Below are 72,089 nucleotides of genomic sequence, written 5' to 3'. Positions count from 1 at the left end.
AGACTATGGGTGACCATTTCTAATGAAAGTTGCATGTTTCTGGAACTTGTATCGACCAATGTCTATAATTATATGCAAATTGTGTTATTAGTTATATCAATAGTACTTTCATAAACATTTAACAGAACTTTCCTGAGGAAAATTATAATTGAAATTCTTTGGTATCTTAACTCATCCCACAACCTGAATAATAAACCAAAATAATAAACTCAAATATGTCTTTAAAAATTTGGGCTATATGTACATATGAAGTTAAAAAATAATTGTGATTTTCTTCTATTCTTGATTTTTGTTCAAAATTGTTTTTGTTATGACTTACCACACATAGTAATTGGAAGCTAACTCCTCTCACTCATGATACCCGTCCACACACACAAAAAAAAGTAAGATTTTTTTTTTGGCAAAGCTGAGGGTGGATTACATTTGTATTCTTCAAAGAATTTTCCTCAATTTCTAACAACAAAATATTCTTATTAGCTCTGAGGAGGCCCAGCTAATTGCACTTAAAGTATCTGAAACTTTTCGTCACAATAAATTAATGAAAAGTTGATAGATTTTATTTGAAAGGGGGTCATATGGGGCCCAATACATGTATTTAAAATATAATAAAGGCTATAAACAATAGTGAAAATTCCACAAATTTGAAAAACCAAGCTATAATGGACTTAAATTCCTCTATTAAATGTTGAGTTGTATATATTTTTGAAGTAAAAAAGATTATTTTCTTCCTTGTTTTTTTACAAGACTATTTTTATGTTAGTGCAGCTCTTTTGCACAAGATACTTTATATTTTGGCTATGTAAAAAAGTGAGAGAAATGGAAAGGGGTGTATCAGGAAATGCGTCGTCCTATGAGCCCAACAAATAATAACAAATGGGTATTACAATTGTCCCAAGATGAAACAAAGAGTTTAAATATATTATGATCACTGTTATATTTATACTTTTTTTTATTAATTTATTCATTGAAATGTTACATTCTCTAGAGACAAGACTCACATTATAAATAAAACATATATACACACATTTGTATTCGTTTATAAAAATGAAATTTGAAATGCTAAAAACAGTAATTTTATAGGGTTGTTGTCATTTTGTATGCATAGGAAGGCGGGTGTGCCGAGTGCTTCCTCTAAAAGCAGAATATATTCATAGTACCACAAATAAATTAAAAATAAATACACAATATACAATAAAATTAAAAGTATTTTGCATATTCTATAAAATAAACATTAAATTGTAATAAAACTTGGAAGATAACGTCATTAATGATTCCAAGTGTGTAAAATACCCACCCAAAAAAATTGCCAGATTAGATACGAACAATAATAATCCTTTATTTATTGTTTAACAAAGTAGATTTGAAATTAATCGGTGTTGTCAAAAGAAATTAAATTGCAATCCAATAGATGGGGCTTTAGTAATGTGTATCTCACTTTTTATAAGTGCAATGGTTCTACGCTAGATGTCGTTAAAAAGATGAAATTTCGTATTAAAAAACTTCTGTAACAGTTTTGTAGGATAAATTATATATAAGATTGAATAACAGACTCCTAGGTTGGTTATGAACTACATACTTCAATAATTTTTCAATTATTCAATAATACTCATGCCGAGAGCAATCCCAAGTTGCCCTTAACGGCCTTCCTGATTGTCCTATCAGCCAAAGAGAAGTCGTTAGGGAGGCATTCATATATTTGGTAGGGTTCTACTTAATTTTTTTTCCTCCAAGCTGAACAGGAATTCCAGATCCCTCTTTAAATTGTACTCTTCACTTCCTGCTTTCCTGGAAAGGTCTTCTTCATCTTGGCTAGGTTGAAAACCAGGCTCTTGAATTACTTTGCAATGTTCATAATCCTTACCACCCCAACTTCAGCATCTAGGAGATATGAGATGGGCTGTCTTATGGTTTCTTGCTCACGCATGATTACAAGATGACAAAATGTTTATAAAACCAAGTTTTTTTTTATGAAAAAAGGATAGTTGAACCAAAATATCAAAAAATAATCACAAAATCTTGTTATACAATGAGAAAATTAACAATAATATACTGTTCATTTTTCTGTCCAATCCGTTAAGTTTGCCCAAACGTCATATTTTATCTTTCTATCTCAAACTGGGAGACTGCAATAGCAGATATTTGAAATTCAATCATTTGAACCTTTTAAAAATAATAAATATATTATTGTATTAGGAGGAGAGAGATTTCAACTTTTTCGAGATATTTGGACAATTAACACTTCGGAGGATCATGAAAGTAAATGGAAGGGGGAAAAAGTAGTGATTTTGTCTCTTATAAAGTATTTTGGGTATGGGGGTCGGAATCCGTAGCCGATTCTTGGACTGAAGTATTGGGATCTTTCCTGCTACTCCAATAGTATGTTCTTCGGGCTGCAAAAGCGTCGCTTCACAACACTAAGTAACGCTATTTCCCTGTCATACAAAGGTTCCAATAATTAATTTTCAACTATCCACTCTCACTGACTCAAATTTAGCAATAAAAAGAGTAAATATGACTTGATGGCAAACTTAGGTAACGTACCCATTTTGTGAATGTTTGACTCAGGTATGCTTGAGCGCACGTCAAATGCAGACAGCAGCAGTGAGAAAAAGTCGTCATATTTTAATTTTTTCCCATAAAGAAAAACAACGAAAGTAATGAGACTGAAAATTCAAATAGTATTAATGTCCCTGACACTCCAACAGCCAGTCACATTTTTGTTGTCGATTCCATTCCGGTAATTTATAAGTCAAAGATGCCCCACGCTCTGAAAGGTAAATTGTTGAAAATATGAATGAAATAATGGAAAGCGTCGAGTCCGATCGTCACGAAAGTAGTGTTATATAGGTCCTTATTTATTCAATTAAGACCAGTCCTTCAGTCTGTCAGTACAAATACTGATTCAACAAAGAAGAAATAATGTTGAGTGACGTCTTCAAAGCTACTAAAGTATATCAATGTTAACAATATATCTACTAATTTAAATCAAAATATTTCAATATTTAATAAGCAAAAAAAAAAAAAACTCCAGTAAAAATAATGGACTTATTTTTACTATACCTAATAGGAAATCATTCATATAAAGAGATTATGAATATATGGTAGTAGTGCGTCTCTTGTCACTTATTTTCATACAAAAAATTTTTTTTTTTTAAATACATAATATTAAAAAAATGAAATGAAAATAAGAATGTAAAACTTTTTAAAAGGTTTTACATTCTTAATAATAACAATAAAAGGAAGGTTGCATAAGAGCAATAAGATTCTCTTTAAAATTAAAAAAGAAAGGATATAAAAGGGTTAAATATGCGTATATGTACTTGGTGCGTCATTGAAAACTATACACTTTAAATCTGGAATTTAAGAAATTTTATCTTGGAACCTAGAGGGAGCTATATGAACTAAAATTTGAAAAGATGTTGTCACCAAATATGTTGACATTTCTAATCATTAATTTAGCCTCAATTGCAAAGGATAATGACCTTGATACGCCACTTGATCCTCTGACAGGCGGTAATAATGTAATATGAGTAAATTGGTAAAAAGAGTTCCAATGCTCATCAGGCCCTACAAGCTGATAAAAGGAAAAATTGAGAAGGTCGTAATCTTGAAAAGAATGGAAACCACATTGTTTTCTTCCACCTCGGAAACTTTAGAAAAACTTACAATGTAATCAGCCGGGTTTTTTAAACATTACGATTACAGCTAGTTCGGAAAAGTTATGGTATGGTAAGGAAATTATCGACGCAAAATTTCATTTTTTTACGATGTCATCTTTAGATGGTAAATATTTAGATCAAAGTTTAAAAGGAGGTAAAAGTCATTTACTTTGTTAATAAATATTAAAGTACAGCATCAATCATTATTTTACATTAATTAATAATGACAAACATAATTTTAACCTATAAAAAAAATCAATAAAAAGTTTTTTAAAGCTATTCTATAGAGCAAAAAGAGAGAATAATGTAAGAAAAAAGAATGCGCGCTATACACGGATGATCAAATTCTCATAACTTTTTTCTCTTTTTTGTTCTTTGGGACAAATTTGTAAAAAAAAAACCTGTGGCACACTTTTTATAGGTTAAATTAAGGTCTATCAAAGTTATCTTACGGAATATACGTAAAAATGTCTTCTAAGTATCTGTATTTACTTGGTAAAGTGTTTTTACACTTTATATAATTTCATCAAGATGTGCGAACTAAATATTATCTTTGCATAGGTAATTTTAGATACTAGGGAAACTGCTGGGAAAAATTTTTCAGAGAAGATTGTCTGGGAGTAAATTGCCCAGGAGGAAAATTGCCAGTTAGGATAATTGCCGGTATTCTGTTCAAACTTCAAGATGAATAAAAAGACATTATAAATTCGCTTAATATTATTTATGGCATATATCTAAATATATTTGTTTGTTCCATCCCCCATGGGACTAGTACCTTCAAGTGTGAGTAATATAATTGCAATACAATTTACCTTGCAATATTTTAAATTCAGTCCAATCTTCTAAAAAATGGATCCAGAGGATTGGTTAGGAGGGGGGTATGGGGGCCGCTTAAAATATGTTTGAATATATCCGTCCTCGGATTGGCCCGGGTGTAGTGTGGGTTTGCTAAAAGCCACTGCCAATTCATCCAAGGATACCTCGGATTCCTTGAATGCATTGGATGAATTGCTAGTAGTTTTTAACAATTCCACACTACCCCTCCCCTATATTACTCAAACTGGAAGGTACTCTCTTGGAGAATGAACAAACAGATATGTTTAGATATTGGCCATACATAGTATTTTGCTAATTTATTTTGAAGTTTAAAAATATACAGGAAATTTTGTCTCGGTCAATTTTGCGAACTGGCAATTTTCAAAAAGTGGAAATCAAACCGCTCTACTAAGTAACTTTTGCTGTATACGCTGATCGACCATCTTGTTGAACTACTACATTCCTGTCCGGATCCAGCCCCTGATTCAGGGAATCAAATTACTCCTCAGCATGTCGATGTAGCATTGAGAGTGTACTCTGTTTTGAATTAGATTAATGGCTTCGCCAGTCCATTAGATACAATAAATCCCATGCTCGTCGCCCATACTGTGTGCATTGTAGTGATCAGGGTGCAAGCTTCCTTTTAATGCAAATACCGTCATTAATGGACTTCTTCATGTTGTGAATAGTCATGTTTGGGATCTATGCGGTTTTTTGTTCTGTGAAAAGTAGAGCAGGGATCTCAGTTCTTTTGTCTCTTTATGATACCATTTTTTGATTGATTCTGTTCAATTTTTTGGATAAGGTGAGGGGTGTCAATACACACAGCATGTTAGTTGATGTGATGAATTATCCATTCTTCTCGTGTCTTTTTCTTATTCTTCTCTTGTATAAAGGTCCAGATTTCTTCTATGCACCCAGTATATGCATTAAGACTCCAAAGTAAAGACAAAAAAAAAAAAAAAATGGCGTGAATATTCACTATTTTGTAGATTTCTTAAAAGTCTTCTTCTCTTATTTAAATATTATCTATGTAAGATCAAATAAAAATATCATTAAGTTCTTTTTTTTTCGTATTAAACTTTACTTTAATGTTGTATCAGAGAGAAAGGGTTAGGGAGGGAGTCAAAAGAGGGACTCGAAAATAGGGTTATATTAAAAGCAACCCTCAATACATATCTGTAGACTTTGGAATCACTTGTATAATGTATATATTGCTGTTTTCAGCCAATAATTTGTTGCAACTCATTCTAAGACTGTAATCTATCATGGAACATCACTAGTCTATAAAGTTTTAATTTTTTTTTGCCTTTTGATTGAGAAGGTGTATTTTAAATTAATTTTACAAGTGTTGGGATATATTTTTTAACCAATTAAGTCTAACGTAATTTTTTCTTACCAACGTCATACCGCAGACCCAAATTTGATTGTGCACAAATTATGTGTAGGAATTTTTTCCGTTCTCAATCTATGGATCGACTTTTTTGCCATAATTAACGATTAATGAGTTGTACTAATACGATCTATGCAACACCTTTAATTTAACATGACGTCATTCTATGTTGATTGTCAAAACTTACTTCCAAATTTTTGGTTGAGATCGCGACTTCAGACAAAAGACAATTGGATTTAGATTAAAGCTACATTTTTAGTTATTCCATATTTTGGTTAAGAATAAATAATAGTTAAAAAAAAAAAGAAGTTATTCCAGATACCAAAACAAGCAATAACTAAATTTTATTTCTACTCGTTATCATTTGAATTATTTCTAAAATAACATTGGAATAATCACTCGATGCAATTGCATATGTTAATGTCGCTTCAGGCACTAATATAGATAAATAAAAATGCTACCTTTGATATACATAATATCAACTTTTTTTAAACTAGGATTTAATAAAAAAAAATACTATAGTGTATTTAAGATCTGGAAAATCCGATCTTTTTTATGTCTCGTAAAAGTTCAATTACCCAAATCCAGTTCAGATCTTGGATTATCCAAATGTACACCATAGCAAAGCCCTTCAGATTTGGATCCAAGAGCTGTTCTTTATTTATGAATTAATACTAAAAACTTATTCAGATCCAAAAAATATATATATTCTTTTTTAAGGTCGGAAATATCTCTAAAATCTTTTTAAGATCCGAAAAATATATAGAATCTTTTTTAAGATCCAAAAAAGTTTTCAAATATTTTCTAGGATATGTAAAATGTCTAGTACTTTAACCCGTTTAGGCATCAGATCTTTTCACATAATGCAAGTTTACCCACACCGTTTTTGAATAATTTGGATCCGACACCAAGACGAGGAGGAACATGTTTGAACTGGTCATACAAAAGATAAAGTTTAAAACTACATATACTCAAAACATGTAGTAGCATGCCTAAATTACGAAAACATGGTTTTTATGCAATAAAGAAAAGATAACTCAAAATACATTTTTGATATGTTTAAATACCACATTTAACTATATTTTTATTGAATATGTTTTACTTTACAAGGAATATGAGCCTCGATACAGAGACGAATAGATTAATTAGCAGCTCTTGACAATAAAGGCCGTGCACAACACGTACCACCTTGTCCTGATGTCAGCTCGGAGCGAATGCAAATTTTGATGATAGTTGAGACAGACATTCTTCTCCAAAAATCTGAGCCTGGAAAGTCCATGGGATTGATGTCGGGGCCGAAGAATGGCTACAAAGAAGTAGAGCAGAAATCAGCCATATTGTTGATGCGGAAGTTGAGTTTATTCTTGGTTGTATGGAACTATAATAGACTTCCGGATGTTGTAGACAATCTGGATGGGAAGTCAGCCTTTTCGGAACTAACGAGATCGCATAAGCGTTGATTTTTTTTGTTGTTACTCCGATATTTTTACACTTGGAGGCATGAGATAAAAACTAAAGTTCTTTTTTTTATATATTAAGATGTCATTGGGTCGTGTAATAAAACTTCTTATTTAAAAATGAAGGGGATAAAATCATATTGTTGCTGGATAAGTATTGGTTCTTCTTATCTGGATTGTATGGGATCGTATGGAGATGAAATTGACTTCTTGAAGTTGTAAGCTGTTCCAATGGAGAAGTTAATGGTTTCGTTAGCCTTCTTGGCGCTGACATTGGCGTGGAGGAGGTCTTAGAAGTTTTTTTTTTTTGTTGTTACTCCGATATATTTACCCTTGGAGATATTCGATAAAAACAAGACTTTCTTATTTTTGTTTCAGCTCTCATTTAGTTGCGCAAAAAACTGCCTAGTTAAAAATAACAAGGATAAATTGTAATTACATGGTAGTGCATGTGTTGCGTCCCTCTCTGTATAATATAAAAACATCAAAATGCGGTAGATATATTATGCAGGAAAATCTTCAAGAGGCTACAATAGTTCTCTGGACAAATTTATTTAGAGCCTTAAAATACCCTCATCACCAAACCCCCATTTTAGTCACCCTTTTTTTTACTCATTTATGAAAAAATATATATATTCTTAAGTCATATATCTTTAATTTATATATTTGGTTGAACGATATTGCATGTAGCAAATAATGACTCCATGTTATTATATATATAAATATACTTTCTATAACGATCTGAACCCCAAATCATACTGTTAATTATAGTGTTAAAATAAACGAATATACCTATATGAATGTTTGGTAAGCAAATAAAAACTTGAGAAAAAAATAACAGTTTAAGAAGGTGTGTTCTATGAAACCCTCAAATTATCATGATATACAACATTTTTAAAAATAAAGAAAATTAGAGGTTTTGTTGCATAGATGAAGTAAGCTTTTGATTTATAGATATAAAAACGTAGTGTAGAGTTTTTAGTTTTATTATTTTTTCTAAATGAAAAATATATCAAATTTGAGTCATTTTAGTCAATGTTTAGAGGTTGCGTCTGTACAGCTCTTAAATTTAATCAATTTTAGGGAAAAATAGCAATCATAAATGAAGGGTAAAAATTTTTAGAAAATCTTTCTTTGTTATATGTATATAATGATTAAGTAGGTTTTTTTTAGGAGAGGGATAATCTAAACTTTAATTTTTATTTATGTTATTTGTTTTGTTACGTGATAATTCTTCCTTCATTTATTTCTTATGTCATGTGTGGATATAAAATGAAAACCTCAATAAATAAAAAATAATAAATAAACCATAAAGGTTGAATCTCGTTTGATATGGTATCCATTAGAAGAAATGACAGCTTCAATTGGGCACTTGAAGCTGCAACAGGCTTTGATAATTTTGTCGTCAAGGTAGTTGGCCTAGATCCTGGAGATAGTGGACTTCAGATCATTCACACTTTGCTTTGGAGTTGAACTTGTGATACTCTCGATTGCACCCCACCAAAAGTAATCAATAGGGTTCAAGTTTGGGCATTAAGGAGGCCACATGTCCGTGTACCAGAAATCAGCAAAGTTTTGGTTGTAGAACTGCACTCCCTGGAACTTGCAACGTTCCTGCCACGAAATAGTTAATGCATCGCATATTCCAACAAGATTAAATACGTCAATATGATCAAAACATAAGCAATAGATCCTGGATTTGATCATAGTGGAATGGCTCCATATGGGGGGCCTCTTTCGGTCCGAATTAATAACCCCAAAAAATTATGACCTGCACGGGATGGTTTGTCAAATACAGACCAGCTCCATCCCCCGTGGATAATCTCAAATATTTATTAGTAAACCTGTTTTAGATTTGGTCAAATGTAACGATATTTTTGTCCATATCTTTTAAAATAGTTAACAGTTGATGTAAATCGTAAAATCGACCTCAAACCAAACTGTTGTGAAATAGTTGTCCTTAATACGTCCAAATTTCTTTCTATTATTTTGATGAATATATTTAGTTCATCTTTAATAGACCAGCTCTTCCTGAATTCACACTTCTTCCCACCAATTATGCATTTTTTGATCAGCTGGATGGTCTACCTATTGATTTTTACAAAATCGGCAATCTTCCATTTTATTTAAATATGATCAAATAAAATATCTATTGCTTATAATGTGTCTGAATCAGTATTTTTACTCTGATTGGAACACCATTTGAAAGCTGATTGTAAGAAAGTTTTATAAACAAGAGTTTATTTTAAACATTAAAAAAGCAACAATAAATATGCACCTCCATGTATAACCTATTAGTGAAGAGTGGAAAATATAAGTATAAGCATCCCTTAAGGAGAAACCCCTAATTTCTTTTGCCCCACTAATTGAAAAAATATTTGCCTTCACTTCAATGAGATTTATAGACTCTGTTTCCTACAATATTATTATTATTATCGTTATTATAACTCTTCAATAAGCTAATTTCAAAGAGGCATTTCTTCTCTATGTGAAGAAGAATAAAAAACAACCATAAATAAAGGGTTATTATGTAAAAAAAACAGGAAAAAAAAACCCCAACATTATGGACTCGAAGCATGCAAACCAAGAACACATAATATGTATTCCAAATCCTGGAATTCTGTATTTCTCATGAAACAATCTTATGACAATTGATAACACAAGTTAACTATATGTATTTATTTTTGTTTTATTAATCTTTTAAATGATATATTTAATTTGATATACTTGATACCCCTCTCAACATTTCCTTACATGGAGAGGCCAATGAGCAGTGATACACATTTTGGGGGATGTTAAAAAAATTGAAATAAATATCAACATGCTAACCCTGACAATATGAAAGTTGCTTGGGAGGAGAACAGCTTAGCTGTCATGACGTTTACTTACATCATTTAAAATTTACCAATTAAAAAAAGGAAAAGTGCCTAATGCGTATTCTATTTATTTATTTATTTTTCATTCAGTAATAGGTCGTCGTTGTGTTAACTTGTCTGTCAGAAGTAAGCCTTATCGCTTATCTTTAGTGTAAACAATTTTATATTTCAATAATATTATAGATATACCTATATCAATTTAATTATAATTATAATATTTTCCCTACATTAATTCAATTTTAAATGAGTAGGTTCTTCTCTGTATAACATATATTCATTTTCTCCTCAAAAATGCTATAACAGGTAGGTGATACTAACAAGGGTCTTAATTCAGTAATACTATATGTCTCGTATCAAAATCCCATCTTTATGTATGACAGGGTCTTGCACAAACGTTGGAAACATTTTTGGACTCATCCATATCCTGTATGAGAGAACTAGAACCAAGTTCCCCAATTTTATGTTTATACAAGAGGTTAGGTTTTTTTATTAAAAAAATCCATTTGTTTTCATTTTGAGTCAGTTGTGGAGAAAAAAGGCAATTTCTGAATTATTCCTTACAGGCCAATAAGCACAAGCCAGCAACAAACTCCCTGGCTACTCAAGAAAGACAGTCTGGAGGATCGTTAAGAAGCTGGAGACCTCCGACAACACCGCCTCGATAGGTCTCAGGTGAAGGCGACTCCTAGCTTTAAAACAAGGTTGAAGAAATCCATGTGAAATAATATAACTCCAAACATACATTAATTATTTAGACTAGGTCCGTCCCACTTATTCTGAAACCCCCTTTACCTTCGTAAAAGGGCTAAAAATAAAAAAAGTGACAAATATCTGACATAAATATGTAACATCAAAAATTACCCTTTACAGTCCCGTTTTTTTTAAAAGATATTCATACAATAAAATAAAACAAAATAAAATTTTTGAGTATAATAAAAACGAATATGTAAATCTGTTGTTTTTATTATGTTATATATGAAAGACATTTTTCTTCTCGGGGAATGTTATGACATCATAAAATAAAATACAAAATTGCCTTTTTATGGACGAAAGTGAGGTGTTTAACAGAGAGTTAATAAGACTACACAATCCAGGTTTGTGATGCTGATTGAAAAGACTCACATTGGTTCATTCATGTATGTATATAATATTATGTTGCTGTCTATATATAAATAACATTGTATCCGTTTTTATTTAGGTCCGAGGACTGCTGTCTAGTCCAGCTCAGATGATTTTATATTCGTTCCTCCAGCATGTTTTGGAGCAAAAACCAAAGTTCACCCCTTTGTATTTTCAAGATTTAAGAGGTTACTACGTAAATTTTTTGAATGGTTGCAACTGTTTCATACCCACTTTGTGGTCTTTAAAAAAAAGAGATAACCTCAACCCTTCCTAACTTCGTTGAGCTTTTTCCTTCTTATGAATTAAATATGGGTAGTACCCGGCATTGATTGGAATTATTAGATCTCAACGAAGAGATAAACTTTATCCAATAACCTCTGTTTTCTCTAAGATTGATGGGGAGAAGAATATGTATCTTACGTAACTCATTCGTGGTAAATTAGAACAGATAATGGGGATTACCACAACCAGTCTGGGTGCAAACTTTAAAAAGATAACTCAGAATTCCCGAGCAAATTACAGTCATTTGAGTAATAATCTGTATAAATAAAAATATCCAAATGTCAGTTACTTGCATCTTGCTTATATTCATTATTTACTCTCCAATTAAAATTAAAGGCAAAGTTTTATTAATGCAGCCCGCAGGATGATTTATTTTTCTCATTTTTGCTAACACCCAAAAACTGCTGAGAACCAATTATAAAGAATAAACTTCTTAACAAATCATCAGCTTTTCCTTTTCCATGAGCACACTCAAACGTAGTTTCTTAATACTTAAATATTCTCTACTCAAGAATGAAAAATAATGATAGCAAATGAGAAAATGACGTCACTACCAATAACAAAAACAAAACTCACTCCCTAAAAATACTTAGGAATAACCAACCTAATCATATAGTCCGTTTTTCTTTTTTTAATATGACGCGTCTAGCTTTATTTAACAACAATCGTTACTAAACTTTGTCTAAATTCACCTTTTCTCATATACTCCCATTTTCTTCTTAGATTTGACACGGTGAGGTTTAGTTACACATGCTCACTGCTCAATCCATCTTTAGTCAATTTAATTTTGTTTTATAAAATTATACACTCTCCTTATTTTTTTGATATGAGGTGTAGAGCTCTAGGTACCATTGGACTTTGCTCAAACTCGTTTTAAGTCACATACATTATTATTATTTATGTACATTTATTCCCATTTCTTTTTTAATGTAACGCGCAGAGCTTTAGTTACACACGTGCATTGTTAACATGAGTCCTCCACAGACAAAAAAAAACAGTCTCACTTTTTTTGCCCTTTAAATTAACCGGGCTTAGACTGGACCGAAGAAATTTAGAGCAGCACAAGAACTAACCATGAATCCTGTACATGTATATTAATGCTAGTTCTTCCTAAGTTGATTTATAATCTATCAGATCTTTTTTTACCATTCAACGTTTCGAAGGACCGATAAGTTGGTCTTTCAGTCCTATAATCCTCTAGCTATCTTTTAATTTATTCACTCCTAGCTAGAATTAAAGAATATAATGACAGGTAAACATATAATATATGAGCATGAAACGCTCAAGCCACACCTCTCCTACGTTGTATTTCGTTCCAGACTGCGATCGTAGACCAAAATTTAATCGTTTTCAAATCGGGTCGGTCTCTATTTATAAACCAAGTTTCTCCCCACTCCTGATTGATGAGTTGTACAAATATGATGTATGCACTTTATTTAACTTCATATGACATTATTATAGATCCATATTCACAATTTTGAAACCTATATGACGTCAGGAACAATTCACCGAAAAAAAGAGATCGATCTTTGCATAGAAACTTATTTTTTCTTTGAGACCATTTCGGATCAAACTTCTTAAAAAGATGGAATGAGTTCTTTACATCACGAAAAACAAGTCTCTTTAAATGTTGAAAATGAATTAAGTTGTAGTTAAATATTTATTAGGGATCTTGATTTCTGATTCCCATTTTAAAGATACTAAAAAATGTATGAGAGCTTTATTACTACATAATATGCAGATAAATGTATCCAATACCATTTCTATATATATATACATAGATAGGTATATATTTTTTTTTTCTCTCTTTCTCTTTACAAAAAAAAAAAGGAGTAAGACTTGGACCTTACTTTATAATATGGAAATGGATTCGGAGATGATTTTCTTTTAATGTGGGTTCTTTTTGTACATCTCTAAAGAATTTTTAAATCAAGCTGCTTCATATCTTTTTTGTTTTAGTTTGACCATCTATACATAATATAAAAGGTGCAATTGTTTGAAAAATCTCATTTTTTACTCCAGTCCTTCTGAAGGAGAGAAAAAAAGACTAGGTAGGATGCGTGAGTATTCCCTGTGGCTAGAGTTCCATGATATACATATACATAAATATCACAAAGGATCCAAAATAAGTCCTTTCCGTTTGGAAATGGAGCATAAGTAATAATTATATTATAAGTTATTGTTTTCTTTTGATAATCATATTAACATTATTATTTATTTCATTAGATCCACATATCTATAAATATACTCAAGTACTACTTATCTTAAAACTTCATAAAATATGTCAAAAAATGAGAATAAAATAATAGAGACAAAAAAAAATGTGGGGAAAAAAGAGAAACATGTATATCCTCATTGCTTTGTATAACTATCAAAAATAGTAAATTAAGAAATAGCCATGACGTATCATGTGAGACTAAAGGGACAGCAAATATGCTGAATATTATTGCCATAGCGAGGTAATACCCTGCTTATTTAATGAGATGTGATCTTCTCCGACGTCATCCCATAGTCTACGGATCGGATCCGAGTCCCTCTCTCCTCTCCCGAGTACTGTATAGGAGACATACTAACAAACCACTTCTACAAAAAATCCATCTACTTTCATGATCCTCCAAAGTGGTAATTGTCTGAATATCTCGAAAAAGTCGAGGCCTCTCTCCTTTAACTCCTATAATAAACTATTTGCGTTACTTCACACAACTTTTTTGTTGTAAGATAATGCACGATCAAATAAATAAAAACAAGATTACATCTAATAAAGCCTTCAATAAGCATTGAGTAATCAAAGTACTAGAGCAGTAAAAGTATTGGTGTCGGCAGTGTGAAGTACCAGTTAGTAAATATAACTGAATATAACATTAGATAATAATTTATTTTTGCATATTTGTCTATAGAGGACTCATTTTTGAGAACGAATGAGCGTTACGAAATCTCAGCACGTCATATTAAAACAGAAAAGTAGAAAATATTATTTTTGTATTGTAGATCCTAAGCCTTTTTTTTAGCGTGTGAGTAAATGGTTTTGTATAGGCATAAATACATTGTATGCCTATATAAATAAAGCGCTGGAATTATACATAACTTTATGTTTGTAGAAAAAAATGAAGATATTTATTATTTCCCGGGTAATTGTTCCATATAGGGCAAAATATTTAGAGCATAGACTATAGACTGAATTATTAGATATAGCCAAAAATATTTTGCGCAGAAAAAGTTATATTATAATGGTAACTATATTTTTTTATAATAAAGGGTGCATAATCTATCTATACTACCGCTTTGGCGTGCTCTGTTTGACAAACACAGGCACTGAGGCGGCTGTGTGTGTGTTTTTTTTTTTTTGATAGCTTGTTTAAACTTGCAACAGAACGACAACATAGCAATTGCTCGAATTCTGGAACTCAATGATACTCTCGTTGGCAAGATTAGGAGGGAATTTGAGGCTTCTAAAGGTAATTTTGAGGCAACATCAATACGAGTCGAGGTGAAAGGTTAAACTGACTTTGTCTGGACGACCTGGATTGTAAATATAATCCAAGAAATCGGCAATATGAACCCAGGGAAGTCAATCAGGATAATTTCTTGAGATGTGATCCTGTCAAAGTTGCTGATCGAGCTCAGCATTAATAAAAACGTTCATTATTACTCATACAAGATGAGAAGGGGACAGATCTTGATAGAAAAAAGCTTAGGAAAAACATTTAAAGCACTTCCAAAAGCTCTTCCACCGCCTAATGCACTTACTTCATGGATATATGCTCTGTTTTTTGTTTCTTTTTGACGAAAAATACTTTTTCCAGGGCCAAATAGCAAATAACCAGAACAACAGGGGGTTGACGGTCAGTCCAAGGATAAGGCTTAACAACAAAGCAAAATTGAGGATGGTATTCTTGATATATTTCATTTGAAAGTTATATAAGTTAATAAAAAGTAACTCGTCTTTTTTTTGTAAGGATGTTTGTTTTTGTTTTTTGTGGAATGGGAGGAAAAAGGGTTTAGCTTAGACATTTGGGTACTACGATATAGCCAATCCAACATTTTATCACGTAATGATGCTCCAAGTACCACTTCCAATATCAATTTAGCTTAGCTTCAATGCAACAATATCTCCGATATCACTTTAACATTGACAAACTGAACAACAGTACTATGAGATTTCAAAGAAAACTCATAAAATTTACCCGCCCACAAAAAATGGTCATTTCTTAAAACCCCTAAGAAGGCCAATTCCTATTTTATTTAAAAGAAAATAAAACGTTTCAAAAAATGCTTGAAAATGTTTCAAACGTGTATGTAATATAAAAAACAAGTCTGCATCCATTATATAAGCTTTAATCTAACAACTAAATGGAATATATTTTGAATAAAATAACATAGGTAATATTATTTATGACGTATACTGTGATATACAAAAAACTACTATTATATTCAATTAGTTTTCTTAAGTATAGCCCGCAGCACTTAAGCTGATACTATAAAGCCAAATATAGGGGGCAAGTACGTGTAGTCTTTGTCACATCATGCAATTTAATCTTGATTATTAAATATATCCAAAAATATATTTTCTTATAAATACTTGTTTAATTAAATTTTAATGTAATTTTTATTTTTTTATTTTTAACATATTCATATAATATATAGAATTTATCATTGATAAATATGTCGAAAAAAGAAAAAAAGAAAATTACATTAAAATTTGATTAAATATGTATTTTTAAGAAAATATATATTTAGAGTCCTAGAATGCTTAAAATGTGATCCTTGCCTTAGAATTTGAAGTCTAATATTGAATTTGTACCACTTCTTGTAATATATAAATGTTTTCAATTGAAAATACAGGAGGCGACAGATAATAACGAATTAATGACGGTTACAAATGTTAACTGAGAAGAGTGAAGAGGTGCAGTTGCTTTAATTCTTGAATAAAGCTAAGAAAATAATATGATTATTAAATATGCAACACCTGTAAAACAATTTATCATCGTTATTTATGAGATAAACTATTCCTTCAATATATACATACATAGGCATACGATATTTCATTGAAACATTACTAGACATTTTGCATTTTATTAAGCGTAAAATGATATTGAAAAAAACAACAAAAACCTACATATTTGAAAATGTTACTCTTTGAATAGATAAGCATCAGTAAAAAGATGGAGTCGTTTCTTTAATGACTGATCAAGGTGTTTGAACTTAATCCAAATATGTATTTGTTTTTATAAATTTTAATAATTCCAATTTTATACGAGTAATATTGTAATATGAAGTACTTTTCTGTAATCAACGATATCACTCAGATATGACATTAGCGTGAACCAATATCTAGTTCCACGAACTGTTAGATAATTCATAATATAGGGTGATCCTGAATTATAGTCTCATCAAAAAAATTAAATATCTAACAGATTATGGTTTGTATTTGTCCAGATCAAATTTGTTTAACCCTTAAACAGATTTTACAAATTATATACATATAATCTCCTTTTAACAGAAAAAATAGAAAACATACAAGAACGTTATTTTTTGCAATCTTTGACTGGGAGTCAAGTACACAGAAAGATTATGACTCTATATAATAATGGGTAATTATAATATTCCAGGATTTTTTTTTTGAATTGCTTATTATAATTTTTACTAAAATAATTAAGATGTAAGGAGATTATTACAAGTTTATAAAGGCTCTATATTCAAAATAATGCATCAATTATACTCATAAGTGATAAAACTCCCCCAAAAAAAAAAAAAAAAAAAAACATTATTGTAATCTATATTCAAGCAACCTAACATACTTTTTATATTTAAATTTCTTGATAAATATCAAAAACTAAATAGGGCAAAAATCAATGAAAACAACCTTTTTTCAAGGGAACTTTTTTGAAATTGAAATTCAAGATATATTTTATAACTTTAGCTAGGATACAAAGCCCTTTCAAATATATATATATATACATTAGCATCTAAGTAAGCTCCTTCATTTTACTCGATTTTTTATGGTTACTACATTTTTTATTTATTGTAATTAAGATAAAGTAATAAATTATTCATTTTACAAATTATGAAATGTTTGTATCAATTTGTTATTGACTTTGATTTTCATCTTTATAGTTCTTTCATATAGAAATATGGCACTGAATCATAGTTTTACTGGATAAACTTGATTTTTTTAAAGGTTTGAAAGGCCAAACCTACAAAGTTTGAAAGTTTTAATCGTCATTTTTTTGTTTTACTGTTTAAGAATAATAATTGTACTTGTCAGCCTGCGTACAAAAATGATATTGCATAGAATAATTGACCAATAGCATTTCATGTGCTGACCCATATTCTGAACAACTTGGTTAGAATCAGTTGTGACAAGGGAAGAGGGGTAGAAGAAAATAAACCAAGACCCTGGCAAGAATTGCTCCGATTGTGATCATTACTTCTAATTTGAGTACAATAAGGATTTACAATTATAACTCAACAACAAATGTTCGAGGATACTTTCCGTCTTTTATAGATTTCAGGTTATGAATGTTATTGAACATGGTAACAAAGAAATTTCACTTCTTAGGAATGTAATAGTAATGGTAACAGTTGATCCCTCTAGTGGTAAAATAAACAACTTACCCAATAATAATCATTTTACTATACAATATAGGTATGTGTTACTCACATTCATCACTTCGTATGGGAAAAAAAAATCTGAATAAAATAAGCTTTTCATCTGTCTCCTTTATCTGGATTTGACTATAAATCTAATCATTCCTCTGTACTATTTATAATTTAAGTGTTTTGCTAATTTCTTTAGTTCTGAATAGCCAAGTGTATTCTTATTGTTAACCATTAAACAAAACAAAAAAAAATAGTCAACAGTTAGAGTTGCAGAAGACCAAAAGAACCCCTACATTCGAATTGTGTCACACGGGATTCACTCCATATGAGATTATATAGCGGCTGAAGTACTCAAAAAGTACAACCTACCGTGTCTGTGATGAATTTGAAGCCGAGGAGAAGACCTATATAAGAAACACCGCAAGGTAAAAGCTGACAAAAAAACGATTCCTCAGATTCGTGGCGATGCTTAAAAGTTCAATTCAATGCAAGGCCACCTACCCAGATGACAACTATGTGTGGACCCAAGATGGTACACCCTCACACACATCAGCCAAATACCAGAAGTTCTGCGCCCATAACATAGCTGATTTTTGGCCCAAGAACATGTGGCCATCATGTTGGCCGGATTTGAGCCCGTTGGACTTTGTTGTGTTGAGAACTTTGAGAGGGAGATTAACCGGACATCTCACCCGAACGTGAACTCCCTGAAGGCTGCCATTGTGAAAGTGTGGAACAACTTGTCCGAGAAATTCATCATCAACTCCTGCAAGGTCTTTGCACCACCGTGTGGAAGCTGTGATTGCTGCTGACGGCGGCTATATTGAGTGAACATGTTCACAAAGGTCATGTCTCAAATTTTAAAATTATTTATCAAAAAATAAAATTATTGACATTTTTCTAAAATCAGTCATTCAGTCCACGTTTTGTTTCCAAACCCTCTATACGCTTTATCTAACTTATTGAAAAATATTTATTTAAGAAAGCAAATCTGGAATAGGATAATTATCTACATATTTTGTGACTATGTTCCTATCTTCCAGCAGACGTAGACATAGCTGCAGAAATAAAGATTCTTCATTGTACAGCCGTGAAGTGACTAATTATTACATTTGACGCACATATACCTTGACATTAACTCCCAAATGAAGCAAATACGGAAGTGGTTGAGAAAAACAAAGAAGACATAATTTTTTCATTCAGTGTTTATGCGAAAAAAGTGATGGCACTTGGAAGCTATTTATGATTCAATACTTTAAACCTAACTATTCAATCTCTTGCATACATATACACTCAATATACATAGCCATCGACTAAAAGTAGGTATTAGCTATTCATTAAGTAATAATGAACGTTTCCTACGTTCTACTTAAAAAAATTCTTATCAACTTCGTTACTTTTTCTTATAAGGAGTCTATTGTCCCACTATCTTAATTGAATCTTCTTAAATAATAAGAAGAAACAGCATAGAAAATTATACACTTAATTCCTCCTCTCAGGCTTTCATTTCTACCCCCCTCCTCACTCCAAACTCTCTCTAATAAACACATCTTATAAAAAAGGTAGGATTTTTAATTGGTTTTATTTCAAATAAGTAGTCTTTCAATTGTTTACGGATTTTTAAAAGAAATAAATTAACGAGGGCATTCAAGTCATCATTTTTTCAAATCTAAGTTACTATGTATAAGAATAATGAATCACATCAATCAGCTGCTCCTTTAGTACCTGAAGTATATTGTTATTGAAGAAAAAATATAATTTTAATGACTGGAACGTTACTTTAGTTGCCAGTCTATTATTTTTTCTATTTCTAATTTCCGTACATTGGGATTTAATAATGATGATTATTATTTTTATTTTTTTTAAATATATTTGCTTAATTCGGTACACGCCTAATGTAAAGGATATAAGTGGTAAATCAACATAAATACAGTTGTCACGCACAGCCACTATGGATGCCTTCAGTGAGTCCAAATTTGATTGTGGAGGTTTGTTGGGTTCCTTCTCCAAAGTGCACATACTGCAAAGTCCAGCGGATTCAAATCTGGGGAGGAAAGGGGCCATATCGTTTTGACTCTTTGCATCTCGAGCCTCCTGGCCTACATGAACTTTATCATAAGGTGGGGAGGATCCTTGTATATGAGGACAATCCCCAGTCGCCCTTCACGTACCTCCTGATGTTCCTAGCAGACACAGAGAAGTTGTTGGCGAGGCGGTTCATCGATTTGGTGGATCTTCCTTGATGTTCTTCTCCAAGCTAGAAAGGAAATACGGGTCCTCTTTAAATTGTACCCTCTACTTCCTGCTTTAATGGAGATACTTTTCTATCATTTATCATCTTGGCCCCCTCGAAAACCAGGTTCTGGGGGTACTTCGTAATGTCCATAACCCTCCCCAACTCCACTTCAGTATGTTTAAGATTTGAGATGCGCTGCATTTTCGTTTTTTGTTCACTCATGATAACGAGATGACGAAAATATTTCATTAATGTATAAAAGATGGCTGAATCTGAAAAAATAATAATAATCCCTTCCTGTATTAACGAAAAAATTAATATTAAAAGTCCAAGTTTTGCTACCCAACTCTGTACATATTGCCCAATATTTGATAAAATATTTGAGTCAATTATATAAGAATACTGAAATAAGTTATGACACTAGACTTTTAGCTATTATTTAGAACTTCAATTTAATTAATTAGCGTTATATTAGCCCCGATAGTGGCCCTGTCAACAATCAAATCAGTTTATTTAGACTTTTATTTGTTTTTTTAATTTCCGTAAATTTTTTCGATGAATAAATTTTTCGTATTTTTGAAAAATTGTTGGTGATCAATTCAGTACATTATAAATGTAAAGGATATTTGTCAACATAAAAAAATTCTTAAATATGAATTAATAAAAGGAGAAAACCCCAATAATTTTTTTTGACTTCATATCAATGGCCTTAACTCAATTTTTTCCTTATGAATATTGTTGTTTTCTATTTTTTTATTAATAAAAGGATCCAAGAATTTCATTTCCAGAGTCTGAATTTTTTTTTTTTTTTTTTTTTAGTGGTTACATTAAATATCATACTTCTAGTGTAATCACTAGGCAATAACACGTATATTAGCAGTTTTTGAGTTACAACAATTTTGTGCAGCCGTTGTTTAACATCAAACTTGCATTTTTTGTTGTTTTGGTGACCAAGCAGAAGTTTTTGGGGTCACTTAAAATAAAACATCAATGAACGAAGTAATTTTTCCACAATTGTGGAAAAGGCGGTGTGTCCTTATTACTATCCACATTGGAAGAAACAATGTTGAGTTTGCTAACTTTTTAAGCCTTGACAAATCCTTAGTCTGGAGAGTTGGGGAGGAACGGGAAAAGTCTGGAGGTGATTATAACCCTCTTGAACCATCCACGATCTTTTTTTTGTATGACGACAAGAACATTTTGTCATGAGAAAAAAATCAGACAGCAAAATAACAAATGGTTGCCCATGACTCCATTTAATGTACCAAAAGTGAAGCAGACAAAGTTTCCAGATTGAGGAAATTGCAGTTGGAAGGCAATTCGTCAGGAAACAAGACTCTGTTCCGTGCCACACTACAAAGAAAACGTTCACAGGGTTGTCAAAATATTTTGATGACTTTGTCGGGCCTAGTGTTTTGCTTCCAAGCTCACCTGACCTCAATCCTATAGAGCAGTTGTGTGTGGTACAGTTGACCACACATCATCAAATCCTTTTGCAACACAAAATTCGAACTTATGTCCAGGGTCCTGATGAATTCCGGAATCTACTAAAAGAGATTGCCATTCAGACCTGCTCCGGTTACCTAGGGCGAGTTGTAGTCATTATTGACGTCAAAAGCGATTATATTGAAAAATAAGAAAATTTTTATATTCAGTTTTTATTTGCATTGTTTTTTTTTTTAATCGTATGATTATTTTAGGACATAGTCAATTATTTATAAGAAGTCGTGTTTGTTGTAAATAGGGGGCTCACCTTCTACATGGCAACCAATAAATCTAAGAACATATTTGAGTCAATCATACATTTTGTATTCAAATATATGTGATAAGTTAAGATAGCTTAGAATCTTTTTTGATGTAAGATACTTAATTCGGCATCAATGTTGTCCCTTTCAAATAAAATCCTTAAGTTTTTATTTTTTTATTGAACAATCGATTGTGGCTACTTTAAGTGTAACTAGCTGTGCCTCCAAAGGGTTGATAAAATTAATTTATGGATAGAAATAGACGATAATTTGTCGAAGATCCTGAATGCAATCCCTACTCGAATTTGGAGAAAAAAAAACCGTTGTTGACGAGCCATATTTGTAGAATGTTATTTTTTTTTTTTTTTTTGACAGATTTATCTCACCTGAACTCAATGCTATTGAACGAAAAAGTCAGTAATTAACTAAAATTATACATAACATGGGCAATTTAACAATTCTTAGCTATTAATCTATTTAATGGTATTTACTAGCATCAGTATTAATACGCTAATTTGAGTCTAAACTGTACATAACTTATTAATCATTGGGTGTAATAGACATTTTTGTTGATATTAAATGTATTCAAACTAACGTAACGAATTGAGTAGGTAGATTTGGAAGTAAAAGACATTTAATAAGTCCAAATTCATAAAATATCAGTATTTTTTTTTTTTCGAGCAATTTTAATATTATACTCGCATAAAGTCAAATTGTGACTAATGGCAGTTTTATTCTTGGTTCAAAATATAAAATCAGCTGTAGCTCTCGATTAGATCAAAGTTGCAAATACAAATAGACTCAAATGATCAAAATCATTTTAACAATATTAGGGATATTTCTACATGGTAGGAGCGAAAAACGTGGACTGTTAATTAATGATTGTTTTCTCATTATCTTGAAAAGGTTTAGTGAGTATTTTTGATATTCTGTTTTTGCTGTTCTTTTTACATAAACAAACTATACTAATAATATAATCATTTCATCACCATGAGCGAGGAACATACAAAAATGCAGCGCATCTCAGATCTCCTAGATACTGGAGTTGATGTGATGAAGATAATTGGACATTATTAAGTGTTTTAAAAGTCTAGTTTTTAAGTTAGCCAAGATGAAAATAAATGAAGTAGACCTCTTCAGGATGTTAGGAAGTGGGGGCATAATTTTAAGATGGATATGAAGTTCTTGTTAAGTTTGAAGAACAATATAAAGGATGATCTCACTAAGTTGATGAATTGCAGCTCCTATGACCATCAGAAGGTCTAAAAAGCTCAACTTATAATTAGTTTCTTTCACAAGGACCCCACGCCACATTCTGACAGAGGGCATGTAAGCCTTGAGGTGCGATTGGTGCAAGAAAATCAACATGGATCGAGGTAATTGGGTAAATTGTGAAAATGTTCTCGGAGAAAAAGATTTTCTCAACTGATCAATTCTACAACTGCTGAAAAGACCACTGGCTTGTAGAAACAAAAGAATATGTCCAAAGTTTCCTAAACGCTGAACGGGTTTTTTTTTCTACGAAAGGACGATACATACGGGGTCGTGCTCTGTATCTCTATTCAATTCCACTGCCTCATCTTTACACTGATATACCTAGTTTGAACGAATGCAATATGATTATGATTTTTTGAAGATCACCTCTACTCATACTTATGTAGAGGTATCTTACAGTTTGAAACAAAGTGAACTGAATTTCATACCTTTAATATTTTTTTCATTTAGGTAATGCTCCCATAATTGATGGATTTAATATCTTTATTTTATATGAAAATAAAAGTTTATATACATATAAGTCTATCTATAATATATAACGATTCACTGACATTTCAAATAAATCATGTAAGTCTAAATTGAACTTTATTTATTTTGAAAAGATACAGAGATATTCACATAATATTGTTATTTCAATCTTCCGTTCTGTGTGTGTCAGTGATACGTAAATATGTATACAAAGAATATATTATTCATTATGAAATGTATTTGATTTTTTCTTCTTGGCTCCTCAAAGAGCAGTTTATTTCAGTACAGAAGGAATATCCCAAAGACATTAAATTACTGTATATTATAGAGTTTAATGAGATAGCAAAGATTATGAAGTAAAATGTTTTATTATGCGTCATCGAGAAACATTTTATATTTATTAAAATATGTAAATTGTCAATATCTTAATTATTTAGAGGGATTCTCCAAGGGTTCAAAGAGTAATAAAGCTTCTAAAAATAATGTAATGTGAACCTATCTTTAATTATTACTTAATATTATACAAAAAATGTTATCACTTCTTTAGTTTAGATAAATAAAGAAGCAACTGAAATAAGGATTAATTATTTTCATTAAGAGATTGAACGACTTTTGTTGTTCTGTCAATCTTTGTACCAAAACTAATATCTTTTAATTTAAGCAATTTTCTTTTTGAAAGGTTATCACTAAGTTTCCTCATTCTCTGCCTCTCTCTTCGAACTTTTTGCCAAAATAAATAATTGGAAATATTATTTCGTAATTATACATGAATATTGTAAAATAAGAATGTTTCTATACTCGAACTCTAATACTTAGAAGTTTATTAGAAAAGTTATTTTTTCAAACTTCATGATGATAATAATACATTATAAATTTATTTAACATTATTTATGGAAAATATCTAAACATATTTGCTTATTGTTCCACTCCGCCCCCCAAGGGAGTGCCTTCAAGTGTGAGTAATATTATTTGTCCAAATCCTTGGATGTATTGGATGAACTGCCGATGGTTGTAACAATCTTACACTACCTCCTGAACAATGCCAATCTGAGGGTGGAGAGTATTTAACCATATTTTAAGAGGTCTTAAGCTATTCATTCCCGCCCCCCCCCTCGTCCTATATTACAAAATTTGTTGATGAAGTTACTTTTCTTCTTATCTAATGATAAAATTATGTACCAAGGTGGACATACCGTTTAACAAATTACGAAACCACTTTCTACTTGGTATGAGGGTGTCCCATTCCTAATTTTCAAACTTGGCTAGATTTAGGGTGATTAGATTTGACATAGGGTCTATAATTTGCGTCCTCTTTGACCACTCAGGTCAACGTCTTCCTGCTCACATCCATCCAATTCATGTGCAACGCAATGGAAAGTGACTGAGTTCCCTATGATGGACCTCTTGTGCCATTGAAAAAGGTTGGGGTGCACTTTTGGATCATCTGGGGACTGCAAAACACATGATTGATGATCCTGACAACTTTCAGCTGTTTCACACCGGCTTTCGGTTCTACTTCGTGACGTAGATAATATCGTTCGTGTATCACTTCTGGACCTCCATTTGGATGACTGAGAGCAAAGCTGATTTAATAAAGGTTGCGTATAAATGCATTGGTTGACAAGAAAACACAACAGTTTGTTGCGTAAAAAATTTGCAAATAAAACAAAACTTGTTTAATACTTATACACGCCCCTGTAGACTATTGCTGTAAATTTCTAGAACATACCCTTGGTTTTGTTGTCCAGTGATCAAAGTAAAATCTCGGCTTGCTTCTCCTTTGCTTTTTCTAAGCACACACAATTTTGAAATAGATGATAGCATTTTATCTTACTGCCTACACAGTCTTCAGCGATCCGTTCGATTTACCTTAATCAAACTATCCAATGGTAATTAGTTAGCGATCAAACTATAGTTAACCCATTGCGTGTATGTAATGAGATATTAGAGAGATTTTTATATTTCAAAGCAAGTCTTTCTCACTACTGGTTAACTTCCAACTTTAAAAATAAATGGATGAGTTTAAATCCGGATGTGCTTAATGTTCTCCATTGAAATGTATATTATTAATTATGAAATGAGTTTGATTGACTTAATGTGTGCATGTATGAAAACATGTAAGTTCACACGTCTCAGTTTATTCGTTTGGAGATATATTTTGTACAAAAAAAAATCAATAATGGATCAATAATCAAATAAATCAATATTTTATTGATATCCATTTATTTAAATTATAGATTATATTCATTTAAAAGGTTATCATTATTTATGACAGGCTGAATGTAAAAAGGAAGAAAAAATCTTTACAAATCGGTTTAATTAAGAGCAACTTTTTATTTGAGATTAAGCTGATACACAAGAACTTATGTAAAGTTGAAGGGTGTTTTTTTCATGATAAATATTGATAACAGGTAAAAAACTTTTAAAATAAACAAATATAGAAGATTGTAAATTATCCAATATATCAACCATCATTGACAATTACAGCTTCCACCACTAATAGCTTTTTTGTCTGCTCTCACGTCGACCATAAAAAGGGAACGGAAAATAATTTAAAAAAAGTATAGGGTTGTCAGTTTTTTGTATTTTTCTTTCTAACCACTTCTTAATTAAGATATAAAGATTAGTAATTAGCAGAGATGGGCATCCAGCGAGTGCGAGTAAAAAGCGGGAGAGAGACATAGGGTGCTATTGATTAAAGTTGCGGGTTTGGGGGATTAAATATCACGTGACTCTAATATAGAAATGAGAGTCTTCTATATTTCAAATTACAGAAGAACAGTTAATATAAAAAGTAGTCAAAATTTTCAAATTCCGAAATACTTGATTTACTTCGTGAAACCCATAAAAAGAACTTTCATATTTATATTTTATAGATATATTTACATAGAAATCTCATAAATTTCTTCAATGAGTAATCAAACACTAATGGCTAACACTTTAGCCGTAGCAGTAGATTACTATTAAATTGATAAGTTAAAGTATTATATCATATATTTGAGATAAAATTATGGATAAGTAAAGAAACAACTGAAATAAGGATTAATTATTACAAGAAGTATTAATTAGAAGTTATGCACAGAAAAAATCAAACAAATTGATAATGACAAATGATAAAACATAGAAGTTATAAATATTAAATATTACAAATGGATTCAATAAATTTTTAGCGACAAATGTAAATTATATATGTATTAGAGGGAGATGTTGTACAAGAAATATTTAAAAATAATGAAAGAAAAAGAAAGAAAAAAGGAAAATCTACCAATTGTTTTCCTTTTCTAATCTCAAAACAGTAATTAATTTGACCAAAAAGCCCATGTTTACTTATTAGTGATTACTATACATAATTTTTTTTGTAAGAGCGCAAGGAGAAAACGGGAGCGAGGCATATGACAATTTTTTCCCCAATCAGTTATCAAATTAAACGATTTAGCCAGATTCTGAATTCTTGATGGATTTTGATTTATTTTATTTAATCAAATCACCTCCAAACTGAATTAGAGTTTCTATAGAGGCCAAAAGTGCGAACAGGCTTTCTTCACTAGGTTCAATGGCTAATCTAGAAATTCTTTCTTGATCCAAATCATAAGTTCGTATAGGGTTTTGCGGGGGATTCTGTTGGTTTGTCTTTCGATCACGTCCCACAAAAAAAAAAATCAATCAGATTCAAATACGGCAAATTTGGAGGCCGAAAGTCAAGCGAGATGAAGTCGTCTAAATTGTCTTCAAGCCATTTATCTAATTCCGTAGTACTGTTTTCCTAAAACCACCTATAGAGGCCTCAAATAGAGGCTCTGAACATTGAACTCATAATCTTACCAGTGAATGATTATGGTATCACACTAATTCTAAACGAAGGTCTTTGATTGATATAAACTAATATAAAAATCAAAATCCTATGTAATAGCTTTTTTGAGTTCATAATACGTAGAGTAATAGCAGGCTTTAAATCATACAAGATTCAACTTATGAAAATGAATGATAACAGCTAAAAGGAAAATACACACCATTCTTGTTTATTTTAAAAAAACAAGCCGTGAATCATGGATCTGAAGCCCTTACTACTTTTTTAATGAATTTATCATCCAAGCTGTTTCAAGCATGTATGATGGTGGAATTAAGTTGTTGCTTAGAGGTGAGTTAGACTCCTGAAAATATCCCCTTTAAACAAACAAGGACTTTATAATCCATGTCTAACCAATCCAGGCTGTTTAAAAGCTAAGAGCTCTTATCAAAAGAAGAAATTTAGAGTCATGTGTGTTGTACATTTTTAGAACTTAAAAAATTCAAGAATTACACTCTGCTGTGTTTCCAAGCTTACTTAATTAAGAGGAGCAACAAAAGGTCTTATTTTTTTTTACCAAAGCTAAGCAACGGTCAAACAAAAGAGAAGGAAAAAAAAAGCGGCAAATTCAAATGTGAATCAACTTATATAGGCAAACTAGTAACTCTAATTACGAATATCATTGAATACTAAGTTTTTCGAATTGGAACAACAACATTTAATACTTATACTAATGATATCTGCATAGAACATTCAGCAAATTCAGGGGTAAGGAATAAAAAACACCAAAAATTAGAGTTTTTGGTGTTTTTTTCACATATATTCAATAATAACCAAGCATCTTGTTCAAGCAAATACACTAAATTATAAAAACATGTTAACACTAGAGATGAAAGAATAATATATAAGAAGTCGTATCTTTAAGAGTTTAATTTACAGTTTTTGTTGTCCAAAATGATAAATTGGTAAAAATAGGGTGTCTTATTTGGCATAAATGAACAAAAAAATATATTTAGTAATAATATATTTCACATTTGGTATCAAAAAATGAAACTTGCGTATTATAAATAAAGAGGACCATCAAAATACATGCGTTTAATACACGGTACCAAAATATAATACTTAGTACTTGTAGCAAGTTTGGAACTAAAATACTCATACCATATGGCAAGTTAAAGAAAGATTGTAATAATATTGATGTAAAATATAGTTTTCATCTATAATACTTAATAAAACCAAAATCCTGTAACTGAATTCAAAATTGATAATTTTAATGAAGCAACACTAAAATTTCCTTTTTTTTTCGATATTTTTAAGATTTTCAAATCAAAACACGTCCATGAAGGACCATTTTTCAGGCCGTTTACTAGTTATTTTCTTGTGTAAAGGAATAAAATGCAAAATAATAATATTCAGCGACACCAAATTCCTAACTTTTGTCAATAGGATACAACCTAATATACACATAATATTATCATTCAATGACAATATATTTTTACTAATTTGGTTAGTTTGTGGTCCATCCAAATGGATAATATTTACCTCATAGAAATTGACAATGATACGTCGAACAAGGTTTATGTAATCCACACTCCATTTTGAGAAAAAAATAATTTGGTAAAATATTTTGAAATTAAAATTATGACATAAAATAAAAATTAAACATATTTTAACTTGAAAAACTCCACCGTACTTTTACATATATATTATTTTTTTATCTTAATATGTATTAATGTAATTGCTATTCAAATAAAGAGAGGGGAACCTTATTCAAACTGGGTTCTAACATGCAAAATCCCTTCAAGAAAAAAAAAGTAGTAAATCTAATCAAAAAGTAATTATAAATCCTTTTTAGTTTATTTTACAAACAAATAAAAGGAATCAGATTATGACTTTAAAAAAATGATTCGTGAAATAGATTAATTATACGTTTATACAGATATTTTTCATCAAAAATACGCAAACTGATATTACTTCCATTTTCAAGGTCTAGACCCAGCGGTTCTCACGCGGTTGCGTAGCGACACTAATGGAATTGCCTGACAATTTGGATGGGGTTGCATAAAGCTTTCAAAAAATATTTTGTATGATACCGAATGTCCATGTGTTGTAATTTTGTGTTAATATCAATATTTTTAATTATAATAGTCAAGTAACCAAAATGTTATTTCTGTAAAATTTGACATTGTCTATGATGAATCAAGAGACAAGAATTAGGAAAAGAAAATATAATGAGGAATTTTTAAATGAAGGATTTAATATCATAGTTGAAGAAGGAATTGAAAAACCTCAAGCTGTCATTTGCAACTGTTGGCCATGAAATCACACATTTCCATGTCTAACAGCAAGAAAGTTATGTCAGCCGACTCGATAAAGCCTAACAAAATGAACCGCCATTTTGACGCTAAACATTCTAACTTTACGGGCACAAATGTCCGGTATTTTAAAAACAAAGTTGATGATGTCAAAAAAAGAAGCTTGATTTTGGATTTTGGCAAGTACCTACAGCAAAATATGTCAGATATGGAAGCTTTTATATTTGAAGGCTCTCAGAATCGCCGAAAAAAACTTTACAGCATTGTCAAGGAATTGCTACTGTCAGTAACCAAGTTTTGCTTGGAGCTGAATATTTAAATAAATTAAATTGAGTTATTGAAACATTTTTTTAATTAAAAAAAATAGCGTCTATAATTTTTCAGATACTCAAATTTAATATATAGCCTATTACTAGTTAGCTCCAAAAATGCAGTGAAGAATATAATAAACCAAATAATTTAATTTCCTTGGAATGACACAACTTAGCCAATGTTATCGAGGAACCACGGCAACAGACAAGTTGGGAACCACTGGTCTAAACTAAATTAATGTACCAGTTACTTAGTTTTTTGGTACTTAAAAAAGTCTAAAATAAAGTTTTAATTCTCATGAGGCATACATGGCCAAAAATAGTGTAAATAAGTTAGTATTTTCGCATTTATTAGCACCATATTCTCGAAAACTTATTTATTATCTTAAAAGTGGTAACACTTTTAATGCTATAGTATTAACGCCAGGGAAGCTAGAATGAAAACGAAGACATAATCAGCCAAATTTTGTAGGTGTTTGAAAAAACGTCAATAATATTACAAAAATGATCTTGAGAGAGGTATAGCCAGGGTTATATTTCCACAAATCTGGATATTTATTTTTAATCGTTGTTTTAAGATGCTATAAGTTTCATTCATGGATTCCTTTAATATTTCATTTGCGGTTCTTTGTTCAGATTTTAACTCTTGTTCCCACCTTATAAAGGGTATAGAGATTGTTTCCTGACGTCATAAATTCCATCGTAATTGAAAGTGACACCATCTTGGGAGTAATATATTTTACTACATACAAAGCATATATCTCCAGCAAACCTTGATGGTACTTCATTAAATAGCTAAAAGGGGTTTGATTGTTGTAAAACTTGATTGTTCAGTCCATATAAATGGCCAACATCAACAACGTCACATAGAAAGCACTCCATTTGTTCAATTGTAATAATAAATACAATCAAATTCAATTCTTAACTGTTTGTTTAAACTATGGGAATAATATCAACTTGTATAAGTTTGACGTTAAAAGCCCAATTTGAGGGGGTCTAATATAATATTTCATTTGCTTCTACCTACGTTTAAATAAATAGATTTAAGCATCTTTATATTATTATGTATACAGGGTGGGGATTATAAATCCTTCAAATTTTAGGATAATGTATATTACAGTATTTATTTCCACAAATAAATTAACAATTCACAAATCTTTTTCTCTTGAATATAGAGGTCTATCCAGAAGTCCATCACTCAAATCAATCACCTTCAACCACAGCCTTCAACCTGGCCCTGAACATGGCACCTTATTCATGTTCTTTCGAGAAACGAAGCCCACAAGAATTCAATAGTGTCTTCTGCGCATTTATTTGACTCTTTCTCTCTTATCCTGGTCCTTAAAATAGCAGAGGAAGAAGTCTTGATGAACTTTAAAACAAGACTTCGGACTGCTCATTGTATCGTTCTCACGTATATAGGTGGAAGATTGAGTGGTTCATGTTCTAAGTACAAAGCATAATATATACAGTGAAGCACATGAGCCAAAAGCTCCCTTTGTGCCTCCATGATTACGTCTCTCAGGTAGTTAGCATCCTCATTTCCCTTTCAATGGATGGGATTAAATAGTACACAATGAGGATTGTTTACAAATAATTATTTTTCAATACTTAGATACTCTCTTTATGATATGATTTATCATCAAATCTCTGGCTTTATCCGTTTTTCTTTTTTGTTTTAATCCTTGTGTCGTTGCCCAAATTTAAATTAAACATGCAAGTGTCATTTAACAAAAAAAAAATATTAAAAACGAGTTTCTTCCCCCTATAAATCCATTTTTAATTAATTAATTTGAACAAAACGCACCAATTAAAAATTTTAACATCAATTTAAGCTCTCTAGAATCATTATCCATGGAGTTATTTGGGTCCTTGACCACGAATGCACACAAACATGACTGCACTGCAAGTTTATTCAGAAAACAACTCAAGGTTTTTATATATAGTTTTGTATAGTTTTGTCAGCTGAATTTCATGAGCAGTCTTTCATAAACATAGATATTAAAGGCTAAAATTGTTGCAGCTCTAAAATCCTATCCCAGTATATTTCTTGAGGACTTTTATCCATTAGAGTCATTAATAGTCATTTCGTGTTTATCCCTTCTCTCATGGTTAATAGGATGTATGTATTTATCTACTACTTGGGTTAAATAACTAAGTATTTCCCCATTTCTATGACGACATCATATATTTTTTATTAATTTTATTCAAATATTAATATGGAAAAATATGAAATTTAAGTTTGATGGAGACAGATGCATCATCTTTCACAATCATTTGTTAAATTCAACTAAACGAAAAAGGTAGGAAGGGGAGAACAACCCATTATGATCGTTCTATTTCCAAATTAAGATTTATGATTCCATGCTTCCCTACCAATGTAGTGAGTATGTTGTTCTTCCCTCTTTTCTCCTCTTTCAATTCAATCTATTCCTCCCCCCCTTTCCATGCAACCCTCCTTTCACTTTTCAAAAACAGCTCCTTCCCTTTCATCTAGCAACAGCAAGTTTTTGTATCATCTAAGTATATATCTAAAAAGACTCTAAGGAACAAAGTGACAAGGCAATTGTATTAATATTGATTAAGAACGCAAACATTATGTCCACTAGAATGGTTCATTTGTATCCTCTTTTTCTTATTAGAAATGTTGATTGCCATAAAATATGCATTTGTGTAAAATTAATGATGACTCAAAAACTTTTAACAATTTTTTTTTTTTTAAAGGTTTTGTAGGTCATTCAACACCCTTAAAGTTTTTTAAAGTTGATGTATTCTTCTTTTATTATCTTCCAACCATAAGCAGATATAGTTGTGTAAGTCCAGTTCATACCTGCGTATCAGTTCTGATAGCTAATAAATTCCGGTCCTTGATGACGTGACTCAGTCTTATTTCTTTCTCTTTCATTCAGTTATAGTACTGAGAGTCCTAACGACCATCAGTCTTAAGGATCGGTCCGAATAAATAAGGAGTGGCACAACTCTAAAAACAGATATGATTAAACTATTATCATAACTTTTTTTATAAAAGTAAATTACCTTTAAAAAATATTACTGCTATTTGGTAGTTAAATGAGTTGCTTTGATTTTAAAGGAATAGGAGTGAATTATATCTTTTTGAGCCCATTGCTCATAGCGGGCATTATTATCTTTTTTGTTTACTTTTAATTAAATTTCAATATTGACAAATCTTTATTATAAAAAATAGCCAATAATATCAGAGATACTCTGATCCTTCCTATGAATGGAGCAGATGAAGACAGGTCAAAAGTCATCCATATTGTTGCTGCAGAAAGATTTGTTTTTCTTAGCTATACGAGCTTATAATCAACTTCTCGGCTTTCTAGGCACTGACATAGGCCCAGAGGAGATCACACATGTGCTGCCTTTATAGTTGTTGTTCTGACATTTTTAAACTTAGAGAAAAAATTGTTTATTTTTTGTTTCAGCTGCTGTTTGGTTCCATTATAAAACCATATTATTACAAATTAGAGGGATGGAATCGTAATCCAATGGTACTCCAAGTTTTAGATCATGTCATTTTGTGTCCATGGAGCTGGAAATAATTTATTTATACAGGTTGAGATATGAGGGTTAATGTTATAACAAATTGTATAATATAATTTTTCTTTTTTTCATTTTTCTTTTTCTCTCTCTTTGTTTCTATCTCTTCTAGCTGAGTCATAATTATATATGAACTTTTATTATGAGATCAATTTGATAAATGAGTTTTATCCTTGAAATATGGTCGTGGCCTTATCTCAAATTGACAACGATATAGAGCATTTCCGGGGAGGTTCTTTTTTTACAAATAAAGTTCATACGCTTCGCTATCCAATGAGATACTTATACAATTTTTGAATCTATTCGTCCCCTGAATAAAAAGCACCTATTTTCCACTTTGAACAAAGATAACTCGAGTTATAAATATGATAAGACATTTCTAAAATGCTTTTAAATTTTTTGAACATTTGGCTTTAAAATATACTGATACTAGTATCCCTATATTCAACACCGAGGCCTTAAAACAGTTTTGAGTCCTAAAAAAGACCAAAAATAACAAAAAAAATGTAGGGCCTTTTTCTGAATGCCACGAGGCTCTGAGAGAACAAATAGGGCCATATTTGGAATTAAGGGATCAAATTCTATAAATTGAGCATATACTGTTGTTTACTATTTTTCCTATTGGACAGTGTTATCTATTAATAAAAATATTCAAACCATTTGAATCGTGGGTACATTGTTCACATTGCAAAATTCCATTTGAAATGTGATTATGATGTTATAAGTAGATAAATATCATGTACAATTTTTATCATCTGTCAAAAAGTCCTTTTTTTTTTTACATATAAAAAACATTTATCAAATATCCGTGAGAAGTCACTACCGGTATATATAGATCATTTGTCTCTTTCCTCTTGTGTATGTAAAAATGATCATAATCATAATAAATGGTAGAAAATATGAACCCTGATTACGGCTTTCTTTCTTTTATAAAAAAATAAAATATAAGGGGTATATGTATTAATATACTATGCATTTATTGCATCAAATTTTTATGTGACTCTTAAAATGAGTATTTTAATATTTGCATATATGTTTTATGTGCTTCGAGAGTTTTTATTCTATTTCATGTATGTATGAATACTTGCGTGAGATCATGTACCTTTAAATCATGAGTTCTTAAATTATTATACCTGGGTCTTTTTTTTACTATATTGTTACACCGCATGAGGATCTAACAAGTTATCATCAATCCATCGATATTGTTCTTAATTCTTTGATAACTGTAAATATGATATAATGAATTGATAAAAACTAAAGGTGGTTTATCACGATTTTTGACGTCTTTGTTAGACAAAAAAGAGTGTGAGGAGAAGGTGGGAGGAAAAGGCATATGATATAACTGAGCAGCTGCCTGTTATATGATTAGGGAAATAAATTACCCCAATTGAGAGGAGAACCTTCAATATTCAAAATAGCATTATTAGAGGGAAAATATTTTATTATATTTCAATTCATATATATTTTAGTTTAGTTTTATTTTATTACAAAATTGTTAACTCTAGTTATTGCATTTCTCATGGATATGCATGAACCAAGTGGAGCGAAAAAATCTTTAAACTTTCGTAATAGGCTATGTCAATAAAATAAAAAGAACGAATGTGATGTCTTGGTTACCATAATCATCGATGTAGCCCCCTTTGTAAGCAATGATAGTTTCCATGACGGCCACAGAAGGCATCGCATCCATTGTGGAGGAGTTCTCATACATTGCATCCCATTGCTGGTTGACGGTGTCCTTGTGGATGTTTAAACTTTGATGACCGATGGTTCAGGCCTTGGACTCAACATGTAGCCAAAAGTTGTTTTTTAAACGCTTCTGGGCCTTTTTGGACGCACCATCCTACTGGAACAACACTTTCATGTCCTGTTAGTTTGTCTGAACCTATGCTAAAAATAGTTCTCGTTTATTTTCTTGTCAGTGTCTAAAAGTGCGCCTACTGAAGCTCATTGGTCAAGTAGAGATGGCATTTTCTTGGCTTCTAAGACACTTAGCAAGATATAGTTTTTTTGTTTATTTTTTGTATTTTACCGGAAGAACTTTTCCGCATTCCCTAAAACCTTGAACTATGTAGCAAAAGCAAAGTGTAAAGATTTTTTCACGGTTCGTACTAATACATTTATAGGCAATTTATTTATTTACTTTGCATACTATAATAATAGAACCTTAAGCACTCATAGTACCGAAATAAAGAGTTTTTTTTTATATAAAATTATTCTTGATTATACGAGTTAAAATGCTTAGATAAATTAAATTTTGGAAGCACAAAAATAAATAATATGACATATTTTCTACCCCAAACAAAGAGAATTTTAAGTTACAGAACCTTTTTATATTGGCAGAGAGAGTTGAAAAGCTATGAAGATTATGATATGTAATATTTTAATAAATCGACTACGTGTAGACGGGCGATAGATTTGATAGCGCGCCCGTAGTTGTTGCTATTAAAATAATCCATTTTTGACCTCCAGTTTGATGTATTGTTATGTCATGTTACTACGTTATTTTTATTTTTTTTCATGCTTGTGACGTCATAAGTAAGGAAAACAGTTAGGAAATTTTCCTTTTTTTCTTTTTTCCTTCATTATTTATTAATATTTCTTGTACAACATCTCCCTTTAATAAAAACTATAGTTTGCCGTTTACTTTAGTGTAATATTGAATGTAACTAATTTTATTAGTCAAATTCTTTAAAAAAGTTACCTCTACACCTTGATTGCATTTAATTGCATCTGCCTTAATTGTCTTCAAAGGGTGTCTTAGCTTCAAATGGTGTACAAGGTGTTTGTCTAACGTCCGTTTCTTGGGTAAACACTTGGATTTGCTCCATGGATTCGAACATGTAGATGTGGAATTTATACTAAAACCAACACTTCAGTACAATGTACATTTTTGCTTTTTAATTCCTTTACATTCAGTTACTTTTTCAAATTATCTTTATTCTATGGACCTGAATCTTCCTTTTGATGACATTCTTCGACAAATAAACTGATGCTCATTCTCAGTTCTTCTAATACCAATAACAAATCATAGAGGAATAATAAAAAAATACAACATAATATCCAAAAAAAAAAGGAACATGTTCGGATATACATGTAAAGAAGCCTCTGTTTCCCTTTATCATGTTAGCTTTAGTAAGAGTATTGAGTAGGCATAGGAAAGAATCGCTTTCAACCTTTAAGTTAGGTTGAAAATGTATAGATTCCGTTTTTGCAAACAATACTGCAATCCACCAGGATTATTTCAAGAATGTTAATAAGATGCCTTTACTCAGCACAGATATACTTTTAAGTAATCTAAGCACATTATAATAAATTTCTTGAAAATATATAAAATTAGTAAAACCCGTTTAAAACCATTAAACCGGCTAAACCCCGGATTGTTTATGAAAAAATCACCTGGGTCGGGTTTATTTTTGAAACCCTTATTATAAATGGAGGTGTTGCATGGATTAAAAGAAACCAAACAGTTTTTAATATTAAAGAGAAATATCCAATTTATTTGCTGGACAGTAATCCAGAAGGAGTGATAAGCTGATTGTAAAATAAAAAAATGTCTAGTAATCAAGTACCAAGATGTTGAGGGTTTAATTTTTCCTAAAATCAAAGATATTCGAAACAGTTTGTGAGCGCATGTAATTAAAATTATAAATGATATCCAACATTTCTTCATAGAAATAATAAGATATCATATATATATTATATGTTGTGTACATGTTGCAATTTTTTACATGAACTATCAAACTATACAGGTTGCTACTAAAATTTGAAATCCCTTATTTTAAATGAAGGATTTACAATACTTGAGATGAAGATAATGCAATTATTGAATATTCCATGAATGGTCGATATATCAATAGTTATATTTTGAACTATATTAATACAAATGAATAATACATAAGAATTCTGCTGCACATCATATAATTTCAAATGCCCACACTTAAACTACTCCTAAATACGTATCAACCAAATAATTCGAATAGATCAAAATTAAATGATAGTATCAATTAATAGATGGTAGTTAGATTGATCAATGCTGTAATTAAATTATACATTTTAAAACGAATAAATCGTAACTTGTACAAAAAAAAAATATCTACATGTACATAACATACTCGTATATACAACATACACTTTAGTATTAAGGATCTTGCGTTGTGTAAGTCCAGTTTTTTGTTATTGTTTGTCTCAGTATTTTTTGAGGGTGGGTCATAAATGTTAAACATTAAAGAGAAAATACGCTGTATTTTACAGTGTTTATTCGATAATGTCGAAAAAGCAAGCCAGGAGACTAAAAATGTGAATAGCTTTGGTGGTCCCAATACTGGATCCATTAATCACGAGGTATTTTGGTTTCATCAATTCAGTTTGAGTAATTTTGATGTCAAAGATGCAAGTCAATTATCAAAAATGTGGAGAAATAATAGAAATCGTCAAGTCTTAGTGTCATGTAGGCATTGATTTGCTTGCCAAGGAGATAATTATTAATTGTAAATAAGAATCTATTAAAAATAATGGGTTTCTTTTATTACACAGTCTAGTATTTTCATATCGTAACCCAAGACTAGTAAATCATATTTGAAAAGTATTTAGGAATATATATATAGCTCTTTTAGATTCTAATGAGGTGTTAAGACTTTTAAAGTCTTTCCAAAGTCACTTCTCTTTTGATAATTATACTCATATACCAAAGACTACTTCATATTTTTGTATGTATTAATATGTACAGCCTACACACCAAGAAAACTTTTTTTTTGCCTTCTTCTTCTGTGCGTTTATTTATATAAAAAGAAATTTTTGATTGACAACTTTGATAGACATAATAGCATAATTACACTTTTTCTTTGAGTCTACAGTCATTTTGATAGTAAAAAATTACAATAGAATGTTTGATCAATATATTTTTCATTATAGTTTTTTCTCTTCTTTCATCGTCGCTGTCATTAAATCCTTCTCCCTTTATGTGAGACAATGCTTTGCTGATAAGGTTAATGATTATATAACTTTCCAAGATGAAAGACGGTTTCTATTTTCTTTATATATATATACAGAGTCGGAAACCAAAACAAGGCATATAGTAGGAGTTCTTCTTAATTATTTTTAATTACGAGGTTTCATTATGTAACCAAAGGACACCTGAAACAAAAATCAACAAGTACTATTCTCTGCCCATGTTCGTAAGTGACCAAATATTAGAGGAACAACGAAAAAGGCAAGGCGTGTGCAATACCATCCCTGTCGGTGTGACTGCTAAGAAGGCTACAGAGACCTTTGGTATCTCCATCCGGACTGTCTACAATATCAAGAACTTCATTATAGTCCCATACAGTCAAGAAGACCCAAAACTTCTTCATGTGGCCCTGTTCCAGCCCTGACTTCAAATCCCTGAACTTTGCAATTGAAAGCGTCTAGGAGAAGAATGTCCAACACACCCCTTCATCAAAATTTGGTTTGCTCCGAGCTGCCATCATGACAGCGTTGTAAGCTATAAACACTGTCTCCATCGTCAAGAGCAGGTAATCTGTTCCCTGGTTTGTTTAGACTGTTATTGCTTTTGAAGGACTATATATTGAGTAAAAAATATAGCTATGTCCAAAACATCTATCCACTTACACAACCTTTTGGCCGATGTATACTTTACAAAATAAAATGGAGCCTCTAGTGACAATTTTTTCTCATACAAAAGTTTAATGTTTTGAATACAATATACATTTCCATGATAAAATGCATTAAATTATCACATTGCTTGCAATACGATAGTATCATAATCAAATATTTAATGATCAAATTGTTTGCACTGAATTGTTTAATGATCAAATTGTTTGCACTGAATTGTTTAATGATCAAATAACCCAAAATAAATATACCGGACAATGTAAATGAACGTAAAATGTAAATATCTATTGTAAATTTTATAGATTGCACGGGCCATTTTGCACATTGCCCAATTTTCCACATTACCCAAAACATATATATAAACTCAAATGTATTGTATACCTATATGTATATTTTCTTATATAAATGCAACTCTGTAGCTGTACAGCTGTTTGTATGTATGAAATATTCTTCTCTATACTGCCTCGCCTTTTCCACCCTTTATTTTTTTTGTCGTTCACATATAATTTGTAGATAAAATACTACAAATTAATATAGTACAGCAGCATGAAATGAATGGTATTTAGTTTCAAATTTAGCAAGAGTTATTTTGACTAATTGCGACAAACTTAAAATAAATCAAATTTGACACTTGATTTTGGTCTTTTATTTGTATCTAGTTATATTTGAATGGTATTAAATGAAAAATGTATGAATGTGTGTGCAGCTCATATTCACTTTTATTTGAATTGAATAAGACTACAATGGATATTCTGTTTATTATATTTGAAATTATTTACCTTTCGGCATTTAGGAGAAACAGAATCAAAGTTACAACAACTGCAATCATAGAAAAAAGAGTACTAAATTGAAGAATTTTGAGATTTGGATATACTTTGTTAAGGAGTACTCCAGCCATTGTTGAAGGGAAGTCATCCGTGTCGTATATTGGGGAGCCAGGATAGAGTGTATAACAAGCTCCATTTTTATTTACCTCTAGAAATAGTAGAAATCCCTTTCCGACTTCTTCTACTGTTAATACCTTTCCTAGCTTGTTATGAAGGTCCACAGACTTCAACATATCCGTATCAATGAAAAATGGGCAAACGGCACAACATTCTATGCCATGAAAATTGGATAAATTATTATTTTCTGTTCCAGGTAGTTTCTTTAAAATAGATTTTTTAGCTAGAAGGCAACAACACCATGTTTTGAAACAGTATATCCAGATTCGTTTGCATCTCCAAGACCGATGATAAGCCCTGCCATTGAGGCAATGCTCACTATTCTACCACCCCCTGTCATTTTTTTAATCGCAAGGAAACCTCCATGACATCCCAGCATTGTTGACTAAACCATCAACATTTCCAAAAAAATTCTCCGACTCTTCCCAAACATGATGCCATTGTTTGGGATCTTGAACATTAAACTGTTTGCATCGTATTTTTGTTTAAGATTTTCTTCCGTTGTTAGTAGTAATTTCTTGTTTATGTCAGTGATAATAACTCCGTTTGCACCTTCCATAATGGATACCTCTGCTAAATGTTTCCCCAGTCCTCGAGCAGCTCCAGTAATGATCACTACTTTGTTTTTTAATTGAAATCCCATATTATAAAGACTGTCCGGTAACAAATAAATATATTTATAATTTTACTATGACACAGGCATAGTCTACTCGAAGAATACCATCTCTATGTATACAAGTCATTTTCAGCAGAGAAGAAAAGGTATTAGTAAAGAGGGCATGGCTTTTTAAAGTTGCTACCTGAATCCAGGAGAGGGCTCCATGACTGAATATACCCTTTTATTTACTAAAACTTTCATTCTTATTCTTATATATTGCCACTACGTCATCATTAAGTCAATGGGGTCATAAAGTCAAGGTGGTGGATGATAAAGGTGAGTTTCTCACAACTTTAATAATTTGTCAGAAGTAAGGAGCCCATTTGAATTAAGTAACAAATCAATGAAAACCCCCCTGCCCGTAGGGGAGAGTGATGATATAAAACTACAAAAAATCCTTTTTTTTTTAACTTTTATAAGTTTCACAACATAATTCAACGCCCAGGCACCATAATATAGGTAGTTAGTTACCTAAGACAATTAATTCCAAAGTGTTTTTGATGCAGATCAATAATGAATAGCCATTTATTGGTGTTTTTCAAAGTAATCAAAAGTAGGATACTTGATACACCAGGAGGAGACATGATACAAGGTAGGAGGAGACATGGTACAGGGTAGGAGGAGACATGTTACAGGGTAGGATTAGACATGTTACAACAAAGAAGAAATATGTAAAGCTGCCATTTGTTATATACAAGTATTTATTTCACTTTTTTTTTTGTAAACAGTTGATCAGCGTAAAGTAAATACTTATAATAATAAGTATAAACGATAAACAAATAAAACATTTACAGAATTCAAGCAGAGTTAATAATAAAATTTTAAAAAATTTATTTTCAACAATTTCCTGTGATTGATAATGAAAGTATAACATGACAAAAAACAAAACATAATTAAATGTAATATATTTATAAATAGTATATATAATCAAAATGAAGTTTAACAAGTCTCCTCCATAGTCTTGGAATCAGAGTAAAGGATGTGAACTGAATATTGAAACTAATAATATATTACAAGCATGTTAACCTCAGGAATTTTAAACTTATATGCTGGATTAAAACCCTAAGTTTTGATTATTCAACATGTTAAGCATGAATTAGTCCATATTTTGCATATTTTAATGCAACAAATTGTTATTTTCGCGACTACTTAAGCTGATGATGACACGTCACGTTTGTTTATTTTAAATATTTTTTTAAATATGTATTTACATACATTTTTGATAAAAACGAAAAAAACATTGACGGCTTACATTTACTCGATGTAAATTTGTGTGTTATTGTTGTAACACTCTGTCAAATAAGCACGGGGACTGCGTTACCTCGCTAACACAGAAATATAGAGTGTATTGTGATGGCAGTTAATAATGTTTATGCTTCTTTTCTCCTAGCCAATGCTCTGAACTTTGATGGGTTGAATAAATATGGGCTTCTGTCTGAGTTGTAAACAATTTATTGATTAATAATTCCATAGTTGGCATGAATTTGCATACAACCAACTGATTTTTTTGTCAATTTTCGGAAGGAAGGTTGAGTGAAGCAATAACACGAAGGACGTGTGGGATACAACTGTTTATGTGCTCCAAGCACTAATTAAGATGCTACGTTCAATATTGATCGAATCTTTTTTTTTAACCTATGATTATGTAATACAATAATCTTTTTAAGATCCGTAAAAAGTTCGAGTACCCCAAGGTAACTTGAAATACAAGGTATGTTGTTTTTTCCAAGGTTAATAGAAATATTTTTATTAACCTTGGTTTATTCATTTTTAAGTTTCTGTGGGTCTTTTTTTTCTTTCCTTTTTTTTTCTTTTCTAATGGGTGTTATTTTTTTTAGCTTTTATATTATCAGTAGTGATGTCTACAAAATACATAAAAGTCCTAATAAAAAACTTGAAAATGGAGGAAAAGGCCAAATGTACAAATTAATCTCGTAAAATAGGATGCATTCTGGTAAAAAAAATACAAAAATATTATTAAAAATTCCCAATCCAGCAGGTCCTTATTCCATTCAATTATCATCTGGTGAGGCTAGGTATCGTCTTCTAGGATACCTTGTTCAATAAGTTTTTGAACTCACTGTTGTTGATCTTGCAAGGGGGATATTAACAGAGACCAAGGTCTTCACTACGTCAGTATTGAAGACACCATTGCTGTTATCGTTGGAGGGGATGACGTTGAGCGCCTTCTGTGTAGATTTGTCTCCCTTGCTGTTTAAATCTACATTCTTTTTTTGCCTGGCGCACTGTCTACTATGTTCTAGGAAACACTTCCTGTAGGCTTTAGCGCTAAAGTTACAAAGCTTCTATAGCAAATACTTTGTTTCAGGCACATTAGTCCAAATCTTGGTACCCCCGAGCTCCTGAATGATCCATTATCTTAGACATGGTCAATTTAAAAAGATTGCCTCTCACTTAGAATGAATGTAAATTTATTGAAAAAAACCTCCAAGGGATGCCCGTTTCTATTTATAAAGATAAAACGGATTATAAATATCCAATTAGTTTTGGTGGCAAGATGGATATAAATTATATTTCTATCTATATTACCCCAGTACTTTTCCCTCTATAATTCACGGCATCCATAGATTCCTTTATTATCCTAAATATGGCTGACCCAAAATGCAAATTGTTTGCATAATTTGTACAAAACTAATTATCAGGTTTGACTCTGTTATCTTTATTTTTTGTGTTTCTATTTTATCATCTATTCGATGAGCTCTATTAAAATATTATATTCCATAACCTTATAAATTACATATCATTCCAAAAATTGTATCCTATAGATACTTAATTGAATAAAGGATTTTGCAGGGAGAGAGAGAGAAAAAAATAACTGTAGGGTCAATGTCAAATCGACCGAAATAAAAAAAAGTGTCAACCAACCCAAAAATATTTTATGGAATCGCTGTAGCTCATCGACAACGCGCTCGGGAGAAGTTATTCTCTTGTATTCAATGGGTGTTTACACCCAGGCTTAACCCTTTTTTAAATTGTCTACTTCTAATCAATAATATGAATTATTGTAGTTCAGTTTCTTTTGTTAGTCTATATAAATCATCAAATAAGTTTAAGATATAAAACGTAAGTAAAATTGACCAAATTCAAAATAAAAGTAACCTAACTTTGAGATCCACCGCTGGAGGCTATGATAACAAAAAAAAAACACATGATTTTTGACTTTTGTGATACCCCCTATTTATGTAAAACATTCTGGCAAAGTTTCATATTTATAAGAGTTGGGCATTCATTTTTTTTTTACGGTTGATCAAGCACTTGCTAGTATATTTCAGATTTTGTTATAAATCAAAATTGAAGTAATAAAAGTAATTAAATATTTCCATTTTCATTTCATTTTTAGTATCCTCACACTTTAAAATAAGTGGACCAAATTTCAGGAGGTTAGTAGCTCAATTGGATCAAAAAATAAACAAGAAAAATAACGTCCGGTAATAAAACCTTACAGCGACGTTGAAATTTTTGGTCGGAAACGTGTATTTATATCTCAGAAACAACTCATTATTAAAGACTGAAATTTTACACACTTAACTAATTCATGAATTGAAGTTAGTGTGCCAAAAGTTATCCAAATCTGAGAGGATGGGGTGACATGCCCTTGTTGATTTGACATGGAATGACCCAGTAACTTATTTTATGTATCAAATTTATATTCATTCGTGGATTGATAAGTCCTTGGAAGCAACCAATTTTCTTCGACTATAACTGCTCGGTTACAAAGGAGCTACTTCTCAATGTTATTTAAGAATATGAAAGTAATGGAATTCGTACTGTTGAAATAGTTCCTCAAAAGAGCCTTAAAAATATCAGCCTTTGGACAGAATTAAAATTATCTACTGACAAAATATACTTCCCAATCCATTCAACAAAGAGTTACGTATATATGTGCTTATTGAAGCTACAGAGAAATCATTTCATGGATCAAGGATTTCAAGGCTAAGAGAATGGAATTCTCATTTTAATCGAGACGATAAATATATTAGTAGATAAGCACAATGAGGAACTTTGAATATCTCATTAAATAAGTTCGAATCATTTAGTGTCTCTCGACTTTTGAATAAGGAGGATCTATCTACACAAATGGTTGCTGATGTTATCAAGCTTGTGGATCAATTGTTTAGTGTCATGAACAGTTCTCAACCTATATCAAATAAAACCTTTTGATACGGTTATAGAGTTAATTTGGAAGAGCAAATATAATTCTTATGTCAATGACAAATGGGGTTGTAAACATGAAATAGAAAAAAGTAATAATAGTTATGAAATTATCCTATTGAAGTCATGTATCTTAAAGCCTTACCAAAAAGTCATAGTCATTTTATTTAAGTCGATTATGGCCTGATATAAATATTTAAAAAAATAAACTCAGCTTTCCTATTTATCGATATGTCGCCTAAATTTAGGATTGCCTTAATTTTTTTCCAAAATAGGATATATTGCACGAACTAACTCTAATCCTGTTGCAATGAAATCAAGTGGAAAATACTCCAGTCAATTTGGAAAATGACGATCCCTCTCCTTGGATGATTCGGCAAGTAACAAGGAGTTTATTAAAATTAAAGAAAAGTAGGAATCCATTACAGAGGACAACTTTGAAGGCTTTGATGACACTGATTTATTTTGATTTTTTTCGACAAATAAGAAGAGCTGAAGGACCCAGAATTTGGTAGCAAAGATAAACATGGAAACTACATAGAAGAAATTTTGCAAATATTCCAAACAAAATCAACTGTCAGGAAGGTGGGTCTATATATGTTGCGGGATACGTGGCCAAATGACTCCTCCCTCAACTCCAATAATTTCTATCTTAATGTTTCTCCCGGTTCATGGCTACAAACTCAATCAAGAGGGTAGGGGACTGATTCAATCGACTAAAAAGTTTTAAACTTTTCAAAGAAAATAGAAAGGCAAATTTAATTAATTCCACTCTAACTATGTAGATACTAAACCATTTGTTATGGACACACTTATAGAAATTATTCATCGTATATATTCTAATGAACCTCATGAAGTTACCAAAAAAAAAAACACGTATTATTCTACTAAAGTATATAAATAAAGTAAATAAGGCCCATGTAAAAAGGAAATTATCTAGGAAAATAAGAAAAATAACTCATTTTGTCTGTTAACTAAAAGTAATTTAATTTCAATTTTTACAACTCTTATTTATGTTTATCGCAAGTTTTGAACTAACCTATGCATTGTTCTACGTTTTCTGAATGTAGACAATTTAAATATACCTTAAAATTTAATTTTAAAAGCCTTTTAGTCAGTTGTATGTTTAAAACAATTCATGAATTTAACACTATACCGCTATAGTGTTAAATAATGATGTCACACTCCATTGACAGTGGAAAAAAGGGAAGGAAAACGTGTGTGGTGGAAGATACAACTCAGTACAAAAAGAGTAATTAACATATTTTGTATTTCAAGTTACCTTGGTTTATCCGAAGCCTCGGATCTTTATGGATAATACATGTTCACTGATAACGTAGCCGGGATCACAACTCGTCTTAGCTTTACTCTATATACAAATGAATTTACATACATGCAAAGAGATCCGTACTCAGGCCGTATTCAACTCTTTAAAGATATCCCACTTGTAATAGTTTGTGGAGCAAAGGGATCATATTTCAATAATTGTATGTATATGTGTTATATTGTATGAAGTCTTCATTTTTTTAATTCCCGTAGAGTTAGACCCGCATATTTGATACAAAATAATTATTGTAGTACGATCATAAGAGTCTCTTATATACCTCTAATTTGTTAATTCACTCTTGACTGTGAAGTTTGAAGATTTATTGTTTCCTTTTGGATTTGTGAACTTTTGAAATGGTAAGTTAAAGGAAGGGATTATTAAAGTTAGTGCTGTGTTGGTCCCTATTTAAGATTGAAGACTGCCTACCCGTTCAGTTCAGTATTGGGCCAGTACAGTTCAGTCCTAAGAACTTAAATAGCTTAGTCCTCGATGACGTCATACAAATTTATTTCTTCTTTTTTAATTAGTTTTAGTACTGAACGCCCAAAGGACCGGTCCCTAAGTACTTTTAGGACCGTTCCTAAGACTGAACTGGACTTAATGAATAAGGACTGAGACATTATTAATTAAGGCATACTAACTGTATGTTCTATGTGAAACTCTAAAAAACACATCTCGACTATACATTATTTTGTGTTAACGAAGTACTCCCGGGTCATACTAGGATTGTATCCGTCCCAAAGAACAATCTTTATTAAATGACGTTGCAATAACGATCAGGCAGTGACTTCATTATCCACCAGTCTTCATCAATGTTTTATATGTAGAATAATATTAATAAATACTTTAATAAGGGCAAAATTAAGAATAAATTAACACTATCCTCATGACTAAAGAATACTTGAAGCTTAACCTAACTAATTCAATTGTTAAACAAAAGTTTAATGGATCTCATGTAGAGGGCACTTTCAAATTTAGTGGGAACCGATACAACTCTAATGCTTACATATACAAGCAACATTTTTTTTATGAATACAAATACATACAAAATCCCGTTGGGTATGGCCCAACACCCATGAAATGTTAGATAGATATTCTGTATATGATGATTTAATTATGTAGCTAGATATCGGTTACACAAATGCAGCTCTTTATATATATATATATTAAAATCTACATACTAATTATTATTTATAACAGGACGTGGTTCTATCTGAAATTCGAATGTGGAAATCCATAATGACCTCCTCCGTTTTTAAACAATTTCAAGACTCCACTGATGGTCAACAAATATATATGGACTCCGTTACTTTCAAAATATTTTCATACTACACGTCAAATCTTCTCATTTTGTGTTCCATTGCTGCAAGCTGTACTCAATTTTTTGGAGAGCCTATCTTATGTGAAGTATTCATCTATTTTTTTATCTTTTTTTTTTTTGCTTTAACAGAGGCGAAGTAGGATTAATAGGTATAAATGTTCTAAGTATCATATAATTTATTAAAAGGGTAGGATTAGGGATTTTAATTCTTGGAGATAACAAGGAGATCATCACGGGGGGATATATCCCTATCAACATTCAATTAACCCAAAAAACCTCATTTTGATGAAATCAAGAAAACTCCAAACCTTTTTGTGATATGTTTACATAATCTATTTAACTATATTTTTTATACAATATGTCCTCTTCTACAATCAATAACAACCTACACACGCTGCCGAACAGATTGGCCATTTTTGACGATAAAGGCCTGTCCATGGAGCACCACATTGTTCTGATGGCCGCTCAAAGTGAATCCAAATTTGGATGAGGCGTGATGTTGCACATTACATTCTTTTCCCCATCTGCAAAGTCCAGAGGGTTGAGGTCAAGGATCGAGGAGGATTACATGGAGGTAAACCAGAAGTAAGCCATATTGTTGTTGAATAAGTTTTGGTTCTTTTTAGATGTATCGGACTGTAATGTACTTCATACAGCATCAATAAGTCATTATAGTACACATACAGGCAAGAAGACCCAAAACTTATCCGGCAACAATATGGATGACTTCTGGGTTACTTCCATGTACCCGTGGGGGGAGATACTAATGGTCTTTGTAGACTTCTTGGTGCAAAAGAGAACGCACACGCATTGTCTTTTGTGTTAATACTCCGACAGTCTTACACTAAGAGATATGGTATAAAAACGGAACTTGTTTATTTTTGTTTCCGCTGTTGTTTGGTTGTATAATGAAACTTTTTAAATTAAGATAACGGTGATGAAATTGTAAATTAATGTGGCTATTATTTTGGGTCCCACTCTGTATATAGACAACATAGTGTTTTTATTTAGTACTGTAGACTGCAGTCCTGTCCACTTTAACCTCGTTGGTGTTCTAAATTTTGGTCTTTGATGACGTCACTAAACTTTATTCCTTCTTTTTTATCAGTGCTAGTTCTGACGTTTTGAAGGACTTATAGTCTTAAGAAACGGTTCTAATACTAGTTTTGACTGGGCTGGAACGAATAAATAAGGACTACAAAACGCTTTACTTATATAATGAAAAACATAAAATCAAACTATCATTTGAAGCAGATTTGAATTGAAATCCCCTTGTTGATCCTCTGTTACGTCGCTCAGAGTGTTGAAGTATCCCAGTAAAGGCTATCCTTCTACAAATATCTCATGAATATCATATTTTAATCCACACTGTATTTCAATTATTCATTTCTCATGTAATATATTTCCTGCATCCCATTTATATGGGATGGTATTTCATTCGTTTCGGAGTGATTAACATATTTGGATAATCAACTGTCGAGGTTTTTTATGAATGAGTTTTATACGTATATGTGATTTATCTGTTCCTACTATTAATATAGAAAAGTGAGAGGTGTGGGATATGTCTTACTCTGTTTTAAATCTGTTTTATGTGATTCCCTAATTTATTCATTAACAAAATTTAATATTATTTTCTTTATATCAATTTATCTTGAGAATATTGTCCAAGTCACCAGCATGAGCATACAGTACGAGAGGGGGATTGAGATAACAGCCCCCCTCCGTACTGTCCGAGAAGGTCATCGGTGAATAGACTGGGGCCTTGTGAAGACGATTGGCATAAGTGCTCATAGTGGCGACTACGACAATGTTTTACTCAGCAATCGACATCTTAATAAAATAATATAATAGAGATGAGTAAATAATAACGGCTGACCTGTTATATTGAGGGAAACAATATTTTTGTAGTTGTTAATGAGTCCCTTTATACTATGCCTATATATTCATTTAATATAACTTTTGATTTTTACTTATTTTACAAACTTGCAATTAAAAAACTTGCTGAATAAATATTGAATAAGTTCCGATTATTTTAATTTTACGGTATTGAAATTACTAAAAAAATCCGTCTATTAAGTTGATGGTTATTTCAGCAAAACATAAGAATAAAAAATTTGCAGCTGAAGGCAATGGAATAATCTTTGGTACACTATCTCACCCTTGTATTTTTTTAATCTCTCTATATATTAATAGTAACAAATTAGTATAGTTTATTACTACAGTCATAGAAATGAATGATTAGACTAATTCAAAAAGACCTCCATGAACATTGCTCCAAAGTTCACTCTCAACCCCCAAGTGCGTAATGTGAGTAACACCTTTTTTTGCGAAAAGATATTTTTTTTTCTTTTCAAATTTTTATACATGTTTGATATTCATATTAGTGCTGAGACTCAGTCCAGACCGAATATATTCCCAGATCCAACTTGTGGGATTTTCCAGAAATTACATCTTAATATATAGACTATTTTTTGGGGGGGTCTCAATAGATGGACCAATTTTCTTCCCCCCCCCCTCCCTCTGATTTATGTGTTATACAGGTTTGGGCAGCAAAACGTGGACTCGAGGGGTTGCTTTGGAGATACTTCAATATATTTTTGTTTTAATAATAGCAAAGAAAATCAAAATAACATTCCCAAATCATACTTCACGGCCCTCTATTGTCCCTCCCCCTTTTGCAGATTAATATATTTCTACCGGGTTTTTTTTAACAGAAGATTATCCACTCCCAAAAAATGTCATTTTAAAAGTAAATTAAATTTTTTGTCAAATTTGGCTATTATAAAAAAACAAAAACCTTCAGTCCAAATTGTCAAAAAAAAAATCCCAAGAGTCTCTCCCCTTCCTAATTGCATATGCGTTCCGGCACCGGTGATTTATAAACGACTCCGTATGGAACACGTATTGACCGAATTTTAAGTGACACCATTTTTTTTAAAAGTATGATCCATAGCGAATTTTTCAATTGGACCGGTCTTGGATTTTCAGACCGAACCCCAACACTAGCACATTCATACAGTATTGTAAAGGATGAGTCAATCCTTGCAAAAACGTATTTTATGAGGGGATGTGTTTCTTCCTACAGAAAGTGTGCTTGCTCCTTAATTATCATGGCACAACTCCAAATAACTTAGCGCTCACTCCTTTGTGTGTATGCCGTATTAATATAGGATATTCTACAACAAACTACTACTACTACATGTGATATTCATCACCACTGCCGAATAGCAGTTATATAATGAACGCAGGTGTAACATGATATTGATAAACATTTCTCCGCTCGTTCAAAAGGATTCTATCTAATAAATATAGGAATTATAGTTGAATATATATTGAGCAGTGACAGCCATTAGTAATAATAGTATTATTTAAGAGCTTAGGCTATGGCGGAGATACTGGGAGCCGTTACAGCGGCTACTAAAGTATTTTTGGAAGTAAATCAAGTGAGCATTGATAATTGGACATTTAAGCTCTACTACAAAGCTACAACAAGTTTGTTGTTAGCGTGTTCTGTCGTGGGAACGAGTAAACAATTCTTTGGTAATCCAATTAATTGTGAAGTGGTAAGGAACAGAAAATAAAAGTTTTTTTATTTTCCACCTCTTATTCTATTCATATGTAACTAGAATTTCATTTTAACTTCATATAAAAATCCTACCTACCCCTTTCCTTCCCTACTAATATCTCTTTTGTTTTACAACTCAACTGCTTCTTAAATAGTTTTTGTCATTCAATCCTGCATGCTATTTAAATACTCAACTTTGCCTTATCCATGAATCACATACAACATACTCCTTCATCTCTACATATATATGTAATATGAAATAAGAGAAGGAAAGAGAGATGATCCGGCATTAAAGAAAGCTAATAAACACAGCAAATAATATACAACATATCAGTGCTAAAAAGTCATCATTTCAAATTTACATTATACTATGTACAAACACAAATATATTTGATTTGACTCAATGCATGATGCATGCTGTAAATTCCCTATCTTGAATCAAACAAAATACTGACATATGTATGAATACAAAAGCAATTTTGGACAAAAATTAGGGAAAACAAAATTCCATCAATTTATGTTTTGACTTCATTGAGTTAGTTCCCTGCTCATTTATGAGCTTCATCTCTTAATTTCCGAGGTAGATTAACACACACCTAATACATAATAATGGCTATAGATTGTAGCCTTCATTTGATATGTATGCCTTTGTTCTACTCGGATATGACCTTTCAAACATAATGTAGAGTATGTATTATTTTTCTACATATAACTGAGAGAATCTTTTTGCGAGCTTTATGAGGGACTATATGCAGTCCCTCTACAATGATTCTGATAATCAGATTCAGAAGAATACAGACTCTTGTTTGAGGAAAGTAACCCCGGCTTGATTTTCTGTTGACCTGGCACAATGATATATTTATATAAAGAGTAGATATATTGAAATTTTATATGTTTGACGTGTCAATATAAAAGCAGGCTGGAATTGCTTTTGTGAATATCCATCAGTAAGCTACAATAATCGATTAAATTTTGTTCTTTCATTTACCTTAACGATTTTTTTTCGTGCGATCGCAGTTTTTAAATACATTATTACACGGGCTAAAAAATATAAGATGCTTTGATTTGAAAAACCGGGACTTTCAAGGTCTTAAGTTTTAAATGAGAAATATCTTGAAAATGCTTAAGCCCTTACTTCTAAATATAATAAACCAATACCTTCAAATAATATATCCCTGATATAAGAGTACTTAATGCTCGGTAACAAAGCACATGACTCTTTCATATGAGTTAAAAAATCGCAAGGAAAAAACAAGCTTTTTTCGTCATTCCTTGTGTTGTTTTTTTTTAAATATTTTTGCATCCCAGCCGGATTGAATGTATATTTTTTGTATGAAACCCAACAATTAAAAAGAAAACTTTCAGCTTCCAAATAAATAAATAGAGTTCAAGGATGATAAAATAGCAAATTATGTTACATTTAGCTTTTTTAAGCTCAAAGCTTGGTAAAATATATACATAGTTGACACCTCAACACAAAAGGAAGCAAGAGTGATTTCTCTTAAAACTGAGTGTGGATTACATTTTTATTCTTCAAAAAAATTAGTTTCAATTTCCTTGAGCCCATCATTCTAACAACCCCTTTTGTATGAGCTGTAAATTGCACTTAAAGTAAGGATAATTGATTGTCACAATAAAAAAAATGATGAATTGATAGATTTAATGGTAGAAAGGGGCCAGATCAGGACCAATATAAGTCTCTCAAATCAAATAAAGGTTCTAATCTATAGCCAGGGGCGCTCGCAGGATTTTTTTTTTTTTTTTTTGGGGGGCTTTGGTTTTTGGATTCTATTTTGAAGTAAATCTCAAAAAAACTATAGCTTTTCTCAGAAAAATATAAATATATATATATATATTTTTTGAAAAAGCCCCTCTCCAGTTCACTCCTTCTGGGCACTCCTGATAGCTTAAATTCTCAAGTATCCTAACTCATTCAATAAATATGAATCATAAGTTTTTAATTGACTCAAAAAGGTCTGTGATACATACATATATTGGGGTAATTATAAAATAAAATTATAGTTTAGGATTTGATCTTTTTCTTGTTTTTTGTTCAAGAGTGTTTTGATTTTGAAGCATATATATATGATTTTGACTCTATTGTATTAGGTATCACTTTTTTTTCAACATGAGTAAGTATTGTCTGATAGCGTATTGTTTATCAATACACTTTAATAAAAATATTCTGACAGCACGTTTGTATGTATAAGGGTACTTTTCTTCATTTATGTGTCAATAGAGAGGAGGGGTGATAAGTACACCTTGATTCCTACAAACAGCACTATCATCTTTTTACTAAAGTTTGTTTACTATGTATCTTGATAATGGAAAATTATAGTCCGTGAAAGTTATCAATTAGAAAGTCGGACTATTACATTTGTTTTTCTTTATCCAATCTTATTAAACAAGCATTCAAATTATAGAAATAAGCACTTCAAGCCGTTTTTATAGGAGATTTGAGCCCCCCCCCCCCAAGTTTTTGAAGGCATAGCCCCTCATAATTTTTTTTACAATTAATATTTTTACGACGTCTGTTACAACTTGTATATACATCACTTAATGACAGCATTGGTCATTTGAATGAACAATGATTAATTGATACTTTAATTTTATTTTAATCTATTAAAATTATGGGGTTATAATATATTTATGAGTAATATAACTTTGGGCATTTTAACTTTATAAATTGCCACAAAAAACTACTATTTTAGTTTTTTTTTATTAAAATAGTCAAAAATGACATCGATTTAGAGCTCATTAGCAAAGGTGTGTTGCATGCTTCTTGTTGACTTGCCCTCAATTTTCTTTTATAAACCGGTCAGGGTGTATTTTTTTAATGCCCAAAACCTCTTAAGCTTCTTGATAGTAGCCACAAGTTGCCTGGTGTAGGAAGTGCTATGGCAAATATCTTTAGTCGAGAGTTGTACGTCGACACACGCTGCCTCTTGGACTCTATCACTGAGGTGTAGATAGAAAAATAGTTGAGGGATCAAAATGATCAAGCTTGAACTACTTAACAGGCAGATAGCGTAAAAAAGATGGGATAAATTAAGAACTAGTAAAATTAAAAGAATCAAGGTAATTTTTTCGTTTTGCTTTCCCAGAATATTTAAATATATTCATATTTTCAATAAATGACACTTTTAAGAAATCACCTTATCGACAAGCATTTATTTTTAATTCAAGATATGAGTGTCAAAAGTATTTTTTGTAAAAATTAAATTACAAATATTTATAGTTTGCCCATGTGTTTTAAAATATTCATTACTTACATTTACAGAATGATAACAGTGTTAATGAAAAAGTATTAGAACAGTATTGTTGGATGTACTCAACTTTTAATATACCTCTGAACTTTCGGGGTGTTTGTGCCAAAAGAGAATATGATGGAACTTCTCTCTACAACAGTTACTATCAATGGGTGCCAGTTTTCCTCATTATGTCAGCCATACTTTTCTATGCACCTCGAGGCTTGTGGCTCTCCATTGAGGGAGGTCTTATGAAGTTTTTAGCCAAAGGAACACGAGGGAAAATAATTGACGAAGCGGATATAAAAAGGGATGCACTCATCAAAACCTTTCAGGATCATCTTCACAACAAGTACAACTCATATGCCTTTTGGTTTTTGTTCTGTGAAGGGCTGAATTTCGTGGTGGTGATTTCGGAATGGTTCATTACAAATCGATTCATTAAGTATCATTTCTTTTCTTATGGCCCATCCGTACTCTACTACTACAATCTCCCACCAGAGGAAAGGTTACAAAATGATATTAATCCCATGTGTGAAGCTTTTCCTCGGATAGCTTCATGTAAATATGCACGCTTTGGATCTGGAGGAGGACCTGAGAGTCTGAATGCTATTTGCATTTTAGGACTTAACATGATTAATGACAAGGTATGATTTGTTTAACAATTCTTTCTAAACCCATAAAATAACACATATTTGACTGAAATACAGAGTGGTTTAAAATTAGAGTCCCATTAACTTTAAATTAAGAGTATTGTGTGTACGAATTTCACAAATATTGAATGGCCTTATACAGAGTGGAACCCCAAAACTTGCTATAGCATCACTAAATTACGAAAAACGTGATTTTTATGGAATATATAAAAGACAACTTCAAACAAATTTGTGATTGTTTAAAAACTTTATTTATCATTCAATATCACCTCCTTTACCACCAATGACAGAATAGACACACCAACCAACGGATTGACGGCTTTTGACGATGAAGGCCGTGTACACTCTGTACCAGGTTGTCATGATGGCAGCTCAGAGTGAATCTAAGTTTGGAGGAGCTCTGAATGTGCAGCAGACATTCTTCTCCAAAACACCCAAAACTGCAAACGCGTAGCTTCTTAGGTTGTTTCTCCAACATTTTTACAGCTGTTGTTTGGTTGCGTAATTAAGCATTTTAATAAAATTTAAGGGGACAAATATTGTACTTAAATGATATTGCAAGTTTTGAGTTCCCCTTCTGTAGTGTCCCCGTCTGCTTCCATCAGGATGGGGCTTCAACTGAAATGAAACGCAAGAACTGTGTAAAGACAATTTTCAGCACTTTTGGGGCCAAATATTTTGGCATCTTTCATCCCCTGATCTTGATCCCCTTAACATTTCAATAGAGCATGATCAACGAGGGAGGTCAAAGAAGTCTCCAAACTAAGTAAGAACTCTCTGATGGTAATTGCGAAGGCAAATATTCCGGTTACGTTGTTCGTACAAGCTGTAATTCAGTACCAAGGCAATATCTATTTAGTAATTCAGATCAATGGCAAAAACAATGAAGATGATATACGCTAATTGTAGAGCAATATTAAACACAGTAAAAGAGCATTAGTACATATTCTAATCAAAACTATATTCAGTGAGTAATTTAATTATTTTGATGGAACTCTAATTTTGAATCCCCCTTACAAAGTAGACTATAGAAAAAATTAAACTAATTCTTTGAGTTTCTATTTGTAATAGATATTCTATGAAACATGACTATGATTTTGAAAATATACCTGTGTTTATTTATCTATAGTCGAACTGTTAAACAGATATAACATTTTGATACAATTATAAACATTGAAGAAAAAAGTATAGTCTATGACGTCTTTAGTCATAATTTAATATATTATGTACAAAAACGTATTTTGAATCATAAATGTGATTATTTATTTATAGATTTTCCTTGTCCTCTGGTTTTGGTACTTCTTTCTTACCTTATTTGGTTGTCTCAGACTCATTTACAGAGTAATTCAAGTAACCTCCTCGAGTGTAAGATTCCATACGATGCGTTATAAAATGCATCGTTATTTCAGACGGAATGCAAATATTCGACATATTGAGCATTACATTAAACACTGCAGCTTTGGTGACTGGTTTGTACTCTATCAAATGAGTAGGAACATGAACAGAAGATTCTTTGCCTCTTTTGTAACTGCTTTGAGTAGGAAAGTCAATCCAGATCCGGAGCTATTGGCTATGGAGCAAGTGGACGGAGAGACTCGACGTCTATGTACAACAGATAATCTTTCAAATAAAATATATGATTTAACATATGATGCACATCCTGTTAAAACTGCGTAAGATTCTTTTAAATATCAAAGTTGTTTATGTAAATGGGTATTCATACAGTGTGGGCACAAAAAAATGAATTTTGCAATCTTGCTATATTTTACCTATGAAATAAGTAATTAAAAAAAATTATTTTTGATATTTTTTTTTATTGCATCTATACATAATTAAGAAATAGATTCAATATAATATATTTATGCAGAAACTATGGTTTGGAGCCGAAGGTCCCAATTACCTTTTTTTTTAAATTTGCCTCATTCGGAGTGCCATTTATATCCTTTCAACAAAGCTCCCCCACTAATATTCCATGAGGCTAACGTCAGGGATGAAGGGTCTGGCAAACATATTGGTCTTAGAATTGAGATAAATGATAGTTAGAGTATTTTTGCTATTTTATCTGTGTTCTGTTGCTATAAATAGATTATACAATGTGAATTCACCGAGATACATGGCAACACAGCATCTGTGACGATCCAAATGTACATACTCTGAAGCCCCAACATAGATTCCTCGTTTAAAAAATATAGGACATGACTTTGTCATTGCATGCAATGACTCCAAATATCGTTTGGATACCATTCTGGTTATTCAATCTATCACTAATCTCCTTATCAATAAGATATTATTAGTGTTGCATAGTTCCTAAGACAGATTTCCTTATCAGTCTATTTTTTTAATTGTCCGATCTTGTTTACCATTCAATGGTTCCATGGACCAATTAGTTGGATCTTGAGTTATACAGTACCTGCTATCGTTTTATATTCTTCTCTGCTATCCACGATTGAATAATATAAAAACTAAAAAAATAATGAATGATAGCTACAAGGTATAAAACTTGAGTATTATACGTTCTAGCCACACATCTCCTACTTGAAACGTCAGGTATCTTGTCCCTTTGAAAGAGATTATGATTAAATTTCAACAACTAAAAGGCTGTAATTAGTAGCTATGTCATTTCAGCTGCTGTATTTACCATAAAAGATCGATAAAGATAGGTCCTAGGAAATACACATTTTATTAGAACCGGACCAGGGGTGTCCGCAGGATAATATTTTTCGGAATAAAAATCCAAAAATATTAACAACAATTTTTTTGGGAAAAATATTTTTAAAATTAAATTTCAAAAATCGATAAATACTCACGGAAAATTAAATTTTTTGAAAAAAAATTTAAAAAATTAAATTTATCGAAATGTTTCCTCAAATCCACAATTATTGATCGACAATTAATTTTTTTGAAAAAATAGTCGAAAAATCTATGGTTATTTACAAAAATTAACTTTTTTAGGAAAAAATTTAAAATAAATTTCCAATATTTTTTTTTTTGTATTACAAAAATAAAAACTATTCACAAAAATTGACCTATCATTATAAATATTTCAAAAAATAATTTTTTCCAAAATCCACAACTATTGACAAAAAATTAATTTTTTTGAAAAAATTGTCAAAAAATCCATATCTACTCACAGAAAATTAAATTTTTTGAAATAAATTTCAAAAATAAATTCCAAATATGAACAACTATTCACAAAAATTAAATTATCTTCAATAAAATTTTTTTTTTTTTTGGAAAAAGTTTCGAAAATTAAATTTTTTGCTCTGCTTCATAATTTGCCCGAATGAGGAAACAATTTCTAGTAAAAGGCAAAAATTCCTTAATTTGGGGGGGGCGCTACAGTCCAACACACTGAGAACACCCCTGAGACTGATAGAAGTGCAGTTTTTATAAATAATACTAAATACTATAAATATATGTTACTCACACAGACACCAATTATAAAAAAATTTTTTTTTCGAAGGTGGGAAGCAAATCCACTGCTCAACATATGTGTTACAGCAGAGAAGTGTACTTATTCTATCTAAATTGTGCATTATACATCCTTGTTCAAAATCTTTTTTTTTTCCTTTTATTTAGTTCTATGCATTATGTGTATTTAAAAGAATTCCATTATTTGTAATTATTATTATTTTTTTAAAATTTTTTTCCATTTATCTTTATCACCTTGGCAATCAAAACAGTATTTTCATTAGGGTCGGACTCGACAATGTCCATTATTTTATCCATATATCCAGAGGAGCGTAGTGCATATTTACTTGAATATAATCGACGAAACTAAAATTGGGCGCGGTTGGCTCTTACATTATCTAGACCCTAAAACCTATTCACAATTTTAGGCTGCCTGGTATGTGGGTTTGCCTTTATTGAATAAAAACTGTCAAATAGAGCTCATTTTCTCTTTTTCTCCCTCAAATAACCCAGAGTCAAATATTTACAAAACTGTCGAAAAGTTTTTTTAGTAACAAATCTTGTTTTTCGAACACCATCACGCGTAAACCGATTCTACTGACACAACGGGAGATACCCATTACTAAAGCCATATATTTGAAAATTAAATGGTGTTATCTTTATTATATTTTTTTAAATTATTTTTTGGTTTTTTTTGTACAATTTTAAGTTTAATTAATGTTTTTCTCGTTCACACTGAATATATTGAAAAATGTTCTTAATATTAATGGTATTTGGTATACATAACGATGGTAAAAGAGTTATTTTTTTTAAAGGTAGAACGGAACATGAGTCTGCAATAGATGATTACAAAGCCAAACGTACCAAACGAGCTTCTATCTCCACGTCCTCGAGTTATTCACATTCTTGTGAGCCTGAACAAAAAAATAAGACAAAGAAATGCAATGAAGAAGATGAGGAGAATGAAATTTCTACTACTCCTCACATCACTTTTCACCCAAAGACGAAATGGGTGGATCACAAGAAATGCTACGTACAAGTAAAACAGCTCCCTCATTCGAAAAAGAAAGATAACTCCCATTAACTATGATCTGCAATGTGTTCAATAGTTTTATTAAAAACTTTAAAAAACTATATTAATATTCGTCAAACTTTTTATATGTAATAATATATCATATGTTTATGTTGTTTAATTCCTAACATTACTCCGTTTGCTGTAATACTATTGTTGATACCTATATATTATTAGATTATAAAAGCGCTTTTTAAGTATTATTGTAAGCTTAACACAATCAATAAAACGTATTACACTAATACCCATAGCTATTAATATCAAACAGATTTTGATGACTCCTATAAGTAGGGTTGTAAATCCGTAGCATTTTTAGTATGTACAGAGTAGGGACTCAAAACTTGGACGTTTAATTGCGATTTTATCCCCTCTATTTTTAGTGATAAAGTTTCATTAGGCAACAATACAATACATCTGAAACAAAAATAAATAAGCTTTGTGTTGCCCCATGTCTCTATGTGCAAAAATACCGGAGCTACATCAAAAAAGAAAAAGCGAGTGCGATCTCCTCCGCACTCTGCACGAAAAGGCTGCAATATGAAGAAGTCAATAACAGCTTCATACAGCCAATAAAAACCAAAACTGATGCATCAACAATATGGCGGACTTGTGGCCTGCCTCAATTGGTCCTCTTCTAGCCTTTACTCCAACCCCTGGATTTTTACTTTGAGTCGAATTTGGAGAAGAATGTATGGTGGTCCTCTGATTCAAATTTGAATTCACTCTGAGCTTCCATCATGACAATGTGGTACGCCATGGACACATAATTCATTGTTAAGAGCTGTCAATCTGTTTGCTGAAGTATCGAGGCTGTTATTGTCTGTGAACAGCCTCATTTTGAATAAAAGTATAGCTAAATATGATATTTAAACAAATCCCAAATTGGTTTTGAGTTGTCTTTTTTTAATTATAAAAATCAGGTTTTTCTTAATTTAGTCATGACACTGTTACTTTTAAATCCCCACACAGTAAAATAAAATAAAAAATCGGAAATTATGATGATAATAGGAAGACGGATTGAGAGGAGAGAAGCTTAGAAGTCATGTCATTTCATTTAATTATCTGTGATAAAAAGTAAATAAATACATGTCCCCACTCCGTATCAATCGAGGGCGTAGGCAAGAAGTACTCTGTTTTTGTATTCTCAATTCTACTCCGAGTCCAACATGGACTTATTTCTTATAACTCTATAAATGAATTGCTGATGATCTATGTATTCTCAATTCTACTCCGAGTCCAACATAGACTGATACTTATAACTCTATAAATGAATTGCTGATGACGTATGTTCTGTTTCAAAATTATGAACATTGACCATAAAAACGCAGTTAAATATTTTGTATAAGTCATATTTTTACAACCCATGAATGGGGATAAAGGAGAAAATTGGTACAATGATTGAGAGCTAGAAAATGGATCTACCGTCTCAACCAAAATATCAATTCAAATACGCCAAAAAAAAATCACTTTAGACCGAACGGGGAAAAAATTATGACTTGATCCTTTTCCTATATAGGGTTGTGAATAGTAAGTACTGTTGGTCTGTAATACAAAAATTTGAAAATTAAAATGGTAACCCTGGCAATTGATAGAAAAGCAGCTTTTCTGTCATGACATTTCATTAAATTAAATGCAAATAACTATGAGAAGAAATAAGGAAATACAAATCATACTCATTATCAAGCAAGAATTACCCTGTTTTCGATCCTCAATTCTGTTCCGAGTGGAACAAGAGCTTGCACTTATAACACAAACAAATCCTCCGAGTTAGTCACCATCATTCTTGAGCACAAGCACTTTCTGATTACGTTATACTTATATGGTATCTCTTCTAGAATTAAAGAATAGTAATAACAGCTTTAGAAAATAAATAAAAACACATGTGTGATTGCCAACTAAAACTAATTATTGCACGCATTTAGTTCATATTATACAAAGCTATACTTGAAGGTCACTTTTAGAGGGTTCAATTACATGGATTATAATAATTCGTTCTATTATAATGATTCTTACTTACTTAGTATATGTATTTGGGAAAAGGATAGCTTATTGGATAATCCGTTACACTTTTTATTAGGATCACTTTAAATATATTTTGTACTAACATAATGATAAAAGCTACATTGAAATTTAAACTTATAATATGTCAATTATTTGTAAATTATTTTGACATCATTTATAGCTCAAATAATGTTCAATTAAATATTATTTACGGTTTTTATCCAATTATAAGTCAATTATTGTATTATATTCATATTTAAATATTATAAAACAAATTTTCTAAATTTACAGCACAAGCTAAAATGTGGCATTAATATTTTTAGTGTCATGAAAAAGAGTGTGTATAATTCATAGGGACATATAATCTAAAAAATTGAAATTCTTTATAGAAATCGATAATTAGACTTATAATACCTACAGAGTCCACTATATGTTTAAGCACAGTTATGTTTTTTTTTAAATATTACTACTCTATTTGAACTTCACACGCATTGATTTTCCTCTCACATGATTAATCCATTCGTTTTATTTGTTCCTGTTAGAAAAAAACCCCAGTAAAGTGAGTTGCAAATTCATCAAAATGGAAAAACGCAAAGCCATTATTGATCTCTGGTGCGCAGAAAAAATAGCCAATGTGGCATTGTTAATGCCTTAAAGGTCTTCAAAGTGGCAAGAGCTCTTTCAACCACGCAATCTAGAAGTTCAAGCAACTAAAATCATCATTGTGAACAGGGCGTTATCTCTAATGGTTGAATTTGATATAATGAGATACATGAAACGACTACTTTGAAGAGGTAAACAAATGAAAATCTTGCTAAGGAGTAACGATTAAAGGTTGTCAGTGCCCGAAAGTGAGGCCATTGTGTTTGAATATCCAGATTTAAATTATATGACCTCTTCTTTAATTTTTCATTTTATACAAAAATTGTTATAGTAAACAAACTACTATTAATTAAATAACACTCAAACTCTATTGAATGAAATAACTAATGTATAATATCTGAATCAATGAACTTTAAGTTTTCAACTTTGAAAATTTTATTTATTTAATCCATCCCATATTTATTGTTTTAGGTGCCAATGTTGGAGTCTAAATCCTACTAAAAACTAGTTCATGTTTTGTATCTTCAAAACTATTACAATTTCCACCCTTTTCTAACTTGTAAATATCCCGTTTATCCCAAATACTTTTGTATGGGCCCTTTAAGAAAATAAAGTCAGGGCTACACTGGTAATTTTTGTCCATCATATTTTGTATCTTTTTTTGAGTTGATAATGTTGGGTTTTGGTCTTAGAATTATTTATCAGTTTGATATCCTCAAACCTAGTAAGAATCCAGTAAGGACTTACTGGCTGCATGGAAATTCCGAGGAAATTTTTTTTTTTCAGGAAACTAACTTGCGACTAAAGACGCTACTCTGGGTGAACTCTTCCCTCAGTAACTCCCTTATGTCTTTTCAGGAACTTCCAGCTCCCTCGAGGACCTCTTAATTGACGTTAAAGTGTTGACCTCCATCAGAACTAAGACCACATCGATCTTGGGTGGTGTTCTTGGCCTCACTAATCTCTTTTTATCTCTGGAACTCGTGTATCCCTCCCTGCCTCAACATTTCTTTAACCTTTTACACGGTCTTGACGTTCACGCTGAACCTTTAGTCCATGTTCTTGTGCTTATTGCCTGCCTCTATCCTCTTTGCAATTTTTGTGCAAAGAGTCACTATCTTCGATCGCTTCAGCATACGGCTTGTAATTCTTATTTACACCAAGCTGGAGACAAAATTTGAAGGTGGTAAGATTTGAAATAAATTCACGAAAACTTCTGAAAAAATTTCACTCAAAACCGAGCTATAAGTCTGTAAAGTAACATGTGAGGCATATCCATGCACCTGGTACATTTATAACTCCAAACCCTTATTCTTATTCTCATTTTTTTCATGAGTACACGCGCTTGTTATTACTAAACACTTAGATGTTTTGTCTTCAAAAATTAAATAATAAGGATAATAGCTTTGAAAAATAAAAATAATACATGTTCAGATAATCAACTAGATTAAGCCACTCCCACTTTCTGTGACAAAGTTTGTATTAAAAAACAACGAAAGTCAAACATTCATATCATTTATATTTAATTGCTACAATTGTCAATCATTAGAGCTGTAGTTTATGCATTTATGATATTACAGAGAAGTTTTAATTTATTTAGACTTTTATTATCGAGGTCATATCTCTTGAATCATAAAATAAATTTTTTATTTAAATATATGTTGCAATAAAAAAAAAAGAGTATCTTGTTGAAATTAAAAGGAAACTTAAGAGCAATAATTAAATACTCATTTTATTTGCGTCGAAATAACTATAAGCCTCATGAAACATTGAATGATAACACAAAACCCCAATAATACTAGACCAACCATGTATAAGATACACTTTTAGAAAGATCGCCCACAATTATACAATACAAGGTGGTTGGGAAAAAAATTCCATTTTTAAAATTTAAAAAATAAGCACCCAAGAAATAGAAATTTTAATTAAGTTAAATAAAAGTTTAATATATATTAAGGTGTACCGTAATGACAATATTTGGGGATTGGATATTTCTGGATATTTTTATTTGCATTTTGTTCCTCTAAACTAGCAGTTCCCAAAGTGGGGGTAACAATACACAGATGCGGTGTCGCAGTATGCATTAAAAAAACAAAAAACTATTTAACTATTTTATATATTTTTCTGTTTTGTTTAAAATTCATATACACAAGCAAGAAAAAGTGTGGAAAAAAATGCATTTTTGTACTTATCATAAATTTTTATTGCTTTAACAATATTTTTTTCTACTTTAACCCGATGAAAATTATTATGAAAAAAATAGATTTATAAAATTTTTTTTAATTATTTGTCTATAAAAATCTAAGCTGTTTTGCCCAGGCTTATTGTCATATTTAATGTTTCTCTCTGACAAGTATGAGAGATTGGTAGTTAATTACTTCAGAATGGTTATCAATGTATCCTAAAGATGCAAGCCGTTCCTTCTGGACAAAGATTAATAGAAATGAAGTTTGTTTTTTAACAAAACAATTATCCAAAACATACGACCAAGCTCTCAAAAAACTTTTTAGAAAAGAAAGAAACATATCACATCTTATCTTTTATGCAATGGCCAGATCAATCTCCTGATTTGAACACAATAAAACTATTGTGGGACCACACAGACAAAAAAGTTTGGAAAAAGTGCCTCACAAGTAAGTGGAACATTTTGAAAAATGCTTGAAATGATGTCATACCCACCTATCTTGAAAAACTGACAACAAGAATGCCAAAAGCCTATAAAGCAGTTATGGGGGCAAAGATAGGATTTTTTGATTAAGCTACAATTTAAAAAAAACCAAAAACTTAATTTTGCTACAAATTAATGTTTATACCGATATTGAACCTTAATTTTTCTTCATTTTAATAGTCAATTACTGTTTTATCTGATGATAAAGTCATATCTAGTTTGAAAAATAAGAAAATTCCCTTTTTCCCCAAACTATTTACATAAACTGTCAATTTAACTCTTAAAAATACGACCTTTTTTTAGTATTCCTTCATTTCTAAGGTTAATTAGTTTTTATTTTTAAAATCTATAGGTTTGATATTTTTTATTTATTATGAATATTTAATTTTTTTTCCTCGATAAAACTAATTAGTTGACTTTGAGGAATAATTACCATTATAAAAAACGTTGTTTAAATCCTTGATATTTATAATTGAAGTTACATCCCGATTGAAGTTAGATGAACACGGAATAGTATGGTCGTACAATGATATCCCTCAAATCAGTTCGATCTCTTATATCTCATATTTTTGATATCCCTCAAATCAGTTCGATCTCTTATATCTCATATTTTTTATATCCCAAATTGTCTATCGTCTTGATTAGAGCCTGAGAGTAAAGGTAGTAGAAGTTAAACTTATAGAAAAATTTCTGGTCCATGAACTTGTTCGAATAGTGTGTGAACTTTATACCAATAAATTACCGCTATCTCACAAAATAACTAAGGACGATGGCCTCAAAAATTGACCTAACTCATTTTCAAGTGTCTTAAATTGAATAAATAATATATATCAACTTTAATATTTGTTTATTTATTATAAATTGGGATACTTGGAAAAATTATTTGTGGTTACGTTTAACACTTTAAATTTAATTACAAATTCAGAAAAATAAGCACACGTTTACCCCTCCCTGAAAGGTAGATTTAAATATTTTAATCCGATCCATCAAATACAATTAATTTAGAACAAAAAAAAATGCACCTTCAAAAAAGTAAAAAGTATCGCCATAAAATTTGTGGAGAAAGGTATCTCTGAGCGTGTTCTACTATCTTTACTATCAAGGTCTAAGTAAGACAATTCAAGATATCAAAAATAGGAGATATAAGAGATGGAACTGTCTTGGGAGATATCAGTGTAAGGTCATACTATTCACCTAATCTCAATTTATTCAATTATTAATATTATCCAGGATTGTAACAATGCCACGGAACCTTTCATCACATCAGTCATACCTCAAAGTTAACTGATCAGTTGTGTCTCTTCCCCACTTGACTTCTCAAAAAATCATGCCACACACAAAGTTGTAAACGCGTAGTAAAAGAAGTAACCATCGCTTCAGCTCAAATTTGTGGACAAGAGAGGCTGTATCTGAGCAAAGTTAAAATTCCATTTACGTTTCCCTAATAATAAAACAAAAACAAAACAAAAAATGAAGTAATTATTGATTCATAGTTTCTTTTTTGAAAGGTTACCCAAAGAAAAAGGAATTAAATATTCATAATATATGTAAAATATCAAAATTATGGAATGTAAAAATAAATAAGATGACTTCTTCTATGACCTCCATTGACCCAGCAAACCACCTGCTCTTCCTCCTGTTGTAAAACGGATCAACGTTAAAAAGCTTATTGTCAGAGAGAAGGGTAACTCTGCATCGGTGTGAAGTAAATCAACAATTCGTTGCCTTTGCTATTGTTACTCTGATATTTTTAGAACAACTGCCACACATCAACCTTTTTTGAAAGCTTGAAGACGGATTCCCCAACTTTAGAAAAATCGGCGAACATAGATAATTACTATTGTAAAAAAATAATGAAGGGGTCCTTAAAACGCCTGTGGGGGTCATTTATCTGTCTTACAGGACCCAAGTTTATACTGCAAACCCCGTTTTTTCTAGAACATAAGTGATATAAGGTACGGTTTCTCAACATGGGGCACATTTGCCTATATCAGGGGATGCAATTTAGGTTTTAGTAAAATGAATCAAAAATAAGTTTATTGTTTTTATTTTTCATAAGAAATTTTTAAAATTTGTTAAATATGAATTTCAAAAGTCATATTCTTTATATTGCTCAACTCTTAACCTTCAATCATGATAAAATATATGGAAAATATTCAATTGAATGAGTATGGAGCATAATCTAGTTTGTTACAGACTGGCATCTTGTCTTGCCTTGCCTAACCATCTTCAATTGTAACTTTCTACATTAGAAGATAATTAATTTCCTTTGAAACTTGCTAATATTGTTCCATATTTTCAAGCTATAAATTGTTTGAACAAAATTATACCAGATGCAGCAACTTGTGACTTTGGGTTAAAGCTAAAAGTAGTTTTCTTACTCTAGGCCAACATTCGTCTTTTCAAAAGACATACCGAGAATAACACATTATTTATGTTCAGCCAGCAAAGTGACATAATTTGTAGAATTTGATGAGAGAAATCTAGAGGGCGAGATGAATATGTACATTGAAAACATTAATAATTGAACACCAAGGACAATTTGAAAGAACAGGTCATATCTAAAAACAACTGAGTACCATGTTCAAACACAGTCTTAATTATTTTTTTTCGAATAGATAAACTTGCAAATCAAAAACAAAGTCATGGATGTCATTAAAAGGCTTAAAATATTTGTAATAAAGATTGATTTTAAATGATTTTTATTTTATTTTCATATCTAATAGATTTGGCTTGCCCCACGTTGCTCGGACATTAAGAAATTTTCATTTCGTTCGGAATTATTTTACTTCATATCAAAGAAAAAACTCTCGTGGAATGTTTTTATGTATCTTTGCACACTTTTTTAAAAGAATATAGAGTATTTTTATCCGGCGTTACCTGACATTCAGAAATTTAGTTTATATTTCTTAACTCCACAACTTCATTTAAAAGAAAAAAATGAAGAATTATTCTTGTTACATGTTTTTATGTAGGGCAGCTAAACTTAGACTTTTAATTAATGTTTATTTTCTCATTACTATGAGAAGGCTTATTGATTATTTTTTGATATTCTGTTTCGGCAGTCTTTCACATAGACAAACTATACTAATCATACAGTCATTTCATCATTATGAGCGAGTAACAAGCAAAAAGACAGCGCATCTAAGATCTCCAACATACTGGAGTTGATTTGATAAAGATGACAGACAATGTTAAGTGTTCTATGAGCCTTTTTTTAAGTTGGACATGATGAAATAAAATGGAGAAGACCTCTCCAGGATTTCAGGAAGTGGAGGGGATAATTTAAAGGGGAATACGTAGTTCTTGTTCTGTTAGTAGAAGAATATAAAGGAGTATCCCACTATGTCGATGAATCGCCTCCTCAACGACCTCTATGTGATTCCTAGGGCCATCAGGAGGGCTATAAAGCACAACTTGGGACTAGTTTCTTTCAAAAGGACCCTATACCACCTTCTGACAGAGGAAATGAGAGCCAAGAGTCTCGAGAGGTGCAAGAAAATCATCACATGGATCAAGCCAAATGGGTTAATTGTGAAAAAAATCTCGGAAATGAAGATTCTCACTCTTGATCAATTCCACAACTGCCGGAACAACCGCTGGATTTTGGAAACAAACGAAAAGTTCCAAGGCCTTTATCATACCCAAAATCTGGCCCAATCAATAGTCCTCGGTGTTATGGCCTCTTATGGAAAGAAGATGCCTCAGTTCTTTTTCAAGGGTGGACAGAAAATCGGCCAGGAGGCCTATTATAAGGTGCTTAGGTACTCCATCTTCCCATGTCTGAAGACCAGCTATCCTTAGGATAACTATTTGTGGACTCAGGATGGCACCCCCTCCCACAGGTCCCCCAAGTGTCAAAAGTTCTGTGCAGATAACTATGCACAGAATCTTGCCCCTTCCTCACCAGATTTGAAACAACTTGACTTTTCTATATGGCCACTTTGTAGAGGAAAACCAACAGGACCTCACACACAAAATGTGGACTCACTCAAGTCTTAGCTAAAACTTTGTCTATATGTTTTGTTAACATTATTTTTTTCCTTAATTGAAAAGATAACATTATTGATGTTTTGTTTTTTAATCCATCTCTCGAGTCCGCGTTTTACTGCCCTAACCTTTATCTTTGCCCACTTAAAAAAGAAAAAGAAGATATACTAGGTTTCTCCGGCCTTGGCCGCAAATTAATAAATTTAAACTTATTTGTTAACTCATAGGCTTGATATAAAAAAAAGTTATTATTATTCGTCCTGCATGTTTTTATTTATCTAGCAGATTTTTTTTTAAAAGAAGAAATTATAAGGTTTGGAGGAGAAAAATTTTCAAGCTGAGCTTGATCTTTCATATTATTGTCAAAAATCATCTTATGTTCTCTTTTTTTTTTCTTCTTCTCTAAACCTCATAATCTCCTTAAAAAAGTGTGCAAAGAAGACTAATAAAGTTTTTATCAGAATCATTTCTTGATCCTTAAAAACAGACATAAAAATTTCATCAAAATCCATGTATTGCTTTGTGCTTGATTGTTAGACTAACACAAACATAAACATTTGCATTTAACATATAGATAGCTAATTAATGTGTAGCTGTAAATACTGAAGGTATCGCTATTAATATTAAAAAATTTAATTTTGTTATTTTACTTGGCTTGTTTGGTTCAAAATTTAGAATTACAGAGTTATATACAAAAATGGTAAAAGTATACGGTATGATTAACGTTATAAGAGTTTCTTTGACGTGGTGGTTTTTGCAATTTTAGATATTAACTTAGTCTTATTTTATTGTCGTCCGTCTGCAGATGGGATAACTATAGATGGACCTTTGGATGGATCAGACCCAACTGTAGATAATAATATACATACTAAGAACGATAGTAAGAATAAACCATGTGTAATTTGGATTCGTATTCCTCAAAAATGAAAATAAAAGGGTGATATTTGTAAGAAATTCTATGATTTCCCTAAAAATACTTTTATACGCTAAGACCTTATATTTAAAATTAACCCTGAGAGCTAACTTTTATAACTTTGAATTTAATCCTTGTACAACAACTATATAAGATTGCCTATTTGCTTATAAAAGGCCTTCCATAATAAGAAATTTGCATCAGAATCGTCCATAAAGATGATAGTGATACAACTCTAATTCGTCTGTTATCTAACTAGGTTCTTTTGAATGATGATATACACACTAATCACTTTATAAAACCTGTTGACTGAAAATTAAATAAAGGGACATAAAAACTACTTCGTTCTTTTTTTCACATAATTCTGATCCGCTTCTCTCATGCAGACTAACATGGTTTCTACTTCTACAAAGAAAGGGGTGACTGGAATATTTCTGACTCCTAAACAATAACTTTCATCAGCTGTACTATGAAACAATATTCATATTTCTATAAAATTTTATAGAATGAAGTTTGTTTAAATGATGAAAATATGCAACTGACTCATTCAGGACAGAAAAAATTTGTAAGCATTCCATATGCTTAGAGTTCATTGAAATATATCAAGTGATTAAATAATATGAGACGAGACAATTGTTATATATGTAGTATTTAAAACAAATAAATGTTTATAAACATACTTTTCTTGATGAAGTTTCATAAACAAAAGTCATATAGATAGATAATTAGTTGACAGATCCCATTGAAAGAAATGCTTTCAAAGTATCTTTCATTCATCCTTATATTAGGTAGATTTTCTGGCTACAGGGTAAGATTATTTTGAGAGAGAGATTCATATAAGTATGGCTAACTCTACAGGATATATTTTCATCAATTGTAATGAAATATAGGGATGCCGTCCACCTAAAGGCTCAGGTGATCCTGCTTTAACGGAAGAAGATGGATGGTTACAAGAGTTTTCAAATTTAATGGAAGAAGACGAAGCGCTACCAGATTCTTCCAATTCAATGAGACAAGGTTCAGGATTACAAGGTCCTTCTAACCTAGTGGAAGAAGAAGCAGGGTTACCAGAGCCTTCTGGAGATTTTGGAGTTGAGTTAAGGAAGTAAGAGTTGTGCATTAAAATGATTATTTAGATTTTTACAGCTATATAATTAACTATCTCTTCTTCTAGGCACTTAAAATCATTCTGTGCGTAAGTATACATTTAATTACTAGTTATTTTGAATGAATGTTTAGGTAGAAATAAATACTATTTTTAATTTTAGAGAGAATAGGGATAAATGCTCGGATAATTTGTTTTGCAAAAAAATTTGTAAAAGCGATCAAGATACAAATCAAGAACCTCATGCTTCATACCGATCATATAAGCCTTCATATTATGACAGAAATATCAATAATAGTCCATATGATGAAAAAATGACGTGAGTTCTATTTTTTTTTTTTTTTTTTTTTTTTGCTGGAATTAACGTTTGATATCTATTTATTTATTTTCTATTGAAAAAAAAAGAGGTCAATGTAAAAAAATCAAATGGTAAGTAAATTTTATTCATTTTTCAAATAGAAAAAAATAATAATTTTCAAATTTGAAAAGTCCCTTAAGTAGATTAAGATGTTGGGTATCAATCATTGTCAGGATGATAACAAAATATTGAATACCCATGAATGGTGCATAATAATGAAACGTCCTTATTTTAGACCAATGTATCCACGTACACACAGAATATATTTTGAGTTGAATAAAGAATATAATATGTAAATAGTATGAGCCTCTTATTTCTAACTAAAACAACATGGTGCTGTTAAACGTGAGCAAATATACTTTTTTTTAGAGTGCAAATTGATTTATTCAGTTCAAGATCGTAATTATTACATTATCGAAAATTCAAACGAAAATAGAGGTACATTGTCAGAATAAATTAGAAATATGATCACAGTATTTTAAAAGTGAATAAAAACAATATTGCACATGTATCAACATAAAAACAGGTAGATATTTTTTTGAAGGTGTGTTTTTTCTTTC

The 72,089-nt window shown here is 31.2% G+C and overlaps 2 protein-coding genes across 6 annotated transcripts; both read left to right on the top strand.

Moving 5' to 3' along the window:
- The first annotated feature begins 46,839 nt into the window (after positions 1-46,839).
- LOC121124221 (innexin inx2) lies at positions 46,840-60,133 on the top strand. 5 transcript variants are annotated; one of them, XM_071890943.1, is made up of 5 exons: positions 46,840-46,977; positions 47,822-48,023; positions 54,788-55,402; positions 56,681-57,081; positions 59,639-60,133. In XM_071890943.1, exons 2-5 carry the CDS (start codon positions 47,901-47,903, stop codon positions 59,901-59,903), a joined length of 1,404 nt encoding a protein of 467 aa, XP_071747044.1. In that variant the 5' UTR covers positions 46,840-46,977; positions 47,822-47,900; the 3' UTR covers positions 59,904-60,133. The 5 variants fall into 5 exon arrangements, with proteins under 5 accessions (XP_071747044.1, XP_040575299.1, XP_040575301.1 ...); XM_040719365.2 differs by having other exon boundaries at positions 47,822-48,028; XM_040719367.2 differs by having other exon boundaries at positions 47,822-48,028; positions 59,635-60,133.
- Positions 60,134-70,715: 10,582 nt separating this feature from the next.
- LOC121124411 (uncharacterized) lies at positions 70,716-71,829 on the top strand. Its single transcript, XM_040719566.2, has 6 exons — positions 70,716-70,874; positions 70,957-71,171; positions 71,241-71,261; positions 71,335-71,490; positions 71,577-71,600; positions 71,661-71,829. Exons 1-6 carry the CDS (start codon positions 70,818-70,820, stop codon positions 71,719-71,721), a joined length of 534 nt encoding a protein of 177 aa, XP_040575500.1. The 5' UTR covers positions 70,716-70,817; the 3' UTR covers positions 71,722-71,829.
- Positions 71,830-72,089: the final 260 nt, after the last annotated feature.

The sequence above is a fragment of the Lepeophtheirus salmonis genome, chromosome 9 (assembly GCF_016086655.4).
Source record: "Lepeophtheirus salmonis chromosome 9, UVic_Lsal_1.4, whole genome shotgun sequence".
Lineage (NCBI taxonomy): Eukaryota > Metazoa > Arthropoda > Copepoda > Siphonostomatoida > Caligidae > Lepeophtheirus > Lepeophtheirus salmonis.
This window is presented reverse-complemented; position numbering and strand designations above follow the sequence as displayed.

What these genes read in the sequence shown, in the direction of transcription:
- LOC121124221 (XM_040719365.2), top strand. An exon ending in TTAACATGATTAATGACAAG is followed by an intron (nt 55,403 to 56,680) that starts GTATGATTTGTT and finishes ATTTATTTATAG; the next exon opens with ATTTTCCTTGTCCTCTGGTT. An exon ending in GCACATCCTGTTAAAACTGC is followed by an intron (nt 57,082 to 59,638) that starts GTAAGATTCTTT and finishes TTTTAAAGGTAG; the next exon opens with AACGGAACATGAGTCTGCAA.
- LOC121124411 (XM_040719566.2), top strand. Translation starts at nt 70,818, where the DNA reads ATGCTTTCAAAGTATCTTTCATTCATCCTTATATTAGGTAGATTTTCT. An exon ending in CCATATGATGAAAAAATGAC is followed by an intron (nt 71,491 to 71,576) that starts GTGAGTTCTATT and finishes TGAAAAAAAAAG; the next exon opens with AGGTCAATGTAAAAAAATCA. An exon ending in CAATGTAAAAAAATCAAATG is followed by an intron (nt 71,601 to 71,660) that starts GTAAGTAAATTT and finishes AAATTTGAAAAG; the next exon opens with TCCCTTAAGTAGATTAAGAT.